Here is a 72089-nt window from a genome sequence, read left to right as displayed (position 1 = left end):
GGAGAAGTCAATGTGACACCACTACAAGTCCATGTGACACCACTACAGGTCCATTTAACATCACCACAAGTCTATGTAACATCATTAGAAGTCCATGTGACACCATACAAGTCCATGTGACATCAGTACAAGTCCAGGTGACACCAGTACAAGTCAGCTGTGTCCAGGCCACGCCCATGTGACACCACTTACAAGTCCATGTGACACCACCACAAGTCTATGTGACATCACCACAAGTCTATGTGACATCACTAGAAGCCCATGTGACAACACTACAAGTCCATGTTACACCACCACAAGTCTATGTGACATCATCACAAGCTAATGTGAAAACCCTACAAGCCAATGTGAAACCACTACAACTCCATGCGACACCACTACAAGTCTATGTGACACAACTACAGGTCCATTTCACACCACTACAAGTCCATGTGACAACACTACAGGTCCATTTCACACCACTGAGTCCATGTGACAACACTAGAAGTCCATGGGACACCAACAGAAACTCATGTGACAACACTAGAAGTCCATGGGACACCAACAGAAACTCATGTGACACCACTAGAAGTCCATGTGACACCACTACAAGTCCATGTGACACCAGTACATGACATGGGACATCACTAGAAACTCATGTGACATCACTACAAGCCCATGTGACACAACTAAAAGTCCATGTGACACCAATACAGGTCCATGTGACATCACAAGCCCATGTGACACAACTACATGCCCATGTGACACCACTACAGGTCCATGTGACATCACAAGTCCATGTGACACCACTACAAATCAATGTGACTCCACTACAAGTCCATGTGACACCATTGGAAGCCCATGTGACACAACTAAAAGTCCATGTGACACCAATACAAGCCCATGTGGCATCACAAGCTCATGTGACACCACTACAGGTCCATGTGACATCACAAGTCCATGTGACACCACTACAAATCAATGTGACACCACTACAAGCCCACGTGACACCACTGCAAACCCATGTGACACCATCAGAAGTCCATGTAACTCCACTACAAGTCTATGTGACAAAACTAGAAGTCTATGTGACACCACTAGAAGCCCATGTGACACCACAAGTCCATGTAAAATGAGTGCAAGTCCATGTGAAACCACTACAGGTCCATTTGGCATAACCACAAGTCTATGTGACAGTAAAAGAAGCCCATGTGACACCACTACAAGTCCATGGGACACCACCACAAGTCCATGTGACACCACTACAAGTCATCTGTGTCCATGCCACGCCCATGTGACACCAACAGAAGCTCATGGGACACCACCACAAGTCAATGTGACATCACTACAAGTCCATGTGACACCAGTACATGCGCATGTGACACCACTACAAATCCATGTGACACCACTACAAGCCAACGTGACACCACTACAAATCCATGTGACACCACTACAAGTCCATGTGACACCCCTACAAGTCCATGGGACTCCTCGGCTAAAGGAGGTTGTAAAGGAAGTATCAGTGGTTCATAGGCTAAAGGAGGTTGTGAAGGAAGCATCAGTGGTTCCTTGGCTAAAGGAGGTTGTAAAGGAAGCATCAGTGGTTCATAGGCTAAAGGAGGTTGTGAAGGAAGCATCAGTGGTTCCTTGGCTAAAGAAGATTCTAAAGGAAGCATCAGTGTTTCCTAGGCTAAAGGAGGTTCTAAAGGAAGCATCAGTGGTTCCTAGGCTAAAGGAGGTTCTAAAGGAAGCATCAGTGGTTCATAGGCTAAAGGAGGTTGTGATGGAAGCATCAGTGTTTCCTAGGCTAAAGGAGGTTCTAAAGGAAGCGTCAGTGGTTCCTAGGCTAAAGAAGGTTCTAAAGGAAGCCTCAGTGTTCCCTAGGCTAAAGGGGGTTCTAAAGGAAGCCTCAGTGTTCCCTAGGCTAAAGGAGGTTCTAAAGCAACTATCAGTGTTCATTCATTCATTCATTTTCTTCCGCTTATCCGTTTCCGGGTCGCGGGGGTGACAGTCTGAGCACTGTCACCCAGATCACAATGCACCATTTAAGAACCTTCCTGCAGGTGGTGAGCCCACGGGAAGGTGGCGCCCGGCGTGGGACACGAACCCACTACCCTGAGATTGTGAGTCTCATGCTCTACCAACTGAGCTAGCCGGGGGACAATCAGTGTTTCCTCTGCTAAAGGAGGTTCTAAAGGAAGCATCAGTGGTTCCTAGGCTAAAGGAGGTTGTGAAGGAAGCATCAGTGTTTCCTACGCTAAAGGAGGTTCTAAAGGAAGCATCAGTGTTTCCTAGGCTAAAGGAGGTTCTAAAGGAAGCCTCAGTGTTCCCTAGGCTAAAGGAGGTTCTAAAGGAAGCATCAGTGTTTCCTCTGCTAAAAGAGGTTCTAAAGGAAGCATCAGTGGTTCCTAGGCTAAAGGAGATTGTGAAGGAAGCATCAGTGTTTCCTATGCTAAAGGAGGTTCTGAAGGAAGCATCAGTGTTTCCTCTGCTAAAGGAGGTTCTGAAGGAAGCATCAGTGGTTCCTAGGCTAAAGGAGGTTGTGAAGGAAGCATCAGTGGTTCCTAGGCTAAAGGAGGTTCTGAAGGAAGCATCAGTGTTTCCTAGGCTAAAAGAGGTTCTAAAGGAAGCAACAAGCCTCCTTTCCTTTGCTTATTGAGAATTCAGACAGTCCTTATCATGGCCGCCACACTAAACACTTCCAGGGTGAAGGAGGAGTGATAGTGAAGGAGACAGGAGGGACAATTTGGACGTACTTTTTGATTTCTCAGCAGCCAGAGAGCAGCAACAAGCTTCTCGATACGACATAAACAGGACGTTAAAGGAGAAAGCTGCCAATGCAAACAAAGCATTTGATTGGAGGTTGTGTCGGATCAATGATTTGATTGGAAGTTGGATTGGCTTGCTGCACCTCTGAGGTCCAGTAGGACCGGTTCCACAGGCTGTTCCAGTGGCTGTTCCAACTGAACACTCCCAGTTACTGGAAGTATTTCAGAAATGTTTCTGACGGTTGATTGAAGGAGAAACGACTCCAGATTGAGTATGAATGAAAACTTGTTCTTCAGTACGAGCAGCTCCACATCCACAGAACTTCATTGTGAACTTCACAGCAGACAAGAAGTCTATCCTTTACCTACCACTGGATTTGATTAATCAGTTTTAACACCAAGCGTATGAAGATTAACTAGTACCAGAAGAGTTCTTCTTAACAGCCATTACCTAGTACAGACAGAAGTATAAGAAGCTGAGCAGAAGTACAAACAGCTGAGTAGAAGTACATGCAGCTGAGCAACAGCAGAAGTACAAGCAGCTGAGTAGAAGTACACGCAGCTGAGCAACAGTAGAAGTACAAGCAGCTGAGCAGTAGTAGAAGTACAAGCAGGTGAGCAGAAGTAATAGTACAAGCAGGTGAGCAGAAGCAGAAGTACAAGAAGCTGAGCAGATGTACAAGCAGCTGAGCAGAAGTAGAAGCAGGTGAGCAGAAGTAGAAGTACAAGTAGCCAAGCAGAAGTTGAAGTACAAGCAGCTGAGCAGAAGTACAAGAAGCTGAGTAGAAGTACAACAAGCTGAGTAGAAGTACAAGCAGCTGAGCAGAGGTACAAGCAGCTGAGCAGAAGTAGAAGCAGGTGAGCAGACGTACATGCAGCTGATCAGAAGTAGAAGTACAAGCAGTTGAGCAGATGTACAAGTATTTGAGCTAAAGTACAAGTAGTTGAGCAGAAGTACAAGCAGGTGAGCAGAAGTAAAAGCAGCTGAATAGAGGTACAAGCAGCTGAGCAGAAGAAGAAGTACAAGCAGCTGAGCAGAAGTAAAAGTACAAGCAGCTGAGCACCGGTACAAGCAGCTGAGCAGAGGTACAAGCAGCTGTGCAGCAGTACAAGCAGCTGAGCAGAAGTACAAGCAGCTGAGCAGAGGTACAAGCAGCTGTGCAGGAGTACAAGCAGCTGAGCAGAAGTACAAGCAGCTGAGCAGAGGTACAAGCAGCTGTGCAGGAGTACAAGCAGCTGAGCAGAGGTACAAGCAGCTGAGTAGAAGTACAACAAGCTGAGTAGAAGTACAAGCAGCTGAGCAGAGGTACAAGTAGTTGAGCAGAGGTACAAGCAGGTGAGCAGAAGTACAAGCAGCTGAGGAGAAGTACAACAAGCTGAGTAGAAGTACACACAGCTGAGTAGAAGTACAAGAAGCTGAGAAGATGTACAAGCAGCTGAGCAGAAGTACGACAAGCTGAGTAGAAGTACAAGCAGTTGAGCAGATGTACAAGTAGTTGAGCAGAAGTACAAGCAGTTGAGCAGAAGTACAAGCAGGTGAGCAGAAGTACAAGCAGCTGAGCAGAAGTAAAAGTACAAGTAACTGAGCAGAAGTAAAAGTACAAGCAGCTGAGCACCGGTACAAGCAGCTGAGCAGAAGTAAAAGTAAAAGCAGCTGAGCAGAGGTACAAGCAGCTGTGCAGTAGTACAAGCAGCTGAGCAGAAGTACAAGCAGCTGAGCAGAGGTACAAGCAGCTGTGCAGCAGTACAAGCAGCTGTGCAGGAGTACAAGCAGCTGAGCAGAGGTATAAGCAGCTGAGTAGAAGTACAACAAGCTGAGTAGAAGTACAAGCAGCTGAGCAGAGGTACAAGTAGTTGAGCAGAAGTACAAGCAGGTGAGCAGAAGTACAAGCAGCTGAGCAGAAGTACAACAAGCTGAGTAGAAGTACACACAGCTGAGTAGAAGTACAAGCAGCTGAGAAGAAGTAGAAGTACAAGTATCTTAGCAGAAGTACAAGCAGCTGAGAAGAAGTAGAAGCAGCTGAGCAGAAGTACGACAAGCTGAGTAGAAGTACCAGCAGGTGAGCAGAAGTACAAACATCTGAGTAGAGGTACAAGCAGCTGAGCAGAAGTACACAGAGCTGAGTAGAAGTACAAGCAGCAGAGAAGAAGTACACACAGCTGAGCAGAAGTAGAAATAAAAGCAGCTGAGCAGAGGTACAAGCAGCTGAGCAGAGGTACACGCAGCTGAACAGATGTAGAAGTACAAGCAGTTCAGCAGAGGTACAAGTAGTTGAGCAGACGTACAAGCAGTTGAGCAGAAGTACAACAAGCTGAGTAGAAGTACAAGCAGCTGAGTAGAAGTACAATCAGCTGAGCAGAAGTACAAGCAGCTGAGCAGAGGTACAAGCAGCTGAGCAGAGGTACAAGCAGCCAAGCAGAAGTACAAGCAGCTGAGCAGAGGTACAAGCAGCTGAGTAGAAGTACAACAAGCTGAGTAGAAGTACAAGCAGCTGAGCAGAGGTACAAGCAGGTGAGCAGAACTAGAAGTACAGAAGAAGTAGAAGTACAAGTAGCTTAGCAGAAGTACAACAAGCTGAGTAGAAGTACAATCAGCTGAGCAGAAGTACAAGCAGCTGAGAAGAAGTACAAGCAGCTGAGCAGAAGTACGACAAGCTGAGTTGAAGTACCAGCAGGTGAGCAGAAGTACAACACGCTGAGTAGAGGTACAAGCAGCTGAGCAGAAGTACAAACAGCTAAGTAGAAGTACAACAAGCTGGGTAGAAGTACAAGCAGCTGAGCAGAAGTACACAGAGCTGAGTAGAAGTACAAGCAGCTGAGAAGAAGTACAAGTAGATGAGTAGAAGTACAACAAGCTGAGTAGAAGTACAATCAGCTGAGAAGAAGTATAAGCAGTTGCGCAGAAGTACAAGCAGCTGAGCAGAAGTACGACAAGCTGAGTAGATGTACAAGCAGCTGAGCAGAGGTACAACAAGCTGAGTAGAGGTACAAGCAACTGAGCAGAAGTAGAAGTACAAACAGCTGAGTAGAGGTACAAGCAGCTGAGCAGAAGTAAACGTACGAGCAGCTGAGCAGAGGTACAAGCAGCTGTAAAGAAGTACAAGCAGCTGAGCAGAAGTACAAGCCGCTGAGCAGACGTACAAGCAGCTGAGTACAAATAGACGTAGGTGAGCAGAAGTACAAGCAGCTGAGAAGAAGTACAAGTAGATGAGTAGAAGTAAAAGTACAAGCAGCTGAGCACCGGTACAAGCAGCTGAGCAGAAGTAAAAGTACAAGCAGCTGAGCAGAGGTACAAGCAGCTGAGTAGAAGTACAACAAGCTGAGTAGAAGTACAAGCAGCTGAGCAGAGGTACAAGTAGTTGAGCAGAAGTACAAGCAGGTGAGCAGAAGTACAAGCAGCTGAGCAGAAGTACAACAAGCTGAGTAGAAGTACACACAGCTGAGTAGAAGTACAAGCAGCTGAGAAGAAGTAGAAGTACAAGTATCTTAGCAGAAGTACAAGCAGCTGAGAAGAAGTAGAAGCAGCTGAGCAGAAGTACGACAAGCTGAGTAGAAGTACCAGCAGGTGAGCAGAAGTACAAACATCTGAGTAGAGGTACAAGCAGCTGAGCAGAAGTACACAGAGCTGAGTAGAAGTACAAGCAGCTGAGAAGAAGTACACACAGCTGAGCAGAAGTAGAAATAAAAGCAGCTGAGCAGAGGTACAAGCAGCTGAGCAGAGGTACACGCAGCTGAACAGATGTAGAAGTACAAGCAGTTCAGCAGAGGTACAAGTAGTTGAGCAGACGTACAAGCAGTTGAGCAGAAGTACAACAAGCTGAGTAGAAGTACAAGCAGCTGAGTAGAAGTACAATCAGCTGAGCAGAAGTACAAGCAGCTGAGCAGAAGTACAAGCAGCTGAGCAGAGGTACAAGCAGCTGAGTAGAAGTACAACAAGCTGAGTAGAAGTACAAGCAGCTGAGCAGAGGTACAAGCAGGTGAGCAGAACTAGAAGTACAGAAGAAGTAGAAGTACAAGTAGCTTAGCAGAAGTACAACAAGCTGAGTAGAAGTACAATCAGCTGAGCAGAAGTACAAGCAGCTGAGAAGAAGTACAAGCAGCTGAGCAGAAGTACGACAAGCTGAGTTGAAGTACCAGCAGGTGAGCAGAAGTACAACACGCTGAGTAGAGGTACAAGCAGCTGAGCAGAAGTACAAACAGCTAAGTAGAAGTACAACAAGCTGGGTAGAAGTACAAGCAGCTGAGCAGAAGTACACAGAGCTGAGTAGAAGTACAAGCAGCTGAGAAGAAGTACAAGTAGATGAGTAGAAGTACAACAAGCTGAGTAGAAGTACAATCAGCTGAGAAGAAGTATAAGCAGTTGCGCAGAAGTACAAGCAGCTGAGCAGAAGTACGACAAGCTGAGTAGAAGTACAAGCAGCTGAGCAGAGGTACAACAAGCTGAGTAGAAGTACAACACGCTGAGTAGAGGTACAAGCAACTGAGCAGAAGTAGAAGTACAAACAGCTGAGTAGAGGTACAAGCAGCTGAGCAGAAGTAAACGTACGAGCAGCTGAGCAGAGGTACAAGCAGCTGTAAAGAAGTACAAGCCGCTGAGCAGACGTACAAGCAGCTGAGTACAAATAGAAGTAGGTGAGCAGAAGTACAAGCAGCTGAGAAGAAGTACAAGTAGATGAGTAGAAGTACAACAAGTTGAGTAGAAGTACAATCAGCTGAGAAGAAGTATAAGCAGTTGAGCAGACGTACAAGCAGCTGAGCAGAAGTACGACAAGCTGAGTAGAAGTACAAGCAGGTGAGCAGAAGTACAACAAGCTGAGTAGAAGTACAATCAGCTGAGCAGAAGTACGCGCAGCTGAGCAGAAGTACAACAAGCTGAGTAGAGGTACAAGCAGCTGAGCAGAAGTACAAGCAGCTGAGTAGAAGTACAACAAGCTGAACAGAAGTACAAGCAGCTGAGCAGAGGTACAAGCAGCTGAGTAGAAGTACAACAAGCTGAGTAGAAGTACAAGCAGCTGAGCAGAAGTACAAGTAGTTGAGTAGAAGTACAAGCAGGTGAGCAGAAGTACAACAAGCTGAGTAGAAGTACACACAGCTGAGTAGAAGTACAAGCAGCTGAGAAGAAGTAGAAGTACAAGTAGCTGAGATGAAGTACAAGCAGCTGAGCAGAAGTACGACAAGCTGAGTAGAAGTACAATCAGCTGAGCAGAAGTAAGACAAGCTGAGTAGAAGTACAAGCAGGTGAGCAGAAGTACAACAAGCTGAGTAGAAGTACAAGCAGCTGAGCATAAGTACAAGCAGCCGAGTAGAAGTACACACAGCTGAGTAGAAGTTCAAGCCGCTGAGCAGAAGTACAAGCAGCTGAGTAGAAGTACAAGCAGCTGAGAAGAAGTACAAGCAGCTGAGTAGAAGTACACACAGCTGAGCAGAAGTAGAAGTACAAGCAGCTGAGCAGAAGTAAAAGTACAAGCAGCTTAGCAGAGGTACAAGCAGCTGTGCAAAAGTACAAGCAGCTGAGCAGAAGTACAAGCAGCTGAGTAGAAGTACAAGCAGCTGAGCAGAGGTACAAGCAGGTGAGCAGAACTAGAAGTACACACAGCTGAGTAGAAGTAAAAGCAGCTGAGAAGAAGTAGAAGTACAAGTAGCTTAGCAGAAGTACAACAAGCTGAGTAGAAGTACAAGCAGCTGAGTAGAAGTACACACAGCTGAGTAGAAGTTCAAGCCGCTGAGCAGACGTACAAGCAGCTGAGTAGAAATAGAAGCAGGTGAGCAGAAGTACACTCAGGTGAGCAGAAGTACAAGCAGCTGAGCAGAAGTACAACAAGCTGAGTAGAAGTAGAAGCAGGTGAGCAGCAATACAAGCAGCTGAGCAGAAGTACAACAAGCTGAGTAGAGGTACAAGCAGCTGAGTAGAAGTACAACAAGCTGAGTAGAAGTACAAGCAGGTGAGCAGAAGTAGAAGCAGGTGAGCAGAAGTAGAAGCAGATGAGTAGAAGTAAAAGCACCTGAGTAGAAGTACACACAGCTGAGAAGAAGTAGAAGTACAAGCACCTGAGTAGAAGTACACACAGCTGAGTAGAAGTACAAGCAGCTGAGCAGAAGTACAAGCAGCTGAGAAGAAGTAGAAGTACAAGTAGCTGAGCAGAGGTACAAGCAGGTGAGCAGAAGTACAAGCAGGTGAGCAGAAGTACAACAAGCTGAGCAGAAGCGCAAGCAGCTGAGCAGAAGTACAACAAGCTGAGTAGAAGTAGAAGCAGGTGAGCAGCAGTACAAGCAGCTGAGCAGAAGTAGAAGTACAAGTAGCTGAGCAGAGGTACAAGCAGGTGAGCAGAAGTACAAGCAGCTGAGCAAAGGTAAATACAGGTGAGCAGAAGTAGAAGTAGAAGCAGGTGAGCAGAGGAGTGTGGGGGTCCTCCCATGGACTGAACGTCCACACCAGGACTGTTTGGAGATTTAAAACATCAGAACATGTTTCATCTCCTTTCATGTTTCAGAGGAACATCAGAACCTTCAGGTGGCAAATGAACAAGAAATCAAGCAGACGACATCAATACAAACTTAATAACTCATATGTTCATGTTTGGAGACACTTCAAAATCTATTGAGTGAATCACACTCTGACATAATACCCGAGTTCGTCCGGGGCTCGGCTCTCTGCTGCCCCGGCTGACTGCTTTCATACACCGGGCTGCTCCGGAGATCACTGCCAGGGCTGACTGCTCTCTGCCCGGGCTGACTGCTAACTGCCCGGGCTGACTGCTCTCTGCCCGGGCTGACTGCTAACTGCCAGGGCTGACTGCTCTCTGCCCGGGCTGACTGCTTTCACACACTGGGCTGCTCCGGAGCTCACTGCCCGGGCTGACTGCTCTCTGCCCGGGCTGACTGCTTTCACACACCGGGCTGCTCCGGAGCTCACTGCCCGGGCTGACTGCTCTCTGCCCGGGCTGACTGCTTTCACACACCGGGCTGCTCCGGAGCTCACTGCCCGGGCTGACTGCTCTCACACACCGGGCTGCTCTCACTACAAGCCGCGCCTCTTAGCAGGAAGTCGAGACTAAAACTCACCCATAATGAGGTCGGAGCTGCTCTCGGTGACCGGAGATCCTCGGCTGGACATCCCGCTCTGTTCAACACACGCACACGCACACGCACGCGCACGCACACGCACACACACACACACACGTAACACTCTGAACTGGTTTCATTAACAAGAGTGAGAAGGAACTTCATGAAAAATGTCATTCTGGATTACAACACTGATGTGTCTGCTCTATGGAGGACTGATTGTGCCCAAATTAAATGAATACACCTTGAAATAAATAATGAAATGTGTCATTCATTTATTAAAATTGGAATTAAATATATAAATGTGTCATTAATTAAAATACCAATTCATTTTATGTAAAAGACATATTGTGGTGCACATTGAGGGAGGGTCTCTCATTCAGAGTGAAGGGGTGTGTTGGTGACGTGGGGGGGTGTTGGTGATGTGTGGGGGGGGTTGTTGGTGATGTGTGTGTGTGTGGGTGGGGGGTGTTGGTGACGTGTGGGGCAGTGTTGGTGATGTGTGAGGGTGTGTGGTGATGTGTGGAGGGTGTCGGTGATGTGTGGGGGGGTGTCGGTGATGTGTGGGGGGGGTGTCAGTGATGTGTGGGGGGGTGTTGGTGATGTGTGGTGATGTGTTGGTGATGCGGGGTGTGTGTTGGTGATGTGTGGTGATGTGTGGTGATGCGGAGTGATGTATGGTTAATGTATTGGTGATGTGTGGTGATGTATTGGTGATGTGTGGTGATGTGTTGGTGATGCGGGGTGTGTGTTGGTGATGTGTGGTGATGTATGGTGATGTATTGGTGATGTGTGGTGATGTGTTGGTGATGCGGGGTGTGTGTTGGTGATGTGTGGTGATGTATGGTGATGTATTGGTGATGTGTGGTGATGTGTGGTGATGTGTTGGTGATGCGGGGTGTGTGTTGGTGATGCGGGGTGTGTGTTGGTGATGTATTGGTGATGTATTGGTGATGTGTGGTGATGTATTGGTGATGTATTGGTGATGTGTGGTGATGTGTGTTGGTGATGCGGTAGGGTTAAAGGAGGAAGTGCGGTGATGTCACAAGGGAAATGTTTGACAGGTCTACTGTCCTGCTGTGTGATGCAAGAAAGAAAACCGACTGGACACCTCTGTCCGTCTCCCCTTTCACGGCGTCCACATTGGTGACCCTGACATTTGGACATGTCCATCGAGGACACACAAGCCAGCGGGGCCGCGATGTTTGCTGCTACCATCAAATGACATGAGTTTTGGCAACATGACCCGGAGCCGTGGTTCCAGCATGTGGAAGCCCAGTTCCAGCTCCGGCATCACGGCGGACGACACAAAATACTACCATGTCCTCACGGCGTTAGATTCATCCACCACCGCCCAAGTGATGGGGCTGCTGAGAGCCCCCGGCGCAAAGGAGATTCACCGCTCTCAAGAATCAGCTCCTCCGTCTGCAGCTGTCCGAGGTGGAGCGAGGTGGAGCGCCTGCTGTCACTCACATTTTTGTTTCTCCTTCTGTCGCACATTAATAAGTTATTGATGGAACTGCCTTTTTTTTCTTTTTCTCTCACATTTATATCTGTCAGTATTTCTGTCTGTATGTTTGCATCTTGCTCCACCTCCTCCACCTCCTCCACCCCTCTCATTGCCCATACAACTTGATAAAAGTAAAGATAGAATCAGTTAAAGGTTTAAGCTTTAATGAGTCTGGCTCCTGAAGTCGACCTTCTGAGAGTTTGGGTCACATTACATCATCCTGATATTATTACAGTTTCTGAAACATGCTGTAAAGCAGAATATCTGACGATGAGATGAATATAGAGGACTATAGAGGACTATAGTGGACTATGTCCTACATAGACCAGATGGAGGTTCTAACCGAGGGGGGGTGGAAACATATGTCTCCAAGAATCTGCCTGCTGAAGGTGTCTATCAAACAGTGGAGCCAGTTGACTTTGAATCCCTGTCTGTTAAAATAATATTTCAAAATATCAAGAATATAATAATCACTACCATCTCCAGACCTCCGTCTGAGCCTGCAGACTCCCTGGAAAATATTATGGCTACAATTACTTCTGTTAAAATTAAAAGTGAAATGGTCATTCTAGGAGATTTCACTAGTAACTGGCTCCACCGCTCCTCCTCCAGAGATAAAAGCCTGGTTGCCATGCCAACCTCACTCCATTATTAACCCAACCCACCAGGGTTAACCAAAGTTCCTCTACCCTGATAGATGGGATACTAGTAACACACCCAGACAGAATACTCTCATCTGGTGTACTATCTGACAGCTTTAGTGAGCACTCTGTAGTGTACTGTGTATGGAAGATCAAAGTACCTAAACTACCACCCAAATACATTAATGTAAGACAAACCAAAAATATTCATCCTGATCTGTTTTTAAATGACCTTGCTAATATTACCTGGACTGGATTCCAGCTGATCCCTGATGTTACTGACGTTTGGGATTATCAGAACTGCTTGAAGTTCCTCCGGACTCAGAGTACACTACTCTCTAACTGACTTATTTACTTTGTCTCTTAACACATGCTCCATCCCAAGCATCTGGAAAACTGCAAGAGTAACTCCAATTTTCAAAGGAGGTGATCAAACAGATGGTCCAACTACCGCCATAGCTCTATTTTATGTCCTATAACCAAAATGTTTGAGAAAATACCTCTTTGGTACATGCCATTGCTTTCGCCCGGCCAATTTAAACATTACTTTTGATAATGACTACTTAATGATAAGAGAAAATACTATCAAGTACTTAGTGTCTGGCTTGATCTAGAACTGAAGTTTAAACCACATATTGATTATGTAATTAAACACACATACTGTGTCTGATGCCTCTTTATCGATCATCTATCTGCTTTACTCAACAAATAAGAAAGAAAATCATGACACAATTAATCTTACCTGTTATCGACTATGCTGACATAGTCTACCAAAATACATACGATAAATATCTTAAACCATTTAAAGTTCTCTTTAATACTCTGTAGATTAATATTAAAGTGCCTCTATAGAACGCACCACCGTATATTATACGATCAACTGAACTGGTTACGGCCCGATGAAAGACCACAGTGTCACTGGCTGCAATTCATTTTCAAATGTGTATACTTTAATATACCCCAGTACTTAAAATGTTTACTAGTTCCATCCACATCAACTTATTCTCTCAGAACTTCTCAATATTTATCCTTCAATGATCCTTTGAAAAGGAGGCCGGTCGGAGGTCTTTTCTCTTTTCAAGGCCCCAGATGACTGGAATCACTGACGTGTTCCCTGAAGTCTTTTAGGAGCTATTTACTATATACTATATACTACATACTGTCCTCAGGACTGATTGTTTATGTTTGTGACAAATTGTTTTGTTTTGCTTTTTTTTATTGATTCCATGTGATATGCAGTTTGCGGTATTTTTATCCTTACTGACTGTATATAAAGATTCTCTGATATGAGGGAGGGAGGGGGTTGTCTGGTACTTCATGTCTGTCTCATTGTTGTCCAGAGTTACACTATTATGTATTGTGCTGGCTAGTGAAACTGCATGTTTATGTTCTGTGTCTTTAGGTTCTGCGTCTTTAGGTTCTGTGTCTTTATGTTCTGTGTCTTTATGTTCTGTGTCTTTAGGTTCTGTGTCTTTATGTTCTGTGTCTTTATGTTCTGGTTCCTTCGGTCCCCTGGTAAACGAGATGATGCATCTCAAGGAGCTTTCCTCTCAATAAATTCAATAAATTCAAACTCAGCGGTTGGGGGGACAGTAAACCCATGGAGCTGATGGACAATATGCTGGCTCTGCTGGGATCAGGTGACTCCTCGTTCCTCTCCACCCAGCTGTTTCTACGTCAGCTCCAGGTGCGCACGGCTCTGGCCACTTGGCCTCTGGTGCAGGCTCAGGACTATCGGGGGTTGGCGGAGGAAGCTGATGGGATTCTGCTCGCAGCACGCCGTACGGTGTACACGCCGTGTGGCCAGCGGAGCCTCAAAGCGGAAAGGCCAAGCAGGACATGGACTGGTCCCCAGAGAGACTCCTGGCATTCCAGAAGGCCAAGGTTGCACTCTCTAACACCGCCATGCTGGCGCACCCATCTCCAACGGCTTCGGTGGCACTCATCACCGATGTCTCGGGACTACGCAGTGGGGGCGGTATGTGAACAGTGGGTGGAGCCTGGCAGCCTCTGGCGTTCTTCAGCAGGCAGCTGCGTGACAATGAGAGGAAGTACAGCACATTTCACAGAGAACTCTTGGCTCTTTTCCTCGCCACATGCCACTTTAGGTTTTTGCTGGAGGGCCGGGAGTTCACCGTTTTGGTGGACCACAAACCCCTCACCTTCGCTATGGCCAAGACCTCAGAGCTGTGGTCTGCATGGCAGCAGCGCCACCTCTCTGCCATTTCAGAGTTTACCACTGACATTCAGCATGTGGCTCGGAAAAACAACGCAGTGGCTGACTGCCTCTCCCGGGCAGGAGTAAACTCTGTGCAGCTGGGTGTGGACTCCCCTGCTATGGCCACTGACCAGTCCAGTCATTCAGGACAGCCGCGACAGGGTTACGGCTAGAGGATGTGGTCTTCCATGACAGCGGGACCATGCTCCTCTGTGACGTCTCTACTGGACAGCCCCACCCCATGGTACCTGCCAGCTGGCGACGCCAGGTTTTTGAGGCAATACACACTCTTTACTCACCTCCACACCATGGTGGACAGGACAACTAGGTGGCCAGAGGTCATCCCTCTCTCATCAACCACGTCAGCTGAGGAGGCATGCGCCTTTATTTCCACATGGGTGGCCCGGTTTGGCACGCCATTGGATGTCACATCGGACAGAGGCTCCCAGTTCACCTCGGAGCTGTGGACAGAGGTGGTGCAGCTACACCGGACGACGGATTTCAACCCTCAAGCCAATGGACTGTGCGAGCGTTTTCCTCGCACAATGAAGGCCGCTTTACGTGCCACTCTCATGGACAGCAACTGGATCGATCGGCTGCCGTGGGTCATGTTGGGCTGCGTTCGGCCCCGAATGAAGACCTGCAGGCGTTGTGGGCCGAACTGGTGTTTGGTCACCCTCTGAGGGTGACATGTTTGGGTTTGGTCACCCTCTGAGGGTGACATGTTTGGCAGGTCTACTGTCCGGCTGTGTGAAGCAATAAAGAAAAAATGACTTGACACCTCGGTCCTCCTCTTTCACGGCTTCCACAATATAGAATTATTTCACTATTTAATTATTTCATTGCCTAAATATGCCAAAATTAAATTACATAAATACAACATTAAATAATTAATTAAATGTGTAACTAATTAATAAAAATTGGAATTAACTATATAAATGTGTCATTAATTGATCAAAATATGAATTAATTTGATGCAAATACATATTTAATTATCTCACTATTTAATTCATTATTTCATGGTCTGGTGATTTACTGCTTCATGAATTTATTTTATCTGTCAAACTCACCTGTCACAGTCAGTGGGCGGAGCCTCACACCTGATTGGTTCCCTGCACATCAAGTCAGAAGAGATTATCCCAGATAGAGGATTGAGGCAGAGCGAGTGAACATATTCAGATACACTGGGTGGCGCTATACACCACTACGTTGGTTGTGAAAGTTTAACTTTATTGGCAACCAGTAAAGTCCGAGGGGAGGACTGGGCCCTGCTGAATGCCTCATACATCAGGAAGTTGCTCAGAGCTGCCCAGAGCTGCCCAGAGCTGCCCAGAGCGGCAGCAGATTTGACTGAGGACGCTCTGAGCAGAACTCTTCCACCTGTCCAAGGTCCTACTACTACTAACCCATGACACAGAACACACGTGTGCATAAAAGATCATTTGGTGTGGAATTGAAAATGCTTGTAAGAGGCAGGCTCATCGTGTTTAGTGATTCATGTGTTTAGTGATTAATGGTGGAGGAATGCAGCTCCTTCCTCACTGGACCAGATAATTTGAGCAGGACGTTGAGGCTGTTGTAGCTGCTGGTGACCATTGGGCTGGGACATTTGACCCACCGTATAGCGGTGGGGCCACAAGAAATATGAGACGATCAGCACAAGTGCAAGTTACTGGAAGAAGCATTCTGTTTGGCTGAGTGGCAGGCGGATGAAGCTCCAGGAGTACTGCTGGAAGACAACCTTCTGACTGGACCTGGAGAGCAACAATCACCTTCCCAGGTCCGTGTGAAACCAGGAATTTAACCCCCAAACGGTTTGTACTGGTGCTCATCACACTTCTCTGCAGTTGTACTTGGCCTTTCTTTTTATCATCACAAGTACTTCCATATATTCATATTGACCTCAAACCTAAGGAATACTCAGAGTGTGACTACTGGATATCTCAGGCTGAACTTGCTCAGCTGTGGTTTGTTTTCGGTGTGTCCAGAGGAGTCCTGTCTCTGTTCAGTTTGTAAGACAGGGAGGGACAGTGATCCATGGTTATGTCAGATAAACTGATGGAGATGTTTCCAAAGCTCCAAGGAGGGAGAGGCTTTGGATTTCTAAAGATTGAAGGATCTACTTCCAGTGGAAATCTTGCATTGCTCCAGTGTCCCAGCACTGGATACCCCCTTGCCTGTCTGAAGGATCCATCGACAATGGTTGAGTTAGGGAACATTTTCAATGTATTTAAGAGGTTAATAGTTGTGACTCAGATCCTCTGCTCTCTTGGTACTTTACAGGAGGAATGGGCCGAACGCTGCTGTTTGAGGGAGAACCAGACCATCAGAGGCTCCTCCCCCTTCCGGGACGGCTCCCAGGTCACTGGACAAAGTCCTGCTGTGATTCATGGGCTGTTCTACGGGGACCCTGAAATAGCAACGGTTGCTGCAGAAGATCTGCATCTCAGCAATATCATAAACCTGGAATGGAACATAAAAAACTCTGCTTGTTTTTGGGCAAATGGAAAAACCTGTTTGGTCTTGAGTTCAGCTTGACCATGAAGAACTCATACCGGGACAGAAGGAGAGAGTTTCACATGGTTCCATGTCTTGGGATCAGAACAAATGGGAGATGGCTCCATAACAAACGTCTCCTCCAGGCAGTGAGTTCTGTTGGTTAAGTGACAGAATGGTGTAAAGTGTGGGAACCCTGGATTACTACGCCGACATTGGCAGAGATGGAAATGGTCAAATTTAGTGCTGAAATTCACTCATTGTAGAAGAATATAAACATATTTAATCTTTGCCATTGGTCATTTTAAAGTTCTTCAAAACCATATAATATATATGTAGTTGAACTTCTACAGTACTTCTCACCCCCGCAAGTGTTGATAGAACATTTGCATTTATAACAAAACCCCAGATCATGATGGTATAATGAGAGCACGTCAATAACAGACAGATGCTTTGGTCAGTTTTCATTGTGAAAATGTGTTTTCTAAAATAGTGATAGTGAAGTGTTCACTGCTACCTTTTCTTTCATTTATGGTTTTTAGGCATTGCAGCATTAAAGCGGTACAAAGTGGATTTTCCTCATTTATCGAACATGTTTGAAGCAGAACACTAATGTAAGTTTGCTTGAAGAACCACATGGTCTCAATCACAGGCGAACTGGGACAAAAGGCAGGACATGTTGTAAAATGGTGGGATGTCCTGGAAGAGACATCTGAATAGCAGCATACATGATTCTAAAACGGGTAAATGTCTTATAAAGGCTTGAAGAAGCACTTAATTGTGCTTTTGTTAATATTGTCCCTAATATGACAACTTCCTCAATTTTGGGTTGAGGATTTGGTCAAATTCTGAGTCAGGAGGAACATCACATCCTGAGGAACGTCACATCCTGAGGAACGTCACATCCTGAGTCAGGAGGAACGTCACATCCTGAATGAGGAGGAACGTCACATCCTGAGGAATGTCACATCCTGAGTCAGGAGGAACGTCACATCCTGAGGAACATCACATCCTGAGGAACATCACATCCTGAGTCAGGAGGAACGTCACATCCTGAGGAACATCACATCCTGAGGAACGTCACATCCTGAGGAACGTCACATCCTGAGTCAGGAGGAACGTCACATCCTGAATGAGGAGGAACGTCACATCCTGAGGAACGTCACATCCTGAGTCAGGAGGAACGTCACATCCTGAGGAACATCACATCCTGAGGAACGTCACATCCTGAGTCAGGAGGAACGTCACATCCTGAATGAGGAGGAACGTCACATCCTGAGTCAAATGCAACGTCACATCCTGAGTCAAGTGGAACGTCACATCCTGAGTCCGGAGGAACGTCACATCCTGAGGAACGTCACATCCTGAGTCAGGAGGAACGTCACATCCTGAATGAGGAGGAACGTCACATCCTGAGTCAAGTGGAACGTCACATCCTGAGTCCGGAGGAACGTCACATCCTGAGGAACGTCACATCCTGAGTCAGGAGGAACGTCACATCCTGAGGAACATCACATCCTGAGGAACATCACATCCTGAGGAACGTCACATCCTGAGAAACGTCACATCCTGAGTCAGGAGGAACGTCACATCCTGAGGAACATCACATCCTGAGGAACGTCACATCCTGAGTCAGGAGGAACGTCACATCCTGAGTCCGGAGGAACGTCACATCCTGAGGAACGCCACATCCTGAGTCCGGAGGAACGTCACATCCTGAGGAACGCCACATCCTGAGTCCGGAGGAACATCACATCCTGAGGAATGTCCCAGCACTTCCAGCTAGCAAGACATGTTGTCAGCAGTGGTCTGGGCGAGCTGGAAAACAAAGGAAGGACTTGCTCGTACTGACTGGAGTGAACTCGTGTTGTTAGCTTGAAGAACAAGCGCAGCCGAGCTCGCGGGAGCTAACACGCTAGTAGCGGCAGTTAGCATTAGCCCCAGCGGTCTCTCAGATCTCAGCGCCACCAGAGGTTGAGTTCAAAAAGCCAGAAGAGTGAGATGGATGAAAAGGATGAAAGGATTCAGGACAGCTCCTGGCCTCACACGTTGGTTGACACTATGGACAAGAAGCAGAGGACATGTTACTTCACTGAAGCTGACGCACGAGGAGGCGCGTGATCACAGCACCATGGCTAGAGGCACATTTTGTTGTGAGAAGAAATGAAAGTTTTGAAGGTGCAAAGTTTAACCAAAGACAAGAAGCAACAAGAGAGTGTGCCGTGTTATCACATCATGGTGCGCTCTGGTGGGGCACCGTGGAGCACCGTGGAGCACCGTGGAGCACCGTGGAGCACCGTGGAGCACCGTGGAGCACCGTGGCTATGGTGCCCTGCACAGCCACATGGTCACAGACAGACTGGTGGTCGGGACAAGTGACCAGCGGCTCTCGGAGTCACTACAGATGGACGGTTATGAAGGATCTTCTGAAAAATAACCCCAGCAAGGTGGACAGTGTCAAACTAAAACCTTCAACAACCCAGTGAAGACAATGAAACAAGCCCAAGACAGAAAGTCAAATCGTGAAACTCACCAGACGTGGTCAAGCACCGTATCACAGCAAACACCTGTGCCCAGCCAGAAGGACACTATGCACGAGTGTGTAGGTCAGGAACAAGGGGGGGCACGTTTCTTTGAGAACGAAGAGACCATGTGCTCAACCCTGGAAAAATCCGCCACTGGTCACGTGACCCCCACCAGGGGGCCCCTGACCCCCCTCTCTGCTAGCTGCAGCACTGCAGTCCAACGGCAGGGGGATCCACAGACCCTGTCATTATCCGGGTCACCAGCCCCGGAAACACGTAAGCCAACCCCTTACGGGTTGGCCAAGCCACGGCCAACTCAGTGGGAATCCAGGAAGACGACGCAAAGGTATAAATTCTGGCCCGGGAAGAAGCACCGCCATTCCAAGACGAAACTGCGTTGACCCAGACGCACATCTTCGTAAGGAGACAAAGAGCCAGGTGTTAACTCACGCGGACCGGACCTGGATTTCCTTCATCTCGCTGGACGAGCTCAGGAAAAGCTGGAATTACCTTTGTTTTTCTTTTTTCTTCTTCACATGGATCCTGAACGTGCGCCGCAACCGCACGCTCCCCTGCATGCTAAACCACCTGAACCTCGCTTCTTCTCCCCCCCTTCGCAAGAAGCGCCTGATCACTACCCAGATCACACTATGGATTTCTCCTCCGTAGTTTAACTCAGGTTTTCTCCTCTCTGGGATGCCAGAGAAACGCCCGCGGCCACAAATCGAGGGATTTCACCCGCCACGGAAGCACGTTTCCCCCTCGTCCAACCAAGTAAGGCTTAGAGTCTGGGCAGGAATTAGAATATGTGATTTTATTATTGCTGTGTGTATATTGTTTGTGCTTGAACCTCTGGGACGCCGATCACTCATTCCTAATTACCTTTGTGTCTGCGCGTGGACGGCCATCCACGCAAATCACCACACGCGCACACGAGATTCCCCCTCCTCGGCTCCCCCCTCTGCTCCAAGAGTCCACATCTGCCTGAACAGCTGATCTGGCCTCTCTGTGTGTAAGCTGAGGCGGTCGTGCCTGTGCACCCAGTCAGACCCCCCCTCCTCTCTTCTCTCTCTTCTCTTCTCTCTCCTCTTCTCACTAACCAGCGCACGGTGCAGCCACAGCTGTTCCCCAGCGCCTCCTTTCACTGCGTCCCTGGGAACGTGTGAAGGTCACCGCCGCTCGGATTTCTTCTGCCACGAGAGATCCAGCGCGCTCCCGACGGCCGAACGAGCCGTGGACGGAGCCCAGTGACGTCACGCTATCCCAGGCAGAGCACGCCGAGCGCCTATAGTGACCGTGTGGGGAATTACACCCATTGCCCACTCTGAGGTCACTGTGCTGTCTGGCGCCCTCTGGTCGTCGCGTGGGTCATTGCAATCTCTCATGTCGCCATACAGTGGACGCTACTAGCCGTTGCACTCTCTGCGCGCCGTCGCGCGCCCTCTGGTGGCCACCTGAGTGATTGCAATCTCTCGTTGTGCCGCCATCTGGTGGCTGCTTCAAGTCATTGCACTCTCTCTGCGCTCCGTCGCACGCCCAGTGGCCACATTGGGTAACTGCACAGGACCGCTGATGTGGACGTTCATGGTGATTACACTCATTCACCACTCAGTCGCACACCTTCGCTCCGCAAACACGCACACACCGCCGCTCCCTTCACACACACACACACACACACACACACACACACACACACACACACACACACACACACACACACACACACACACACACACACACACACACACACACACACACACACACACACTTTTGTTTTGTATTGTGTTGTTTCATGAGTTCTCCTTGATGTTTATTGATCAGATGTGATTGGTAGATTGATGATTTAGGAATAGACGTGAGTTAATAAAGACTTAATAGTTGAATTGAAGGATTCTTGGTGTTTTTCGGTGACGATTGCTGGTTGGAACCGTCGGTGCTCGGATTCCCAGCCTTCCTTCCCTGGTCAAGTTAAAGTCTGGTTATCGTTTCAACCAGGAAGAAGAACTTAACTCATTTAATAAGACTGATGTTTAGTTTAAGATCCTAACTTCACCTCGTGCCCGACTCTGGTTAAGTAACGGTAATATTAGTTGGTTAATAGTCTGAACACTTCAGGATTGTTGGCTAATGAATGTTGGTTTATTGTTGGGATAACCAGGATTTCTTTTAAATCATTTTTGGTGGTTAATTACTCAGTTAATTTAATCACAACTTGAATTGCCTCTAAAGCTATTGGTCAGTGACTTCATTGCAGATAGATAATTCGTATTCTTTATCAATTAATTAATTCATCAATTTATTTAATTAATAATCAAGATTATTTTAATCATTTTCCAGTGGTTTTCTTTCATCTCAGCATCTAATTATCCAGAATTATTAATTAATAAATCACAAGTTAAACCTAACTGCGTTTAATTCATTTTCAATGGTTTAGCGCATTCAAGTAACTCATTGTATTAATTAGTAAACCACGACCGTACTTAATTAATTCCAACTCCTACTTGATTACTTCTGATTGTTACTAAACAAATAACCAAGTTTGTTTACTTAATAATCTATTGTGAATGACTTGTAGATCACCCTCGGTGATTCACTCTACTGAAGTAGTTTAAGCTCCCTTCAGTTATTCATTTATTAATCCCAGGTTTGTTTCATTGATACTGTCCGTAATTTAGCATCACTGGTAATCAAGTACTGTTGATGGTTGATTGGTCAATAACCAGTTGTGACTCCGAGCAGTTTGAGTTCTTCTCTGGTTGCTTCAGCGAGTCGCCTCCTGTGGTCCACAGACGCTTCGGTAGTTCACACCACTGACCTGTGGTTCTTAACCAAGAGTGACCAGTCACTCCTACTGACCAGTCACTCCTGTTGACCAGTCACTCCTGTTGACCAGTCACTCCTATTGACCAGTTACTCCTGTTGACCAGTGGTATCACTGGTGGACCGCCATAGTGATCTGACCTGTGGAGGTTCCCCCGGTCAGGTGACCCTTTATATCTCACTGCTGTTGGTCGACTACTCACTATTTACTTTAATCAACCCTTGTAGCCCCGCATAACTTACACTTGGTACGTTGCCTTAGTAATCTATTACTCCAGGAATCCATTACTTTGGTGGTCTACAGCTAGTGATCAGTAATTGTCAATGAGTAAATAACAATTTACCTGTTTGATGATTTGTTTATATGTAAATGACCTCTAGTGGTTCAGAACCTTCCGGTAGCCGATCAATAAGCTCATTTGCATATTGTGATCCACCGCTGACCGCCACAGTGTCTGAGGCAAAATGGAGGAGGAGTTTAGAATCCAGCTCAAAGAAGATGCACAGTCATTTGCTCTGACAACTGCCCCACGCGTCCCACTACCCCTACCCCTACCCCCACACGTGCCACTGCCCCTACCCCTACCCCCACACGTTCCACTACCCCTACCTGTACTCCCACGCTTCCCACTACCCCTACCCCCACGCATCCCACTACCCCTACGCGTCCCACTACCACTATCCGGTACCCCCACGAGCCCCACTACCCCTACCCCTACCCCTACACCCACGTGTCCCACTACCACTACCCCCTACCCCCACGCGTCCCACTACCCCTTCCCCCTACCCCCACGCGTCCCACTACCACTACCCCCACCCCCACGCCCCACTACCCCTACCCCCACGCGTCCCACTACCCCTCTGACCTGCAGTCGAACAGGAATGAGCTCACATGGAGGACCAACGGGTCTTTTCTAGAGTGGAGCGGCCCGGGACGGTGCCGGGACGGTCCCGATTCCAAAGCAATCAGAAGACGAGGTACATGTCTGTGTGGACATAACAAAACTGAAGACAGTCAAATGAGAAGGACACATGCCACCATCAGTCCAGCACACTCTGGGACAGCTTCAAGATGCCAAGATCCTCCCAAAACTCCACACAAACTCCTGGTGAATCCCTCAGTCCAGAGCCTCGGCACTCTGGACCACCTTCATCACACCACTAGGGAGACCAATGCCGTGGCGTCCTATGGACGGAGGTACACAGCCTCATCTAATCTCATTCCTGAACCTCGTGGGCAGGACTTCAGTAGGGCTCAGGACCAGAGGTCACAAGGTCCTCCCCCCACGCTTCTAGAGCCGGACGGGCGAACCAACACCCCCCCCCAGGCTCCCCAGAGCCCAGAGAGCATCCAGAACAGACCTGTGGGCCGGCGGTCGCATTTATTTACCCTGAGTCAGCCTCAGACTCTGGGCTGTCCCTGGTTTAAACACCACTTCCCTGGTTTAAACTCCAGTTCCCAGGTTTAAACTCCAGTTCCCTGGTTTAAACTCCACTTCTCTGGTTTAAACTCCACTTCCCTGGTTTAAACTCCAGTTCCCTGGTTTAAACGCCACTTCCCTGGTTTAAACTCCACTTCCCTGGTTTAAACTCCACTTCCCTGGTTTAAACTCCAGTTCCCAGGTTTAAACTCCAGTTCCCTGGTTTAAACTCCACTTCTCTGGTTTAAACTCCAGTTCCCTGGTTTAAACTCCATTTCTCTGGTTTAAACTCTACTTCCCTGGTTTAAACTCCAGGGCCCTGGTTTAAACTCCACTTCTCTGGTTTAAACTCCACTTCCCTGGTTTAAACTCCAGTTCCCTGGTTTAAACACCACTTCCCGAGTTTAAACACCACTTCCACACATTGCCAGAAAAGTCCGTTTTTGGAAAAAACAATAAAAAGTTGACAACGTGGACTAACATGGACTAACATGGACTAACATAGACTCGGAACTGCAAAGTCTTCATTAAACTGAACGGAACACCGGAACAAGCCAAGGTTGAGATAATGAGGAGCATCGAGGAACTGGACAAATGTCAGTAATGATCTCCTACTGGACATACTGGACTCTAAAGGACAACACTCACACACTCAGGACTCAGGATCAAGGAGACGTCTCATCTGACAATCTTAAGGACGCTCAGATCATCATGAGATAATCTCATCAGATAATACTGCAGTGTGTAATAATAATAATAATAATAATGATAACTTTAGTTATATAGCACTTTTCAGAACACAACAAAGTGATTTACAGTAAAAACCACAAAAAGTCAGGCGAGACAGAGGAAACAAGCTATCAGAGACAGAGGAGACAAGCTATCAGAGTCAGAGAAGACAAGCTATCAGAGACAGAGAAGATAAGCTATCAGATACAGAGAAGACAAGCTATCAGATACAGAGGAGACAAGCTATCAGAGACGGAGTAGACAAGCTATCAGAGACGGAGAAGGGGACATCAAAACAGATGGAAAATGATAGACAAACATTATTATTATAGCCGACAGAACCCCCCTGGTGTAGGAGGTCCGGAGAGAGAGAGCATGGAAAAGATCAAAGGGCAACATTTTATCTTTTCACTTTAAAAGCGAGTCTATGAAAGTGGGTTTTTAAAAGCGATTTAAAAGAAGTCACTGATTCTGCATTATCAAAGGCTGCGAGCAGCTTGTACTGGGTCAGCAGGTCAATAAGATCACTGGGCGCCAGACCATGAAGAGCTTTAAAAGTAATCAGCAAAATCATAAAATGACTTGTAAAGCAGACAAGGAGGGTGGAGGGAATCCTGGCTGCTGCAGTCTGAATAAGGTGGAGGTGATGGAGCAGCTTTGAAGGGAGACCAGATAGGAGGGCGCTGCAGTGGTCGAGGGTGAAGATGAGAGAATGAATGAGTTTTTCTAAATCTGGGCCAGAGAGCTTTGGCTTCAGTTTGGAGATCAAAGGATCTGGAGGAAACAGGACGAGGCAACCCTTTGATGTTGGGGGCCAAACTGAGGTCAGGATGGAAAAACACCCCAAGATTTCTGGCAACTGGCTTCATATTGGAGGACAATGGACCAAGGTTGTTGGCAAACAGACTATTGTGCGGGTTTGGGGGTCTGAAAAGAATAATCTCAGATTAGGACTGAGTGAGTTGGAGAAGATTTGGAGCCCTCCAGCAGTTAACGTCATTAAGACGTTAAAAACAGCAGCGAGGCCTGCCGAGTCAGCAGATCCCAGAGGAGGTAGATCTGTGTGTCCTCTGCAGAAAAATCATAAGACACTTTATGTTGAATTAAAGGACTGAGTGGGAGGAAATAAATGGAAAATAAAATTGGACCTAAAATGGAGCCTTGCGATACACCACAGGTAACGGGGGCTGAAGAAGAAGAATGGTTACCGATGGAGACAGAGAAAGTTCCATCTGAAAGACTGTCATGGTTCTGGGGGTGCGGACCCAAGATGCAGAACACACGAGACAACGTTGGACAGATTTGATGGTAAAAATCTAAGGTTTATTGAAAAGGGGCATTCAGCCACCGCTGGGAAGCTTCTCCACCGCGCAGGATGGGGGAGAATGGCGAGGACTGGGAGTCCGCAGGGGGACAGGAAACGCTGCAAAACCAGGGGGGGGGGGACCCTTCTCCACTTCGGCCTTCAAAGTTCTCGTTTGAATATTTGCTACTACTGATGCTTCCTTTAGAACCAGCCCAAGATTAACGAAAATTCAAAGATACAAAACCCAGTATTGATTAGTCTTGGCTCAATGCTACGACTCGCGAGCTCCGGGATCACCACTAGAAAAGAATTCTGAAGAGAGCTGGACCAAACCATTCCCATCGCAGGAGGACGGACTGGCGACGGACCAAACCATTCCCATCGCAGGAAGACGGACTGGCGACGACCATCTGGCAGCTCCAGGCTGTTCAGGGTGGAGCCACTGATGAACCACAGGTGAGACGAGTTGTCCTCTCGCACGGCTGCTTTGCTTTGCTGTCCAAACACAAGAGGGAGGAGGGAACACTACACACAGAACAGAAAGACCACGCCCACCAAAACAAACAGAGGGAGGAGGGAATACTACACTCAGAATGGAAAGACCACGCCCACCAAAACAAACAGAACACAAAACATAAAACTGCCAGAACCGGACCCACCGGATCCTGACAGAGACAAGAGGAGAACCGATCAAGTGCAGAGACCCTGATACCGACCATGTCTGGAGGGGTTCCGTTCAAACTGTGTGTTCTACGGGGTCCAAGGCTGCACACAAATCTAGAATTCAAATAGCACCGTCACCTCTGCCGGCGGCCAGAGCTCTACATGTAGAGCCAAACCCAGTTAAAAACATTGAGAAATCTGGTGGGAATCGTATCCAGACTGCACCTGGTTGATTTCCTTTTCACTATCAGCTCACAGAGACCAGAGAGTGAAACCAGAGAGTGAAACCAGGTTAAAATGATTGAAATGGTTCAGAAGAGTCCGGGTGGAGTAAAAACAAGGTCGGGGGGGACACCAGCACCAGCCTGTTGACTGTGACACGGAGCCAATCAGAAGAGGCGACGTAGTGAGGAAACGCCTCTTCTTTTTAAAACCTGTTTTATCTAATAAAAACACCACAAAAGATCGTCGAGACATCCTCTTCGTCCTCTTCATCCTCTTCGTCCTCTTCGTCCTCTTTGTCCTCTTTGTCCTCTTTGTCCTCTTTGTCCTCTTCGTCCTCTTCGTCCTCTTTGTCCTCTTTGTCCTCTTCGTCCTCTTCATCCTCTTTGTCCTCTTCGTCCTCTTCGTCCTCCTCATCCGCCATGTTTGTTGACGTCTGGAATCACGTTTGATCTCGAGAGGTTTCGCCAGATTTCCTGTCTGATGTGAGGACGTTCACCAGTGAAGTGGGTTCATGTGTGGTGTGGTGGTGCTGCGTGTGGCTGCACCACCACACACTGCACCACCGCACACTGCACCACCACACACTGCACCACCGCACACTGCACCACCACAACTGTTCAAAGTGGGGTTATTTATCACTGTGCGTGTGTGTGTGTGTGTGTGTGTGTGTGTGTGTGTGTGTGTGTGTTGGTCTCTTAGGCAGACCATTTTAAAATCCTGCCCTGTGAGCAAGGCATCAGAAACACACATATTTGCTTCACTGCTTCCCTACCGTCTTCAGAAGGGCTGGCATGAAGGACCTCACCATTTTCCCTGATGTGATGTGTTCTCAGACCTGCCTAACTGGAGGAACCCCAGGGTTCCACAGAAAGACCTCCAACACGTCCTCTGAGCACCTCTTGTAGTTGTCCTGGTCTTCGCCCTACAGACTTTTCCTGAACAGGACGTCTGCATTAAACCTGAAAAGCTTCTTTTCTTTCTTTCCCTGCCTTGTCACAGTCTGTGTTCCACCACGGAACCATCACTCCATCCTTTGGGGCTCCTTTACATGGGATTGTCCTTAAAGACACATCAGGAATGACTTTAGTCCAGGAACCATTAAAGTCCCCCTGAAGCACTACCAAGGATCTTCTAACTGGCTTGAATCAGGACAGTGGTCCCTTCCCACTGAATGTTCCCCAGGACGTCCCGTCCCCCACTCTGGCCGGGTCTGGAGAGGCAAGGGTTAACTCAGGACAGGACCTTTTAATTGCAGTAATGTCTGCAATCATTCCTTACTATTAGTCCACAATGATCTAACATGTCCTCAATCACAGCACCACTCCCGTCCCTTGACTGATGTCCCCACAGGGGACTGGGAGCGTTAAAGTTTCCCCCCCACATCACAGGGGAAGACGTCTCCTTCAGTCGCTCTTCAAGTTCAAACGATAATGCAGGGGTTGTAAAAGTTCCTTGCTGAGTCCATACATCAACAACGAGACACTCAGAGGTCAATTCATACTCACAGAGGAGGCCTGTCTTAACAAAAGTGCCCCCCCCCCGTCCTGAATGGTCAGCCCTGTCTCTCTGCAGCCACATGTTCCCTGCAATTACAAACTCCAGGCGCAGCTCTGACCGAGCCTCCTGTCCTCCTACATGTGGAGTGCCTCAAGGCTCTATACTTGTCCCTCTTCTATTGTCCCTCTACCTCCTTCCTCTTGGGTCGATTCTCCAGAAACATGGCCTCACTTTTCATTCTTATGCTGACGACAGACACATTTATTTTGCTCTGAATCAAGGAAATTGTCATGTGAGGTGTGTGGAGGATTCAGGCGCCAACAGGACCAGGAAGTTAAGTTAGAAAAAATAATTTATTCAGGTGATCTCTCCAGCGGACGAGCAATCCTCGGAGAGTGGCGTGGAGGCGGAGGTCGACGTCACCGAGACGCCGTCTCCCGAGCAGGACAGAGCGGAGCACACCGGGACGGCGTCTCCGAGCAGGAGAGAGCGGAGCACACCGAGACACCGTCTCCCGAGCAGGACAGAGCGGAGCACACCGGGACGCCACAGGAGAGTAGAACAGCAGATTACTCCAAGTATCTTAGAATACAAAAAAACAAACGGTCATACAAAAAAACTTGAAGGGGCCGAGTCAAAGTACCGCGGGGTAAACATCACGATCTGGCGATGAGAGACTGGAAACCCGGTTCCTAAATAGTGGCCTCACTCATCGGTTTCAGGTGAGCATCCTCCTCCGTCAGCTCCACCTATGCACACACGCCCCACACACACACACACAAAAAACAAACCCAGCAGTATACACCGGCCAAACGTGATAGAAAGGCTTTTCCCATGAATCCCCTCCTTGACTGTCAGGTCCTGGTCGTCCCTGGACTTTTTACATTTAAACAATAGAAGACGGAGGTCATGTTGTTTGGGCCCAGTGGTTCCACCAAGGTTCTTGTTGATCTGGGTCCTCTGAGGCAGACTGGACTCTCATCTTAAATTCCTTCTACAAATGAAATCAGTGGTCAGTTGAGACAAGGAGCCAAAGTGAAACCTTTCCTGTCCCTGGATCACGTTGAGACTTTAGTCCCTGCTTCTATCACCACTCAATGTACTTTAGGTTGGATTCAGCCAGTCCTCCGTCTCACGGCTTCAGCTGGTCCAGGATCCAGAACACACCAGCACATCACACCGGTTTAGTATCGGTTCACTGCTTCCTGCTCCTTTTGGGATTGATTTTAAAATTCTGTCTTGGTTTTTAAATGTCTCCATGGCCTCGCCCCACAGTGTCTGTCCCACCTGCTCCGGCCGTCCCCTCCCTCGCTGTCTCAGGTGGACAGGTCAGTCCTTGTTGTTTGTCCCTCAGACCAAGAGGAAGCAGAGAGGTCATCACACCTTTTCACTATGACTTTCCTCTGCACATCAAACAGGCCGACTCACTTCCTGTTTTTAAAAGTTCTGAAAACTCTTCTTCTCTTTGGCTTTTAACTCAGGCTGACGCTTTTATTGTTTTAATGTTTTTACTTATTTTGATTGCTTGATTTTGTTTTTATTGTTCTGCATTGCTTTTATTCTGTGTTGTTATTTAATCTTATATATATATAAATATATATTTATCAGCTCCTGTGCGTTCAGCACTACGCTGTTGTTAAAGTTCTCTATAAATAAAGTTGAGTTGAATTGGCTATGAGACTTCCTGTGTTCTACTAGAGGATGCAGACTATTATGAAAAATTGAAATGTCCTCGATATTATCAATGAAGTCACCATTATCCATGTCTTCACCGTCCTCGTCCTCTGTCAGACCGGCTACTGGACTTGTGCACTGACACCTACTGACTCACCCTCATATCACTCTTTACTCCCAGAACTCTTCCTGCTGCTTCAGCCACAAACTGACCTGGATTTCTCCCCTGAGCACCATAGATAACATCAACCATGAAAACAAGGAGGAACCCAAGAGAGAACATGAGGATGTTGCTGCCCCGGCACCACCGACGTTCTCCCAGCAGAACCTGAGGCTCCAGGCCGTTCCACTCTGCAGAAGATAGTCTCTGCTGGTCTCTCCCCTCCTGAACCCGTTTGCTTTCTGTGAATGTCCACACTCTTTAAATTAAGCCATGTGTCTCCCTCCACAGTTACATCACTCAGAGGACACTTCTTCTCATTTCACCACGTCATCATCTCCTCCACACTTTGCACACCACCTGTTCCCCCTGTGGCAGAGAGGTGGTACAGCTCCTGACAGGAACCAGGTGTGCTGCCTCACCTCTCCACCCATAAAGGAGGAGCTGCCAGATACACAGGCGGGAGACAGGCGGGAGACCCTGTGTGCAGATGTGTGGTGGGAGATTGGTGCAACTTTAATAAATCAATGGTTGGAGAAACATCTGACTCTTCGGGTCCGTCCAAATTGTCCCTCCTGTCTCCTTCACTATCACTCCTCCTTCACCCTGGAACTTTTCTGTGTGGCGGCCATAATAAGGACTGTCTGAATTCTCAATGAGCAAAGGAAAGGAGGCTCGTTGCTTCCTTTAGAACCTCCTTTAGCCTAGGAACCACTGATGTTTCCTTTAGAACCTCCTTTAGCCTAGGAACCACTGATGCTTCCTTTAGAACCTCCTTTAGCCTAGGAACCACTTGATGTTTCCTTTAGAACCTCCTTTAGCCTAGGAACCACTTGATGTTTCCTTTAGAACCTCCTTTAGCCTAGGAACCACTGATGCTTCCTTTAGAACCTCCTTTAGCCTAGGAACCACTGATGCTTCCTTTAGAACCTCCTTTAGCCTAGGAACCACTGATGGTTCCTTTAGAACCTCCTTTAGCCTAGGAACCACTGATGCTTCCTTTAGAACTTCCTTTAGCCTAGGAACCACTGATGCTTCCTTTAGAACCTCCCCACCATGGCAGACACTAACTAGAGCCGCCGTCGCAGTATTGTGACGTCACTAAGTGAAAGTCTGACTGCCTCACCACCGTGATCACCTTTACTAACTCCTTTAGGAAGCCTCCTAACACCTTTCACTAACTCCTTTAGGAAGCCTCCTAACACCTTTCACTAACTTCTTTAGGAAGTCTCCTAACACCTTTCACTAACTCCTTTAGGAAGCCTCCTAACACCTTTCACTAACTCCTTTAGGAAGTCTCCTAACACCTTTCACTAACTTCTTTAGGAAGCCTCCTAACTCCTTTAGGAAGCCTCCTAACTCCTTTCACTAACTCCTTTGGGAAGCCTCCTAACACCTTTACTAACTTCTTTAGGAAGCCTCCTAACACCTTTCAATAACTTCTTTAGGAAGCCTCCTAACTCCTTTAGGAAGCCTCCTAACACCTTTACTAACTCCTTTAGGAAGCCTCCTAACACCTTTCACTAACTTCTTTTGGAAGCCTCCTAACTCCTTTAGGAAGCCTCCTAACACCTTTCCTTAACCCTGTGATGTCATCCAGGGGTTAAGGTAAAGTCTATCAATTAGGGGACTATTTGGACGTCCCCTGTGTCTCTGGGGGGACCCCGGGGGTGGCCCTTGGTCATATGACCAAATCTCTGGCAGGAAGAGGACTTCCTTCAAAAGTAATCCAAAGGTATTTCTGTTTGCCTCCTGTGACGTAGCAGCTCAGCCTGCATAGAGCTTTGACGTGGTTTTTCTTAGGAGGAACGGTCACCTCCACCTTCTGCCCAATGTTCTACGCTCTTTGTTCTCCCTTCTTGGTCCATATTCCTGCAGAAGCAAAGCTCCACTGGATCCCAGCCTCCAACTGTTCCCCAACTGCCCTTAGACCCATGGTTCTAAACCCTTGTCCCCTCGGGTCCTTCACCCTGAAGAGGACCCAGAATTTCTCTTTAGCCCTCACCTTTGCCACCACCCCTTCTCCCACCATCTCCTTAGATCCTCCAAGTTTCCCTCTTTCCACTGTTTTTCTTCCCCCGCTCTCCTCCGTATCATCAGCCACGCCCCAAACAACCACTCAGCACCACAATACTACCCAAAACTAATCCCAGGTACTCCGTCCAGGAAGAAGCACAGTAAAGTACCATATACCGGACCTGTACAGGTGTTGGGCCGGCCACCCACTACCTCCGTCACAAACCCAGAGCCTAGGAGCCTCATGTCTAAAAGCTGCTGAAGCACGAAAGGTCCTGGAAGATGCATACGTCACTTCCCACGCAAAGTTTGTGATGTAAAGAAATAAATTAGGTGGAGAATGTTGGTACCGGTCCGACAACTTAGAACCTTGAGCAGCACATTCTGGAGAAGAGGAACCTGGTGGTGCTGTTGGTGAAATGGTGAATTGAACCAGATGGTGAAGTGGTGAATTGAACCAGATGAATTGAGCCAGATGAATTGAACCAGATGATGAAGTGGTGAATTGAACCAGATGATGAAGTGGTGAATTGAACCAGATAGTGAAGTGGTGAATTGAACCAGATGATGAAGTGGGGAATTGAACCAGATGATGAAGTGGTGAATTGAACCAGATTCACCTCATACATTTAACATCTTTAAATATCAGACTTATTGATCCACATGATCAATGGTTCTTTAGTGGAACGTTCCTGCTGAATCAGCAGCTTGATGATCATCGGGGATACTTTCATCTTTAAATGATTCACAACTGATTGATTATCAATGATCCAGAGGCTAGAACTGATTGATTATCAATGATCCAGAGGATAGAACTGATTGATTATCAATGATCCAGAGGATAGAACTGATTGATTATGGGACCCAGCAACCCCCTCTGCCCCAGTCCAGGACCCAGCTCCTCCACCCTTCAGTTTTCTCAGTGAGGTCAGAGTGTTGGAGAAAGGAGGTGGAGGAGCTCCTCCACCTTTCAGGATTCTCAGTGAGGTCAGAGTGATGGAGAAAGGAGGTGGAGGAGCTCCTCCACCCTTCAGTTTTCTCAGCGAGGTCAGAGTGATGGAGAAAGGAGGTGGAGGAGCTTCTTTGTATAACGACACGTATCAATGCAAACAGCTGTGGTATGGAAAGTTTGACTCTTTTCAACATGTTGCTCTTCAGGTCAACTCTTCCTGTTGGGCAACATGAGCAACCATCTCCACACCACCCAAATATACACCACCACCACTACCCAAATACAATGCAAACTTCTTCCATGACTTGAGCAACCTGCTGTCTGCTGGATGTATTGATGAAGACTCTGGTCATGGTGATTTGAATCTTCACTGTGAGAATCCACAAGATAACAGTGCTGAGGAACTCCTGAACATCTAGAACGTGTTGGACTTTCCAGCATGAGACAAAGTCCACACACAACCAGGGACACATCTTAGACTTTCCATTTGTGAGGTTGTGGTGAAAGATGTGTGTGTCTCTGACCAGGACCTTGTCTCATTTAAAGTCTCCATCTCAGCTGACAGCAGGACAAGGACAACAGAGCTGATCAGAAAAGGTCCCACTGATGAAAAGACACGGCGTGTCTTCAGCCAGACGTTCTCTAGCATGCAGCTCTGCTGCAGCTTCTATCAAGGGAGCTCATTACACCACCACACTGAGGGTGGAGCACATTACACCACCACACTGGGGGGGAGAACATTACACCATCGCACTAGGGGTGGAACACATTACACCACCACACTGAGGGTGGAGCACATTCCCTTCACCACACTGAGGGGGAGAGCATTCCCCCCCACACTGATGGTGGAGCCCCCCCCACACACACACTGAGGGTGGAGCACATCCCCCCCACACTGAGGGTGGAGCACATTACACCACCACACTGAGGGTTGAGCTCAGTACACCACCACACTGAGGGTGGAGCACATTACACCACCACACAGAGTGGAGCTCATTACACCACCACACTGAGGGTTGAGCACATTCCTTCCCACACTGAGGGGGGAGCTCATCCCCCCACCACACTGAGGGTGGAGCACATTCCTTCCCACACTGAGGGGGGAGCTCATCCCCCCACCACACTGAGGGTGGAGCACATTCCCCCACCACACTGAGGGTGGAGCTCATTACACCATCACACTGAGGGTGAAGCTTATCCCCCCTGCTCCACCCTCTCCACTGGCTGCCTGTGTACCAAAGGACTTCAGAATGGTCCTTCTGCTCTAGAAAGCTTTGAAGGGTCTCGGCCTAAATCATCTCAGATTGACTTGTAGAAGATCAAAGCTCCAGACCTCTGAGGTCATCAGGAAGAGGTTGACTCACTGTCCCTACAGTCAGAAGAAACAAGGTGAAGCAGCTTTTAGTTCCTACCTCCTCACCTGTGGAACAAACTTCCTGAACACCTGAAGACTGCTGACACACTCACTTCTTTTAAATTAGGACTTAAAACATTCCTAGATACACAGGATGTAGAATAAACAATAGATTTTACTTAGTAAACTAGTCTTAATAATCTCTTAATAATAAAAAGTTTTAATGTATTTCTTATTTTATTTCTTTGTAAAACTCTGTGAGTTTCTTTTTGTTTGAATTGTGCTCTATTAATACATTTGCCTGGTTCTTGACTCTCCCGTTCTCAACTCTCTGGCTCTCTACTTTTTTGGTTCTCTCTCACGACATGAACCTCGATTATGTATCAGCCCGCCCATTTCAACATTCGACTCCGCCCACATTGAGCCCCGCCCTCTGATGCACAATGCAGTGGAGGGCAGCTTCAAGTTGCATCAGTCAACGTGCAGGACCGGAGCCGGTTGCATCAGTCGCATCACCTAACGTGTTTAACGGAGCCGGTTCCTCCTCCTCCTCTTCCTCACTTGTTCATCTGGACTCTTTCAACCCGGTGAGTTCTTCACTTCATCTTCTCACGTGTTTCTCCTGCAGCTCGAGACTTCCTCCTCAACCGTCCGGGAACTTTTCATCGGTACCGGAGGTTCTGCTCAGTGGTTGCCTCCTTGAGAGGTTCCGCTCACAGACCCGGTTTCCTGTGATTCACTCCCTGGAAGCAGAGAGCGGCTGCAGTTCGAGCTGTAAGCCGATCCGGACGCTCGCTGCTGCCGCTGCCGCTGCTCCGCCGCTCGATGTGCCTTGGATGAAGGTGGAGGAACGTCTACTTCCGGTTCTTTAATCTGTTTAAAGTGTTCAAATAAACAAACAAACAAACACACACCGGAAGTTTTCTAATGTATTTCAACTTTTTAAGTCTTAATCACTCATGTGTTCACCATCTGGCTTCACTCTCCATTCATGTGTTCACCATCTGGCTTCATTAATGTGTTCACCATCTGGCTTCACTCTCCATTCATGTGTTCACCATCTGGCTTCATTAATGTGTTCACCACCTGGCTTCACTCTCCATTCATGTGTTCACCATCTGGCTTCACTCTCCATTCATGTGTTCACCATCTGGCTTCACTCTCCATTCATGTGTTCACCCCCTGGCTTCATTCATGTGTTCACCATTTGGCTTCACTCTCCATTCATGTGTTCACCCCCTGGCTTCACTCGTGTTCACCACCTGGCTTCACTCTCCATTCATGTGTTCACCATCTGGCTTCATTCATGTGTTCACTCCCTGGCTTCACTCGTGTTCACCACCTGGCTTCACTCTCCATTCATGTGTTCACCATCTGGCTTCATTCATGTGTTCACCATCTGGCTTCACTCATGTGTTCACCACCTGGCTCCACTCATGTGTTCACCATCTGGCTTCATTCATGTGTTCACCATCTGGCTTCACTCATGTGTTCACCACCTCGCTCCACTCATGTGTTCACCATCTGGCTTCATTCATGTGTTCACCATCTGGCTTCACTCTCCATTCATGTATTCACCATCTGGTTTCATTCATGTGTTCACCATCTGGCTTCACTCTCCATTCATGTGTTCACCCCCTGGCTCCACTCATGTGTTCACCATCTGGCTTCATTCATGTGTTCACCATCTGGCTTCATTCCATGTGTTCACCCCCTGGCTTCACTCTCAATTCATGTGTTCACCATCTGGCTTCATTCCATGTGTTCACCATCTGGCTTCATTCCATGTGTTCACCCCCTGGCTTCACTCTCCATTCATGTGTTCACCACCTGGCATCACTCATGTGTTCACCATGATAATGTATTAATAATTAGATCAATGTGTGGTTAGGTAATGTATTTGTTATTACCTTGTTGATATGATCGTGTATTCATGTTATTAACGTGTTAACATAATGTATCAATAATGAGGTTAATGTGTGGTAATGTATTAATGTGTTGATAACATGATAATGTATCAATGAGGTTTATGTGTGGTGAGGTAATGATAAAGAGGTCATATGTGATTGGGTAATGTATTAATAATGTGTCATTAATGTGTAGATGACATGATAATGTATTAACAAAGAGGTTAATTTGTGGTGAGGTAATGTAAAGAGGTTAATATGTGGTTGGTTAATGTATTAATGTGTTATTAACGTGTTTTTAACATGATATTGTATTAATTAAGAGATTAATATGTGGTTGAGTAATGTATTAATAATATGTTATGAATGTGTTAACAAAATAATGTGTAAATAATGAGGTTAATGTGTGGTGAGGTAATGTATTAATAATATGTTATTAACGTGTTGATAACATGATAAGGTATTAATAATGAGGTTAATGTGTGGTGAGGTAATGTATTAATAAAGAGGTTAATATGTGGTTGGGTAATGTTTTAATAGTACGTTATTAACGAAACAAAATAATGAGGTTAATGTGTGGTGAGGTAATAATGTATTGTGTTATTAAGGAGTTATTAACTCGCTCAGTTGCAGGTTTGAGGTTTAAATCGACTCTAAAGTTTAGAAAAATGTAGATTTTTCTCAGAAGATCCAGACTTTTATTATTCAGTTCTCAGTCTGACTGTTTCTGTTTGTCTCCATCCTGGTCCCCCCTGGGCCTGGTCCCTCCTGGTCCTGGTCCCTGTGGCTCCTGGTCCCGCCAGCCGCAGCATGTGTGGGATCTGGGCCCTGTTTGGCAGTGAGGGGTGCCTGTCCCTGCAGGTGTCCAGCGCCATGAGGGTCTGTCACCGCGGTCCGGACGCTTTTCGCTTCGAGAACATCGACGGTTTCACCAACTGCTGCTTCGGCTTCCACCGGCTGGCGGTGGTGGACCAGCTGACGGGCATGCAGCCACTGAGGCTGAGCCGCTTCCCCTTCCTGTGGCTGTGCTACAACGGGGAAGTGTACAACCACCGCACGGTAAGGAGCTGCTCCTCCTGCTGTACCTCCTCCTGTACCTCTACCTCCACCGCTTCAACTTCCTGTGGCTGTGCTACAATGGGGAGGTGTACAACCACCGCACGGTAAGGAGCTGCTCCTCCTCCTCTACCTCCTGTATCTCCTCCTGTACCTCTACCTCCACCTGTACCTCCTCCGCCGCTTCAACTTCCTGTGGCTGTGCTACAATGGGGAGGTGTACAACCACCGCACGGTAAGGAGCTGCTCCTCCTGCTATAGCTCCTCTACCTCCACCTGTACCTCCTCCACCGCTTCAACTTCCTGTGGCTGTGCTACAATGAGATGTACAACCACCGCACGGTAAGGAGCTGTTCTCCTGCTGTACCTCCTGTACCTCTACCTCTACCTGTACCTCCTCCACCGCTTCAACTTCATGTGGCTGTGCTACAATGGGGAGGTGTACAACCTCCGCACGGTAAGGAGTTGCTCCTCCTGTTGTACCTCCTCTACCTCCTGTACCTCCTCCTGCCATCTCCTCCGCACCCTCCACACCCTCCACTGCACGGTAAGAGGCCTCCACCTCCTCCATCCACCACTGATTGGTAAAACACACCTCCACCCACTGGATCAGGGGCCAGAGGTTGGGTTCAAGATTGGGTTTGGGGTCAGGGTTAGGTTTGAGGTCAGGGTTAAAGTTGGGGTCAGGGTTAGGTTTGGGGTCAGGGTCAAAGTTGGGGTCAGGGTTAAATTTGGGGTCAGGGTTAAAGTTCGGGTCAGGGTTAAGGTTTGGGGCCAGGGTCAAAGTTGGAGTCGGGGTTAGAGTTGGGATCAGGGTTAGGTTTGGGATCAGGGTTAAAGTTGGGGTCAGGGTTAAAGTTGGGGTCAGGGTTAAAGTTGGGGTCAGGGTCAAAGTTGGGGTCAGGGTCAAAGTTGGGGTCAGGGTTAAAGTTAGGGTCAGGGTTAAAGTTAGGGTCAGGGTTAAGGTTTGGGGTCAGGGTTAGGTTTGGGGTCAGGGTTAAAGTTGGGGTGAGGGTTAAAGTTGGGGTCAGGGTTAGGTTTGGGGTCAGGGTTAAAGTTGGGGTCAGGGTTAGGTTTGGGGTCAGGGTTAAAGTTGGGGTCAGGGTTCACTCACTGACCTAGTTTCCTTCCTCCAGCTGGGGAAACAGTTTGACTTCGACTTCCAGACCAAGATGGACGGGGAAGTGTTGCTCCACCTGTACGACCGCTTTGGCGTGAGGAAGATGGCGGCGCTGCTGGACGGCGTCTTCGCCTTCGTCCTGCTGGACACGGCCAAAAGGAAGCTTTTCCTGGGCAGAGACACGTATGGCGTGCGGCCGCTCTTCAAGCTCCTGACAGACGATGGCTTACTGGCCGTCTGCTCCGAGGCCAAAGGTACTGAGCCTGAACGCTTCCCCAGGGTTCTCCAGCGTTCTCTACGTGTCTGTTCTCACTGCAGGTCTGGTGGACGTCACTCACAGAAACGACGGTCCGGCCGACATCGTGGCGTTCCCGCCGGGATACGTAGAGACTTTGGATCTGAAACCCAGTGGGAAGGTCGAGAGCATCCTGATGGAGCAGTTCCACTGCTGCACCGCCGAGCCGGCTCACGCCGTCTATGACATCGTGGAGGGCGTGTCCGCTGGTAAGACGCCGCCGTGCACCGCTTAGACCCCGCCATCCATCGGTTAGACCCCGCCGTCCGCAGCTTAGACCCCGCCATCCACCGGTTAGACCCCGCCATCCACCGGTAAGACCCCACCGTCCACCCGTAAGACCCCGTCGTCCGCCGGTAAGACTCTGCCGTCCATCGGTTAGACCCCGCCGTCCGCCGGTAAGACTCTGCTGTCCATCGGTGAGACTCTACCGTCCATCGGTTAGACCCTGCCGTCCGCCGGTAAGACTCTGCTGTCCATCGGTAAGACTCTGCCGTCCATCGGTTAGACCCCGCCGTCCGCCGGTAAGACTCTGCTGTCCATCGGTAAGACTCTGCCGTCCATCGGTTAGACCCCGCCGTCCGCCGGTAAGACTCTGCTGTCCATCGGTAAGACTCTGCTGTCCATCGGTTAGACCCTGCCGTCCGCCGGTAAGACTCTGCCGTCCATCGGTTAGACCCCGCCGTCCGCCGGTAAGACTCTGCTGTCCATCGGTAAGACTCTACCGTCCATCGGTTAGACCCTGCCGTCCACCGGTTAGACCCCGCCGTCCGCCGGTAAGACCCCGCTGCTCGCCATGAAACTGACTGAAGTAACGCTGCGCTCCAGCAGGACTGGACGAGGAGACGGTGAAGCGGAACATCAGAGTCCTGCTGGAGAACGCCGTCAGGAAGCGACTAATGGCCCACCGCCGCATTGGCTGTCTTCTCTCAGGTGACCTTTGACCTCCGTCACCCAACATCACCTCCGTTACCCAACATCTCCATGGTACTTGATGTGTACTTCATACTACTTCATGGTACTTGATCTGTGTGTGCATGATGTGCGTTCAGGCGGCCTGGACTCCAGCCTGGTTGCTGCTCTATTGGTCAAACTGGCGAAGGAGGCGGAGCTTCAGTATCCGATTCAAACTTTCTCTATCGGAGCCGCCGACAGTCCAGACGTCCTGGCTGCTCGCAAGGTTGGTGTTTCACTCATTCATCTGACTGCTTCACTGCTTCAAATGAGTGTGTCATTCATTCATCTTATATCATGTCAAAATTTGCTCACTCACTCACCCACTAACCCGCTCACCCACCCACCCACCCACCCACCCACTCACTCACTCACCCACCCGCTCACTCACCCGCCCATACCCACTCACCCACCCACCCACTCACTCACTCACTCACTCACTCACTCACCCTGTCACCAGGTAGCTGCTCACATTAACAGTGAACACCATGAGGTGAACTTCTGTGTGGACGAAGGTCTTCAGGCCGTCGATGATGTCATCTTCCACCTGGAGAGCTATGACATCACTACCGTCAGAGCCTCTGTGGGTGAGTGTATCACCACCCTAACACCACCCATACTACACCTTAACACCACCCAGTCTACAACCTAACACCACCCAGAATACACCATCACCACCACTCCAACACCACCCAGACTACAACCTAACATCACCACCACCATCTAAGCTTCTTGACGTGTGTGTGTGTGTGTGTGTGTGTGTGTGTGTGTGTGTTCCAGGAATGTACCTGGTATCGAAGTACATCCGTGAGAAAACAGACAGTGTGGTGATTTTCTCTGGAGAAGGTTCAGACGAGCTGACGCAGGGTTACCTGTACTTCCACCAGGTGACACACACACACACACACACACACACACACACACACACACACACACACACACACACACACACACACACACACACACACACACTCCAGGGGAAGCAAGAGGGGCCCACAATAGACCCCAGTGGGTGTGGGGCCAGCTGGCTGGTTTGGGTGCTGGTTGACTGGAAGGGGGGACCACCCGGCTGCGGGCAGGGTGGGTGGGGGGGGGGGGGGGGGTCATAGCAGCAGCTTAAACAAACTAAAAGAAAAGCAAGATGACATGATGTAGTTCTCCGCACAACACCGGAATGCTAACAACACCGAGCTAACAAGCTTCCAAGTACTTAGCTCAAGCTCTTTTTGCTATCTGGCCTCCCCAGTTCACCAGTTGTTGGTTCTACCATAGAGCTAACCTTTGAGTTGTTGGTTCTACCATAGAGCTAACCTTTGAGTTGTTGGTTCTACCATAGAGCTAACCTTTGAGTTGTTGGTTCTACCTGCAGGCTCCAAGTCCTAAAGCAGCAGCAGAAGACACCATTCGTCTGCTGAAGGAACTTTACATGTTTGATGTTCTCCGTGCTGATCGAACCACTGCTGCACATGGGTAACACACACACACACACACACACACACACTGGTTTTGTGTTATCTAGGAAACTTCAGGATTAACTCTGGTTTCCTCTTATCTAGTTAACGTCATGATTAACTCTAGTTTTATCTTATCTAGGTAACTTCAGGATTAACTCTGGTTTTCTCTTATCCAGGTAACTTCAGGATTAACTCTGGTTTTATCTTGTCCAGGTAACTTCAGGACTAACTCTGGATTTCTCTTATCTTGGTAACTTCAGGATTAACTTTGGTTTTCCGTATTATGACGCTGGTTCACTTCTTCCCAGGATATATCACCATGGTAACTGACTCTGAATGTCTAACCTGCTCTGGAGCAGGATATGTTCTGGATAAGATCACAGTGAGTGTAAAGCTCCGCCTCCTGACCAATCAGATCTCCTGGAAACTGCCCCGCCCATTCTTAATTGATGGTGATTGGTGGGCAGGTTCAGCTCTGAGCTGCAGTGGAGAGGAGAAGAGAAAGTATCTAGAACAATCTTTTTGACAGAACCCAATAAATCCTGGTCTCTGAGCTTTGAAGGAGGTTCTTCTTCTGGTTCTGGTTCTTGTTCTTGTTCTACTCCTGTCGTCACGGTGATGAATTAATATTCCAACAGGAAACACACTCACACGGAGGAACCTCCGCCTCAGAACCAGTGGAGGTAAAATGTAAAGTAAAAGAAGAGCAGTGAGGAAGCTCTGCCTGGAACCGTTCTGCTGGAATAAAGTGAAAGTGACTCTGGTTCTATTGTCCCATGAATTAATCTGCTCTAATCTCACCAAGTCAGCAAGGTTCTGGCTTTGGCTGCAGCAGCAGTGTTGCTTTGAGCTGCTGGATGGGTTGGAATTCTTCATAATCTCAGAGATTAACTGCTCCTCTATGGTAAAGTCAGCTGCTCTGCAGGGTTTCTCCCTCTGTGATTGGTCACATGCTGCAAGCTCCGCCCCTTTCAGGTGAACGCTCTGATCCTGGAGGGAAACTCTGGTTGAACTAGTGAGTTGATAACCTGCTTCCTGTTGATGCTGATCAGGATCCAGAATGTCTGGGTTAGTTAATCCAGGTAAAATATATCCTGGTATGTTAATCCAGGTAACAGATATCCTGGTAAATTAATCTAGGTAACAGATATCCTGGTATGTTAATCCAAGTAGCAGAGATCTAGGTAGGTTAATCATGGTAACACAGATATCTTGGTATTTTAATCCAGGTAACACAGATATCTTGGTATTTTGATCCAAGTACCAGAGATATCTCGGTATGTTAATCCGGGTAACAGATATCCTGGTATGTTAATCTAGGTAACAGAGGCATCCTGGTATGTTAACTGAGATAACAGAGATATCCTGGTATGTTAATCCAGGTAACACAGACATCCTAGTATTTTAATCTAGGTAACAGAGATATCTAAGTATGTTAATCCAGATAACCCAGATATCCTGGTATTTTAAACCAGGTAACAGAGATATCCTGGTATGTTAATCCAGGTGACAGATATCCTTTTAGGTTAATCTAGGTAACAGAGATATCCTGGTATGTTAACCCAGGTAACAGAGATATCCTGGTATATTAATCTAGGTAACAGAGATATCCTGGTCGGTTAATCACTGGTCGTACTCCAGGATTCAGGTGTTGTTCTGTGTTTCTTTCAGACTGGAGTTGCGGGTTCCATTCCTGGACCACCAGTTCACGTCATACTTCCTGTCACTGCCTGAGGGCATGAGGACCCCACAGGTTAGAGAGCTTGTGTGTGTGTGTGTGTGTGTGTGTGTGTGTGTGTGTGTGTGTGTGTGTGTGTGTGTGTGTGTGTGTGTGTGTGTGTGTGTGTGTGTGTGTGTGTGTGTGTGTGTGTGTGTGTGTGTGTGTGTGTGTGTGTGTGTGTGTGTGTGTGTGTGTGTGTGTGTGTGTGTGTGTGGAGAAGCACCTCCTCAGAGACTCCTTGGTGTGTGTGTGCAGCATGGCGTGGAGAAGCACCTCCTCAGAGACTCCTTCAGAGGACTGGACTTGATCCCAGACGAGGTTCTGTGGAGACGGAAGGAGGCTTTTAGTGACGGGATGACATCAGTCAAGAAATCCTGGTTCTGCAGCCTGCAGGAGCACATGGAAACTCTGGTTAGTATGTAGCCTCGCTACTGTGGGGGCTTTTCCACTGGAAAGAACCAGGTTCTAGTTCTGGTCCAGGGCCAGCCTTAGCACCAGTCCTTTGTCTTTCCCCGGTCAAACAGGGGCTAAACTGGTGCTACGCTGGTCCCACTTCGCTGCTGGACCAGAGAGGAGCCAGACTGGGACCCGACGCGTCATCAGCTGGGGGCGGAGTTATCTCTGGAGTTATCTCTGGAGTTATCTCTGGAGGTAGCTCTGGAGGTATCTCTGGAGGTATCTCTGGAGGTATCTCTACCTACTTGGAGGAAGTGGGGTTGAACCGTCTTTCTGAAAACTCCAGCGAACACGGAGCCCCAGAGTGGTTATAGAGAAAAAATTTAAATAACGTGTGGGAACGCTATAATAAGTTAATAATACGAGGGAACGGGATTATTTCATTCGCGTTCGGGGAGCCGCGGCTCTCGAGATGCTGCAGAGCTCCACCTGTCAGTCAGCTACGTCAGATAGAATTTAGAAGCAGTTTTCCTTTGTGCTTTATTTTCCAAACTTTTCATGGTGACATGATTATAACTAACGTCACGTCCAGGTCTTGTTTTACGTTCTGACCGCCGGCTGAGGAGCTGCAGCCGCTGAGCAAGGCAGTGTGAGGCACCAGGGGGCGCGCCGCTATGAGACGCTCCACAGAACTTCTTTCAAATGAAGCCAGACTTCTGGTTCCTCAGGAACTACTAAACAAACTACAAACTACTGTAAATGAAATCTTGGAGTTTTTAGAGCTAAAATGAGCCTTTTAATGGCTTCATGTGAAAGAGAACTTTAATCAGAGTGTTTACCTAGGTTACCATGGAAACGGCTGTAGAGCAGCATTCTACACCTCCATTCCTCCATGTTGAAGCTTTTGATTCAGACACGTCCAGAAATAAAGTGAAAGGAGCAGAAAGTCACTATGGAATGTTGGAATGGTGGAAAATAAGAGCCAGGCTCATTCACACCTTATTATTCCCCTCTATGTCCACTCTGGAGCTCTGGACTAAAGCAAGACGGACATGAAAAAACCCCAATAGAGAGACGAAGAGACATAATGTCTTCTGGCTCTTTGGTGCTTCAGAGGTTCAGGTCAGACTAGATGGAGCGACCCGGACTAAACCACTGGTCCAGTCCGTCTCCTGGTTCCTGGATGAGCCTTCAGTGCTACATTGGTGAAATCAGTGATGTTTCACGTTTTGGAGTGACGCAGTGACGTAGCTCTACTGGCTCCGCTAACGGTGGAAAAAGAACCGGTTCTTTGGTGGTGCTCATTTAAGAACTGATCTAGAACCTGAACTAGAACCTGGTTCTTTTTGGTTGAAAAACCATCTGGAGTGAGCCTTGAAGCTCTTTAGCATGTAGCATGTAGCCTCATGTGTGTGTGTGTGTGTCTCCAGGTGTCTGAGGACCAGCTGGTCCAGGCCCCCCAGCTGTTACCTCACAACCCCCCCCAGTCCAGAGAGTCTTTCTACTACCGGCAGGTGTTTGAGAGGATGTACCCCAACCGGTCCAGCTGGATCCCCCGGTACTGGATGCCCCGTTGGACCCAGGCCACCGACCCTTCAGCCCGGACCCTGTCTCTGTATAGACCAGACCCAGACCAGGAACCTGTCACCCTATAGACCAGACCCCGACCAGGACCCATGAAATGAATAAATTTGATTGAATCTGACTGACTGCTGTATTTTTGTGTGTGTGTGTGTGTGTGTGTGTGTGTGTGTGTGTGTGTGTGTGTGTGTGTGTGTGTGTGTGTGTGTGTGTGTGTGTGTGTATACTCAGCTGTTATATAATGAATACCTGTAATAACACATCAGTTACTATGACGACTAATGGTGAGGTCATCAATAATCATGCTGGCTGATGCTGGTGTTCAATAACCATCTAATTACCTGGGAAGGTAATCCAACCCTGACTCCAGTCCAGGTCAGGGCCTATCTATCTATCTGGCTGTGGAGTTTCTATTCAGTGCAGTACTTGACTTCACCACCAGAGGTCCTCCCTCCTCCAGAGTCACCAGACGACAAGTTGCATGTTGAACAAACAAAATGCTTTTAATATCAAACCACCAACACAGTGAGGAAACACTGGGACCCCCCCCCCCCCCCCCCCCCCAGACCCTGAATAACTCCCCTGAACTGCACCCCCCACGAGACCTTGAAGAACCCCCTTGAACCCCCCAGACCCTGAAGAAACCCCACCTCCAAAACCATGAAGAACACCCTTGAACCCCCCCAGACCCTGAAGAACCATCTCCCCGAGACCATGAAGAACCCCCTCAACACCACAAATACCCCCCCCCCCCCGGGACCTTGAAGAATCCACCCCTGAGACCCCTAAGAAGCCATGAAACCAAGAACAAAGAACCCCCCCCAAGTCCCAGAGCCCCCCCCACAGTACAACACTGCTGCATGACTGCAACATGAAAACAAAGTTTTTATTGGGCTAACAGCTACACACAGGAAACCACACAATACCAAGTAAATCAACATCAGGCTCTGCCTCCCCGGTGGTGGTGGTGGTGGTGGTGGGGTGGGGGGGTTAGCGGCGCCGGTCATACGTCTGTATTGTGCTCCACTCATAGGAATCTGCTGGAAGGAAACACATCGTCACTTCACACACAGTGATGGTTCTGTGTGTGTGTGTGTGTGTGTGTGTGTGTGTGTGTGTGTGTCTCACCAGGCTCCTCTTCACTCCGTTTTCCCATCAGACCCACAAACGAGTTGATTTTATGTCCTTCAGAGGAAAAACACAATAATTAATTCAGTTTGAGTGCCCCCCCATCCCTCCCCATATCCCCCATCCCCCCATCCCCCCTGATCAATTCAGCAATGCCCCACCTGAACCCCCCCCCTGAATAATTAAGTTAGTGTCCATTCCCCCAACCCCGCCATGAGGAGTGACTTGGCTTGCATCCAAGGTATAAATCACACACACACACACACACACACACACACACACACACACACACACACACACACACACACACACACACACACACACACACACACACACACACACACACACACACACACACACACACACGAGCCTGTGAGGACATTTCATTACTCGAAACCACCACATCACTCTCTTGTGTAATCAGGTAGAGTGCTGGACTTAACCCCCACCCGCCCCCCGAGAGCCCCCACCCCCACCCACCCACCCCCAGAGCAGCAGCTTCATTCCACTTCCACCACCATCGTCCTATTACACTTCGACAACTTCTGCTCTGTTTCACTTTGCATTCAGTCGCAATTGATCGCACGTTCTCATATATCCTACCAGGTTCTAATATCATACCACGTTCTCTGATATATCCTACCATGTTCTAATATCATACCACGTTCTCTGATATCCTACCAGGTTCGAATATCATACCACGTTCTCTGATATCCTACCACGTTCTAATATCATACCACGTTCTCTGATATCCTGCCAGGTTCGAATATCATCCCACGTTCTCTGATATCCTACCACGTTCCAATATCATCCAACGTTCTCTGATATCCTACCACGTTCTAATATCATGCCATGTTCTCTGATATCCTACCACGTTCTAATATCCTACCACGTTCTAATATCATACCACGTTCTCTGATATCCTACCACGTTCTATCTTACCACGTTCTAATATCATCCCACATTCTCTGATATATCCTACCACGTTCCAATATCATCCCACGTTCTAATATTATCCCACGTTCTCTGATATCCTACCATGTTCTAATATCATACCACGTTCTCTGATATCCTACCAGGTTCGAATATCATACCACGTTCTCTGATATCCTACCACGTTCCAATATCATCCCACGTTCTAATATCATACCACGTTCTCTGATATCCTACCACGTTCCAATATCATCCAACGTTCTCTGATATCCTACCACGTTCTAATATCATGCCATGTTCTCTGATATCCTACCACGTTCTAATATCCTATCATACCAAGTTCTCTGATATCCTACCACGTTCTATCCTACCACGTTCCAATATCATCCCACGTTCTAATATTATCCCACGCTCTCTGATATCCTACCACGTTTTAATATCATACCACGTTCTCTGATATCCTACCACGTTCTAATATCTTACCACGTTCTAATATTATCCCACGTTTTAATATCATACCACGTTCTCTGATATCCTACCACGTTCTAATATCATCCCACGTTCTCTGATATCCTGCCACGTTCTAATATCATACCACGTTCTCTAACACTCACCCTGGGGTGGGATGATTTTAGAGAACATGGTGGGCCATGTTCTCTAAAATCATCCCACCCCAGGGTGAGTGCGGCTGGAATGCGGGGGGGTGAGGGTGAGGTTCTCCCTTCCCATTCGCGGTTGGATTAGGGGAGGATGGAATCTCGCGGTGGCCTTGTGGGGGCCTGACGGGCAGCCTGGGGGGTGGGATGCATCAGCCTTCCCCCAAGTGTGGGTGTGTATATCAAGATCGGGGGGGAGATCACGGGGCGGGAACGTGGGTGGTGGAATACGAGGCTCCTGGGGTTGGTAGGTTGGCTGTCCTCCAGCCAGGCCCGGCCGAGCCTTCGCTCTCCCTGGTTGGGGGGGGGGGGGCTGATCCGGGGCGCGGGGGCTGGTGCCGTCTCTGCCCTGCCAGGTTGGGGGGGAATGGTCGGGGGGGCAGCTCCCGGGATTGGGGGGGCTTCCGGCCCACTTGGCAGCTTGCTCCGGCCGTGCTCCGGCCGGTCTCAGCTTGGCAGCTTGGGCAGGGGCCTGGGGCCCTTTATCCTTCTCTTGTGGGCTCCTCTTGCCTGGGGGGGGGGGGGGGGGGGTACTCTCTGCATTCTCCATCTGGTGCTTTCTGGGCGGGGGCGTGGCTCTCTGGGGTCGTTCCCCGGGTCTGTGGGGCTGCCGGCCACCGAGGTGACGGTGTCCGGGCTCCGGGGTGTCGCTACGGGCCCCCCCACAACAGTTCTGACCACACTTTCTTTTGTTGTTGCCTCTTTGTTAATTCATGTTCCTGCTTCATGTTCCTGTCTAGATAGAACTGCTCAGGCTGGTTTAGTCTAATAACAGTTGTAAAGTATTTGGATCAGTTTGATAACTGCAAATAATATATGTAGCACTAACAGGTACGTATGCTGTATGTTGTCAGGGTCAGAATAATAATAATAAATATAGCGCTGGCTTTGGTCCAGAGTCCCTCCAGTGATGCTAAGCTATGTTGTAGCTACAGCTGTCCTGGGCTGCTGCCAGAGCCCTGGCTGACATTTTGCGCCAACATTCATACCCATTCATACGGGGCAATGTGGGTAAAGTGCCTTGCCCAAGGACACAACTACAATGACTTTTTGATAAAGTGGGATTCAAACCGCCAACCCTCCGGTCATTGGACGACCGACTCTACCACTGAGCCACGATTGCCCTTAGGACTTACGCTTGCGAGTGATCTGTGTGTTGGCTGAGGGACGAGCAGAGAGACATGTTGGTTAGAAGATCCAGAGAATTAATGGACAAATTGATGAATGAATGATGAAGGGATGGATGGATGGATGGATGGATGTTGGATGATGAAGGGATGGATGGATGGATGTTGGATGATGAAGGGATGGATGGATGTTGGATGATGAATGAATGATGAAGGGATGGATGGATGGATGGATGATGAATGATGAAGGGATGGATGGATGGATGATGAAGGGATGGATGGATGAATGAATGATGAAGGGATGGATGGATGAATGATGAAGGGATGGATGGATGGATGTTGGATGATGAATGATGAAGGGATGGATGGATGGATGAATGAATGATGAAGGGATGGATGGATGGATGTTGGATGATGAATGATGAATGAATGATGAAGGGATGGATGGATGTTGGATGATGAATGAATGATGAAAGGATGGATGTTGGATGATGAATGAATGATGAAGGGATGGATGGATGTTGGATGATGAATGAATGATGAAGGGATGGATGGATGGATGTTGGATGATGAAGGGATGGATGGATGTTGGATGATGAATGAATGATGAAGGGATGGATGGATGGATGGATGATGAATGATGAAGGGATGGATGGATGGATGATGAAGGGATGGATGGATGAATGAATGATGAAGGGATGGATGGATGGATGTTGGATGATGAATGATGAAGGGATGGATGGATGGATGAATGAATGATGAAGGGATGGATGGATGTTGGATGATGAATGAATGATGAAGGGATGGGATGGATGGATGAATGAATGATGAAGGGGTGGATGGATGGATGGATGTTGGATGATGAATGATGAAGGGATGGACGGATGGATGAATGAATGATGAAGGGATGGATGGATGGATGTTGGATGATGAATGATGAAGGGATGGATGGATGGATGAATGAATGATGAAAGGATGGATGTTGGATGATGAAGGGATGGATGGATGTTGGATGATGAATGAATGATGAAGGGATGAATGGATGGATGGATGAATGATGAATGGATGGATGGATGGATGTTGGATGATGAAAGGATGGATGAATGAATGATGAAGGGATGGATGTTGGATGATGAATGATGAATGAATGATGAAGTGATGGATGGATGTTAGATGATGAATGATGAAGGGATGGATGGATGGATGAATGAATGATGAAGGGATGGATGGATGGATGGATGTTGGATGATGAAGGGATGGATGATGGATGAATGAATGATGAAGGGATGGATGGATGTTGGATGATGAAGGGATGGATGGATGAATGAATGATGAAGGGATGGATGTTGGATGATGAAGGGATGGATGGATGAATGAATGATGAAGGGATGCATGGATGGAGGAATGACTCTTCACCCATGGAGCGCTTCCTGCCCATCAGACCAATGAACTGATGAGGCCGCGGCTTCCTTGTCATCCTCAGCAGCATCTGGTTCAGCAGGTTGTTGGACAGCAGCCCGTCCTGCAGAGACAGAGACCAGGTCACTCTGTGGGGGAGCACTGGGAGAGGGGGGGGGGGGGGTGGGGGTTACACTGACTGGGGGGCCTGGCCGGGGGGACTACACTGAGTGGGGGGGGGTTGGTTTACACTGACTGGGGGGGTAATAATGCCTCTGATTCATGCGCTCATCCATGGACGGCTCCAGACTTCAGCTGCTGGACGACACGAAGGAACGACTGACAAAGTCACACTGAACGTGATCTTCATCACAATGAAACATGAACCACAGGAGGAGGAGGAGGAGGAGGAGGAGGAAGACAAGGAGCTGGAGGAGGAGGAGGAAGAGGAAGACAAGGAGCTGGAGGAGGAGGAGGAAGACAAGGAGCTGGAGGAGGAGGAGCTGGAGGAAGACAAGGAGCTGGAGGAGGAGGAGGAGCTGGAGGAAGACAAGGAGCTGGAGGAGGAGGAGGAGGAAGACAAGGAGCTGGAGGAGGAGGAGGAAGACAAGGAGCTGGAGGAGGAGGAGGAGGAGGAAGAGGAAGACAAGGAGCTGGAGGAGGAGGAAGAAGAGGAAGACAAGGAGCTGGAGGAGGAGGAGGAGGAGGAGGAAGACAAGGAGCTGGAGGAGGAGGAGGAGCAGCGGGAGGAGGAGGAAAAGGAAAGCGAGGAGGCAGAGGAAGACAAGGAGCAGGAGGAGAAGCGGGAGGAGAAGGAAAACGAGGAGGAGGAAGAGGAAAGCGAGGAGCAGGAGGACGACGAGGAGTGGGAGGAAGAGGAAAAGGAAAAGGAGAAGCAGGAGGAGGAGCAGGAGGACGAGGAGGAAGAAAACGAGGAGGAGGAGGACGACGAGGTCAACAGAGAGGGGGAGGAGGAGCAGGAGGAGATGGAGAAGGAGGACGAGGAGCAAGAGGAGGAGGAGGAAGAAAACGAGGAGGAGGAGGAGAAGGAGGAGGAGGAGGAAGACAAGGAGCTGGAGGAGGAGGAAGAAGAGGAAGACAAGGAGCTGGAGGAGGAGGAGGAGGAGCGAGAGGAGGAGGAGGAAGAAAACGAGGAGGAGCAGGAGGAGAAGGAGGACGAGGAGCGAGAGGAGGAGGAGGAAGAAAACGAGGAGGAGGAGGAAAACGAGGAGGAGGAGGAGGAGGACAACAGAGAGGGGGGGAGGAGCAGGAGGAGAAAGAGGAAAAGGAGGAGCAGGAGGACAACAGAGAGGGGGAGGAGCAGGAGGAGCAGGAGGAAAAGGAGGAGCAGGAGGACAACAGAGAGCGGGAGGAGCAGGAGGAGCAGGAGGAAAAGGGAAAAGGAGGAGGAAAAAAGGAGGATCAATAAGAGCAGGAGGAGGAGGAAGATTTCGAGGAGGATTTTTAGTCAATGAGCCGCCACACACTCACACACACAGGTTTGTTTGTTTGTAAATAAAGTTGTTTGATCTCCTTTACTGGAGCGGCTCCTGTTACTGTTATCACTGACATGCTGACAGTAACAGGCCCACCTGGTTCTGTTACTGATGACGTGCTGACAGTAACAGGCCCACCTGGTTCTGCAGGCTCCATCCTCCTGCTGGTTCCGTCCAAACTTCTGCTGCTGCCAAGAAAACCACGAAAAGCTGCAAAATCACGAGCTTCATGGTGACGCCGGGACACCGGGACACCGATCGGGAAGCCGGGACACCGGGACACCGGGAGACCGGCACACCGACCGGGAAAGCAGGAGACCGGGACACCGGCCGGGAGACCGGGACACCGACCAGGACACCGGGAGACCGGGAAACCGAGCGGGACACCGACCGGGACGCCTGGACACCGGGAGACCGACCGGGAACGTGTGCGTGTGTCCACGAGCCGTGCGCACGCTGCTCCTTCACCTCCGCCGTGTGTCCCAGAGCCCCGCACGCGCTCCTATATAGCTGCGGGCGACGTTGCCTAGTAACGCCGTTACAGTACTCTGATTACTCAGCCCAGTCACGAGGAAGTTTCACGCCACGCAACTTCTGTCAGGAGGAGGAGGGGGCGTGGTTAATAAGTCTGACTCCACCCCCAACCCAACTCCACTATCAGCAGGAGGAGGAGCAGTGGCGGCTGGTGGGGTCTCCTCCAGGGGGCGCCATGACACATATCTACCAAGCAGCAAGCAAACAGTACTCAGTACTCACCAGAGTATTTACATTAAACAACAAAGCAACATTTTAATGCAAAGTATAGGAGTACATGTACTCCTATACTTTGCATTAAAATGTTGGAGTACATGTACTCCTATACTTTTGGTACATACATTTTATATAACAATAATAATAACAATAACAACAACAATAATAATAACAACAACAACAACAACAACAACAACAACAACAACAACAACAACAACAATAATAATAATAATAATAATAATAATAATAATAATAATAATAATAATAATAACAATAATAATAGTAGTAATAGTATTAATAATAATAATGCTTCCATGCTGGCTCAGATTATAATCTAGCTCTATGGTTAAAGTCAGGTATGGTTCTAACAAGGTTCAGTGCGTTGAGTCTCTTACTTTAGAGAGGATGTGTCTGTTGTTATCACCCTTCTCATTGTGCTTCCCTTTTCTAGTCTGTAGTCTGTAGTCTGTAGTCTGTAGTCTCTAGTCAGTAGTCAGTAGTCAGTAGTCAGTAGTCTGTAGTCTGTAGTCTGTAGTCTGTAGTCTGTAGTCTGTAGTTTGTAGTCTGTAGTCAGTAGTCAGTAGTCAGTAATCTGTAGTCTTCATCAAACTGACATGGAATGTTCATTTTTCCAAACATATCAGCTGGACTGCAGTTTGTTCATGTTTCAATCACTGCTTCCTGTGTTAGTTCGATCAGTACGCCACTGTGAATGCCACCCTGAATGCCACTGTGAACGCCACTATTACCGTCACTGTGAACGCCACTATGAACGCCACTATGAACGCCTCTGTGAACGTCACTCTGAACGACTCTGTGAACACCACTGTGAAAGTCACTCCGAACGCCACTGTGAACGCCACTCTAAACGCCACTCTGAACGTCACTCCGAACGCCACTCCGAACGCCACTCCGAACGCCACTCCGAACGCCACTGTGATTTCACCTCTGAAAACCACTGAGAAGGCCACTGTGAATGCCACTCCGAACGCCACTCCGAACGCCACTGTGATTTCACCTCTGAAAACCACTGAGAAGGCCACTGTGAATGCCACCCTGAATGCCACTTTGAACGCCACTCTGAACACCACTGTGAACGACACTCAGAACGCCACTCTGTACGCCACTCTGTACGCCACTCTGAATTCCACTGTGAACGCCACTGTGAACGTCACTCTGAACGCCACTGTGAACCGCACTGTGAACGCCACTATGAACGTCACTGTGAACGCTACTGTGAACGCTACTGTGAACGCCACTGTGAATGCCACTCTGAACGCCACTCTGAATTCCACTGTGAACGCCACTGTGAACGTCATTCTGAATGCCACTGTGAACCGCACTCTGAACGCCATTATGAACGTCAATGTGAACGCCACTGTGAACGCCACTGTGAACGCCACTCTGAACGTCACTCTGAACGCCACTCTGAACGCCACTGTGAACACCACTGTGAACGCTACTCTGAACTTCACTCTGAACGCCACTCTGAATGCAGATTCGAACGCCACTGTGAATGCTACTGTGAACGCCACTGTGAACGCCACTATGAACGTCACTCTGAACGACTCTGTGAACACCACTGTGAAGGTCACAGTGAACGCCACTCAGAACGCCACTGTGATTGCACCTCTGAAAACCACTGAGAACGCCACTGTGAATGCCACCCTGAACGCCACTTTGAACGCCACTCTGAACACCACTGTGAACGACACTCTGAACGCAAATTGTGAACGCCAATTGTGAACGCCACTCTGTACACCATTCTGTACGCCACCCTGTACGCCACCCTGTACGCCACTCTGAATTCCACTGTGAACGCCAATGTGAACGTCATTCTGAACGCCACTGTGAACCGCACTGTGAACGCCACTTTGAACGTCACTGTGAACGCCACTATTAACGCTACTGTGAACGCCACTGTGAACGCCACTGTGAACGCCACTGTGAACACCACTCTGAACGCCATTGTGAACGCCACTCCTACCGCCACTGTTAACGCCAATTTGACCGTCACTCTGAACACCGCTCTTAACGCCACTGTGAACGCCACTCTGAACGCCACTCTGAATGCCGATGTGAACGCCACTGTGAACGCCACTGTGAACACCACTGTGAACGCCACTGTGAACGCCACTCTGAACACCACTGTGAAAGCCACTGTGAACGCCACTGTGAATGTCACTCTGAACGCCACTGTGAACAGCACTGTGAACGCCACTCTGAAAACCACTGTGAACGCCACTGTGAATGCCACTCTGAATGCCACTTTAAATGCCACTCTGAACTCCACTGTAAACGCCACTGTGAATGCCACTCTGAACGCCATTGTGAACGCCACTCTGACCGCCACTTTGACCGTCACTCTGAAAGTCACTCTGAACATCAGTCTTAACGACTCTGTGAATGCCACTGTGTACGTTACTCTGAATTCCACTGTAAAAGCCACTCTGATTTCAACTGTGAACTCCATTGTGAACGTCACTCTGAACGTCACTCTGAACGCCACAGTGAACGCCACTCTGAAAACCACTGTGAACGCCACTGTGAATGCAGCCCTGAATGCCACTCTGAATGCCACTTTGAACATCAGTCTTAACGACTCTGTGAACGCCTCTGTGAACGCCACTGTGAACGCCACTGTGAAGGCCACTGTGAAAGCCACTGTGAACGCCACTGTGAATGCCACTCTGAACGCTACTCTGAATTCCACTGTGAACGCCACTGTGAACGTCATTCTGAATGCCACTGTGAACCGCACTCTGAACGCCATTATGAACGTCACTGTGAACGCCACTGTGAACGCCACTGTGAACGCCACTCTGAACGTCACTCTGAACGCCACTCTGAACGCCACTGTGAACACCACTGTGAACGCTACTCTGAACTTCACTCTGAACGCCACTCTGAATGCAGATTCGAACGCCACTGTGAACGCTACTGTGAACGCCACTGTGAACGCCACTATTACTGTCACTATAAACGCCACTGTGAACGCCACTATGAACGCCACTATGAACGTCACTCTGAACGACTCTGTGAACACCACTGTGAAGGTCACAGTGAACGCCACACAGAACGCCACTGTGATTGCACCTCTGAAAACCACTGAGAACGCCACTGTGAATGCCACCCTGAACGCCACTTTGAACGCCACTCTGAACACCACTGTGAACGACACTCTGAACGCAAATTGTGAACGCCAATTGTGAACGCCACTCTGTACACCATTCTGTACGCCACCCTGTACGCCACCCTGTACGCCACTCTGAATTCCACTGTGAACGCCAATGTGAACGTCATTCTGAACGCCACTGTGAACCGCACTGTGAACGCCACTTTGAACGTCACTGTGAACGCCACTATTAACGCTACTGTGAACGCCACTGTGAACGCCACTGTGAACACCACTCTGAACGCCATTGTGAACGCCACTCCTACCGCCACTGTTAACGCCAATTTGACCGTCACTCTGAACACCGCTCTTAACGCCACTGTGAACGCCACTCTGAACTTCACTCTGAACGCCACTCTGAATGCCGATGTGAACGCCACTGTGAACGCCACTGTGAACACCACTGTGAACGCCACTGTGAACGCCACTCTGAACACCACTGTGAAAGCCACTGTGAACGCCACTGTGAATGTCACTCTGAACGCCACTGTGAACAGCACTGTGAACGCCACTCTGAAAACCACTGTGAACGCCACTGTGAATGCCACTCTGAATGCCACTTTAAATGCCACTCTGAACTCCACTGTGAACGCCACTGTAAACGCCACTGTGAATGCAACTCTGAACGCCACTCTGAACGCCACTCTGAACGCCTTTGTGAACGCCACTCTGACCGCCACTTTGACCCCCACTTTGACCGTCACTCTGAAAGTCACTCTGAACATCAGTCTTAACGACTCTGTGAACGCCACTGTGTACGTTACTCTGAATTCCACTGTAAAAGCCACTCTGATTTCAACTGTGAACTCCATTGTGAACGTCACTCTGAACGACACTGTGAACCGCACTGTGAACGCCACTATGAACGTCACTCTGAACGCCACTGTGAACGCCACTCTGAAAACCACTGTGAACGCCACTGTGAATGCAGCCCTGAATGCCACTCTGAATGCCACTTTGAACATCAGTCTTAACGACTCTGTGAACGACTCTGTGAACGCCACTGTGAACGCCACTGTGAAGGCCACTGTGAAAGCCACTGTGAACGTCACTCTGAACGCCACTCTGAACGCCACTGTGAACGCCACTGTGAATGGCACTCTGAACTTCACTCTGAACGCCACTCTGAATGCCGATGTGAACGCCACTGTGAACGCCACTGTGAACGCCACTGTGAACGCCACTCTGAACACCTCTGTGAACGCCACTGTGAACACCACTGTGAACGTCACTCTGAACGCCACTGTGAACGTCACTGTGAATTCCACTGTGAACGCCACTCTGAATTCCACTGTGAACGCCACTGTGAACGCCACTGTGAATGCCACTGTGAATGCCACTCTGAACGTCACTCTGAATGCCACTGTGAACGCCACTCTGAAAACCACTGTGAACGCCACTATGAATGCCACTCTGAATGCCACTGTGAACGCCACTGTGAACGCCACTCTGAATGCCACTCTGAATGCCACTCTGAACGCCACTGTGAATGCCACTCTGAATGCCACTGTGAACGCCACTCTGAACGCCACTCTGAACGCCACTGTGAATGCCTTTCTGAACGTCACTCTGAACGCCTCTCTGAATGCCACTGTGAACACCACTTTTAACGCCACTGTGAATGTCAATGTGAACGCCACTGTGAACGCCACTCTGAACACCACTGTCAACGCTACTCTGAACTTCATTCTGAACGCCACTCTGAATGCCGATTCGAACGCCACTGTGAAGGCTACTCTGTGAACGCCACTCTGAACACCACTGTGAACGCCACTCTGAACTCCACTGTGAACAACACTGTGAACCGAACTGTGAATGCCACTATGAACGTCACTCTGAACGACTCTGTGAACACCACTGTGAAGGTCACAGTGAACGCCACTCTGAACGTCACTCCGAACGCCACTCCGAACGCCACTGTGATTGCACCTCTGAAAAACACTGAGAACGCCACTGTGAATGCCACCCTGAACGCCACTTTGAACGCCACTCTGAACGCCAATTGTGAACGCCAATCTGTACGCCACTCTGTACGCCACTCTGAATTCCACTGTGAACGCCAATGTGAACGTCATTCTGAACGCCACTGTGAACCGCACTGTGAACGCCACTATGAACGTCACTGTGAACGCCACTATGAACGCTACTGTGAACGCCACTGTGAACGCCACTGTGAACGCCACTGTGAACACCACTCTGAACGCCATTGTGAACGCCACTCTGACCGCTACTGTTAACGCCAATTTGACCGTCACTCTGAACGCCGCTCTTAACGCCACTGTGAACGCCACTCTGAACTTCACTCTGAACGCCACTCTGAATGCCGATGTGAACGCCACTGTGAACGCCACTGTGAACACCACTGTGAACGTCACTCTGAACGCCACTGTGAACGCCACTGTGAACTTCACTCAGAAAGATACTGTGAACGCCACTGTGAACGCCACTGTGAACACCACTGTGAAAACAACTGTGAACGCCACTCTGAACACCACTGTGAACGCCACTGTGAACGCCACTGTGAACGTCACTCTGAACGACACTGTGAACCGCACTGTGAACGCCACTCTGAAAACCACTGTGAACGCCACTGTGAACGCCACTCTGAATGCCACTTTAAACGCCACTCTGAACTCCACTGTGAACGCCACTGTGAACGCCACTGTCAACGCCACTTTAAATGCCACTCTGAACGCCACTGTGAACGCCACTGTAAACGCCACTGTGAACGCCACTGTGAACGCCACTCTGAACAACACTGTGAACGCCACTCTGAACGACTGTGAACGTCACTCTGAACGCCACTCTGAACACCACTCTGAACGCCATTGTGAACGCCACTCTGACCGCCACTTTGACCGTCACTCTGAAAGTCACTCTGAACATCAGTCTTAACGACTCTGTGAACGCCACTGTGTACGTTACTCTGAATTCCACTGTAAAAGCCACTCTGATTTCAACTGTGAACTCCATTGTGAACGTCACTCTGAACGACACTGTGAACCGCACTCTGAACGCCACTATGAACGTCACTCTGAACGCCACTGTGAACGCCACTCTGAAAACCACTGTGAACGCCACTGTGAATGCAGCTCTGAATGCCACTCTGAATGCCACTTTGAACATCAGTCTTAACGACTCTGTGAATGCCACTGTGAACGCCTCTGTGAAGGCCACTTTGAACGTCACTCTGAACGCAACTCTGAACGCCACTGTGAACGCCACTGTGAACGGCACTCTGAACTTCATTCTGAACGCCACTGTGAACGTCACTGTGAATTCCACTGTGAACGCCACTGTGAACGCCACTGTGAATGCCACTGTGAATGCCACTCTGAAAACCACTGTGAACGCCACTGTGAATGCCACTCTGAATGCCACTGTGAACGCCACTGTGAACGCCACTGTGAACGCCACTGTGAATGCCTTTCTGAACGTCACTCTGAACGCCTCTCTGAATGCCTCTCTGAATGCCACTGTGAATGCCACTTTAAACGCCACTGTGAACGCCAAGGTGAACGCCACTGTGAACGGCACTCTGAACACCACTGTGAATGCTACTCTGAACTTCACTCTGAACGCCACTCTAAATGACGAATCGAACACCACTGTGAACGCCACTCTGAACGCCACTGTGAACAACACTGTGAACCGAACTGTGAACGCCACTATGAACGTCATTCTGAACGCCACTGTGAACGCCACTGTGAACGTCACTCTGAATTCCACTGTGAACGCCACTTAGAAGGTCACTGTGAACTTCACTCTGAACAATACTGTGAATGCCACTGTGAACTCCACTCGGAAGGCCAATCTGAACGTAACTCCGAACGCCACTGTGATTGCACCTCTGAAAACCACTGTGAACGCCACTGTGAATGCCACTGTGAACTCCACTGTGAACGCCACTGTCAACGCCACTTTGAAATGCCACTCTGAACACCACTGTGAACGCCACTGTAAACGCCACTGTGAACGCCACTGTGAACGCCACTCTGAACGACTGTGAACGTCACTCTGAACGCCACTCTGAACACCACTCTGAACGCCATTGTGAACGCCACTCTGACCGCCACTTTGACCGTCACTCTGAAAGTCACTCTGAACATCAGTCTTAATGACTCTGTGAACGCCACTGTGTACGTTACTCTGAATTCCACTGTAAAAGCAACTCTGATTTCAACTGTGAACTCCATTGTGAACGTCACTCTGAACGACACTGTGAACCGCACTCTGAACGCCACTATGAACGTCACTCTGAATGCCACTGTGAACGCCACTCTGAAAACCACTGTGAACGCCACTGTGAATGCAGCTCTGAATGCCACTCTGAATGCCACTTTGAACATCAGTCTTAACGACTCTGTGAACGCCACTGTGAACGCCTCTGTGAAGGCCACTTTGAACGTCACTCTGAACGCCACTCTGAACGCCACTGTGAACGCCACTGTGAACGCCACTGTGAACGTCACTGTGAATTCCACTGTGAACGCCACTGTGAACGCCACTGTGAATGCCACTGTGAATGCCACTCTTAAAACCACTGTGAATGCCACTCTGAACGTCACTCTGAACGCCACTGTGAACGCCACTCTGAAAACCACTGTGAATGCCACTCTGAACGCCACTGTGAACGCCACTCTGAATGCCACTCTGAATGCCACTCTGAACGCCACTGTGAATGCCACTCTGAATGCCACTGTGAACGCCACTCTGAACGCCACTCTGAACGCCACTGTGAATGCCTTTCTGAACGTCACTCTGAACGCCTCTCTGAATGCCACTGTGAACACCACTTTTAACGCCACTGTGAATGTCAATGTGAACGCCACTGTGAACGCCACTCTGAACACCACTGTCAACGCTACTCTGAACTTCATTCTGAACGCCACTCTGAATGCCGATTCGAACGCCACTGTGAAGGCTACTCTGTGAACGCCACTCTGAACACCACTGTGAACGCCACTCTGAACTCCACTGTGAACAACACTGTGAACCGAACTGTGAATGCCACTATGAACGTCACTCTGAACGACTCTGTGAACACCACTGTGAAGGTCACAGTGAACGCCACTCTGAACGTCACTCCGAACGCCACTCCGAACGCCACTGTGATTGCACCTCTGAAAAACACTGAGAACGCCACTGTGAATGCCACCCTGAACGCCACTTTGAACGCCACTCTGAACGCCAATTGTGAACGCCAATCTGTACGCCACTCTGTACGCCACTCTGAATTCCACTGTGAACGCCAATGTGAACGTCATTCTGAACGCCACTGTGAACCGCACTGTGAACGCCACTATGAACGTCACTGTGAACGCCACTATGAACGCTACTGTGAACGCCACTGTGAACGCCACTGTGAACGCCACTGTGAACACCACTCTGAACGCCATTGTGAACGCCACTCTGACCGCTACTGTTAACGCCAATTTGACCGTCACTCTGAACGCCGCTCTTAACGCCACTGTGAACGCCACTCTGAACTTCACTCTGAACGCCACTCTGAATGCCGATGTGAACGCCACTGTGAACGCCACTGTGAACACCACTGTGAACGTCACTCTGAACGCCACTGTGAACGCCACTGTGAACTTCACTCAGAAAGATACTGTGAACGCCACTGTGAACGCCACTGTGAACACCACTGTGAAAACAACTGTGAACGCCACTCTGAACACCACTGTGAACGCCACTGTGAACGCCACTGTGAACGTCACTCTGAACGACACTGTGAACCGCACTGTGAACGCCACTCTGAAAACCACTGTGAACGCCACTGTGAACGCCACTCTGAATGCCACTTTAAACGCCACTCTGAACTCCACTGTGAACGCCACTGTGAACGCCACTGTCAACGCCACTTTAAATGCCACTCTGAACGCCACTGTGAACGCCACTGTAAACGCCACTGTGAACGCCACTGTGAACGCCACTCTGAACAACACTGTGAACGCCACTCTGAACGACTGTGAACGTCACTCTGAACGCCACTCTGAACACCACTCTGAACGCCATTGTGAACGCCACTCTGACCGCCACTTTGACCGTCACTCTGAAAGTCACTCTGAACATCAGTCTTAACGACTCTGTGAACGCCACTGTGTACGTTACTCTGAATTCCACTGTAAAAGCCACTCTGATTTCAACTGTGAACTCCATTGTGAACGTCACTCTGAACGACACTGTGAACCGCACTCTGAACGCCACTATGAACGTCACTCTGAACGCCACTGTGAACGCCACTCTGAAAACCACTGTGAACGCCACTGTGAATGCAGCTCTGAATGCCACTCTGAATGCCACTTTGAACATCAGTCTTAACGACTCTGTGAATGCCACTGTGAACGCCTCTGTGAAGGCCACTTTGAACGTCACTCTGAACGCAACTCTGAACGCCACTGTGAACGCCACTGTGAACGGCACTCTGAACTTCATTCTGAACGCCACTGTGAACGTCACTGTGAATTCCACTGTGAACGCCACTGTGAACGCCACTGTGAATGCCACTGTGAATGCCACTCTGAAAACCACTGTGAACGCCACTGTGAATGCCACTCTGAATGCCACTGTGAACGCCACTGTGAACGCCACTGTGAACGCCACTGTGAATGCCTTTCTGAACGTCACTCTGAACGCCTCTCTGAATGCCTCTCTGAATGCCACTGTGAATGCCACTTTAAACGCCACTGTGAACGCCAAGGTGAACGCCACTGTGAACGGCACTCTGAACACCACTGTGAATGCTACTCTGAACTTCACTCTGAACGCCACTCTAAATGACGAATCGAACACCACTGTGAACGCCACTCTGAACGCCACTGTGAACAACACTGTGAACCGAACTGTGAACGCCACTATGAACGTCATTCTGAACGCCACTGTGAACGCCACTGTGAACGTCACTCTGAATTCCACTGTGAACGCCACTTAGAAGGTCACTGTGAACTTCACTCTGAACAATACTGTGAATGCCACTGTGAACTCCACTCGGAAGGCCAATCTGAACGTAACTCCGAACGCCACTGTGATTGCACCTCTGAAAACCACTGTGAACGCCACTGTGAATGCCACTGTGAACTCCACTGTGAACGCCACTGTCAACGCCACTTTGAAATGCCACTCTGAACACCACTGTGAACGCCACTGTAAACGCCACTGTGAACGCCACTGTGAACGCCACTCTGAACGACTGTGAACGTCACTCTGAACGCCACTCTGAACACCACTCTGAACGCCATTGTGAACGCCACTCTGACCGCCACTTTGACCGTCACTCTGAAAGTCACTCTGAACATCAGTCTTAATGACTCTGTGAACGCCACTGTGTACGTTACTCTGAATTCCACTGTAAAAGCAACTCTGATTTCAACTGTGAACTCCATTGTGAACGTCACTCTGAACGACACTGTGAACCGCACTCTGAACGCCACTATGAACGTCACTCTGAATGCCACTGTGAACGCCACTCTGAAAACCACTGTGAACGCCACTGTGAATGCAGCTCTGAATGCCACTCTGAATGCCACTTTGAACATCAGTCTTAACGACTCTGTGAACGCCACTGTGAACGCCTCTGTGAAGGCCACTTTGAACGTCACTCTGAACGCCACTCTGAACGCCACTGTGAACGCCACTGTGAACGCCACTGTGAACGTCACTGTGAATTCCACTGTGAACGCCACTGTGAACGCCACTGTGAATGCCACTGTGAATGCCACTCTTAAAACCACTGTGAATGCCACTCTGAACGTCACTCTGAACGCCACTGTGAACGCCACTCTGAAAACCACTGTGAATGCCACTCTGAATGCCACTGTGAACGCCACTGTGAACGCCACTGTGAACGCCACTGTGAATGCCTTTCTGAACGTCACTCTGAACGCCTCTCTGAATGCCACTGTGAACGCCACTTTAAACGCCACTGTGAACGCCAAGGTGAACGCCACTGTGAACGCCACTCTGAACACCACTGTGAACGCTACTCTGAACTTCGCTCTGAACGCCACTCTGAATGCCGAATCGAACACCACTGTGAACGCCACTCTGAACAACACAGTGAACCGAACTGTGAACGCCACTATGAACGTCATTCTGAACGCCACTGTGAACGCCACTGTGAACGCCACTGTGAACGTCACTCTGAATTCCACTGTGAACGCCACTTAGAAGGTCACTGTGAACTTCACTCTGAACAATACTGTGAATGCCACTGTGAACTCCACTCGGAAGGCCAATCTGAATGTAACTCCGAACGCCACTGTGATTGCACCTCTGAAAACCACTGTGAACGCCACTGTGAATGCCACTGTGAACTTCACTCTGAACGATACTGTGAACGCCACTCTGAACGCCACTCTGAATTCCACTCTGAATGCCACTGTGAACGCCACTGTGTACGTTACTCTGAATTCCACTGTGAACGCCACTCTGATTTCAACTGTGAACGCCACTGTGAACGCCACTGTGAACGGCACTCTGAACTTCATTCTGAACGCCACTGTGAACGTCACTGTGAATTCCACTGTGAACGCCACTGTGAACGCCACTGTGAATGCCACTGTGAATGCCACTGTGAATGCCACTCTTAAAACCACTGTGAATGCCACTCTGAACGTCACTCTGAACGCCACTGTGAACGCCACTGTGAAAACCACTGTGAACTCCACTGTGAACGCCACTGTGAACGCCACTGTGAATGCCACTGTGAACTCCACTGTGAACGCCACTGTGAATGCCACTGTCAACGCCACTTTGAAATGCCACTCTGAACACCACTGTGAACGCCACTGTAAACGCCACTGTGAACGCCACTGTGAACGCCACTCTGAACAACACTGTGAACGCCACTCTGAACGACTGTGAACGTCACTCTGAACGCCACTCTGAACACCACTCTGAACGCCATTGTGAACGCCACTCTGACCGCCACTTTGACCGTCACTCTGAAAGTCACTCTGAACATCAGTCTTAACGACTCTGTGAACGCCACTGTGTACGTTACTCTGAATTCCACTGTAAAAGCCACTCTGATTTCAACTGTGAACTCCATTGTGAACGTCACTCTGAACGACACTGTGAACCGCACTCTGAACGCCACTATGAACGTCACTCTGAACGCCACTGTGAACGCCACTCTGAAAACCACTGTGAACGCCACTGTGAATGCAGCTCTGAATGCCACTCTGAATGCCACTTTGAACATCAGTCTTAACGACTCTGTGAACGCCACTGTGAACGCCTCTGTGAAGGCCACTTTGAACGTCACTCTGAACGCCACTCTGAACGCCACTGTGAACGCCACTGTGAACGGCACTCTGAACTTCATTCTGAACGCCACTGTGAACGTCACTGTGAATTCCACTGTGAACGCCACTGTGAATGCCACTGTGAATGCCACTGTGAATGCCACTCTTAAAACCACTGTGAATGCCACTCTGAACGTCACTCTGAACGCCACTGTGAACGCCACTCTGAAAACCACTGTGAACGCCACTGTGAACGCCACTGTGAATGCCACTCTGAATGCCACTGTGAACGCCACTGTGAACGCCACTGTGAACGCCACTGTGAATGCCTTTCTGAACGTCACTCTGAACGCCTCTCTGAATGCCACTGTGAACGCCACTTTAAACGCCACTGTGAACGCCAAGGTGAACGCCACTGTGAACGCCACTCTGAACTTCACTCTGAACGCCACTCTGAATGCCGAATCGAACACCACTGTGAACGCCACTCTGAACGCCACTGTGAACAACACTCTGAACCGAACTGTGAACGCCACTATGAACGTCACTCTGAACGCCACTGTGAACGCCACTGTGAACGCCACTGTGAAAACCACTGTGAACGCCACTGTGAACGCCACTGTGAATGCCACTGTGAACTCCACTGTGAACGCCACTGAGAACGCCACTGTCAACGCCACTTTGAAATGCCACTCTGAACACCACTTTGAACGCCACTGTAAACGCCACTGTGAACGCCACTGTGAACGCCACTGTGAACGCCACTCTGAACAACACTGTGAACGCCACTCTGAACGACTGTGAACGTCACTCTGAACGCCACTCTGAACACCACTCTGAACGCCATTGTGAACGCCACTTTGACCCCCACTTTGACCGTCACTCTGAAAGTCACTCTGAACATCAGTCTTAACGACTCTGTGAACGCCACTGTGTACGTTACTCTGAATTCCACTGTAAAAGCCACTCTGATTTCAACTGTGAACTCCATTGTGAACGTCACTCTGAACGACACTGTGAACCGCACTCTGAACGCCACTATGAACGTCACTCTGAACGCCACTGTGAACGCCACTCTGAAAACCACTGTGAACGCCACTGTGAATGCAGCTCTGAATGCCACTCTGAACATCAGTCTTAACGACTCTGTGAACGCCACTGTGAACGCCTCTGTGAAGGCCACTTTTAACGTCACTCTGAACGCCACTCTGAACGCCACTGTGAACGCCACTGTGAACGCCACTGTGAACGCCACTGTGAACGGCACTCTGAACTTCATTCTGAACGCCACTGTGAACGTCACTGTGAATTCCACTGTGAACGCCACTGTGAACGCCACTGTGAATGCCACTGTGAATGCCACTGTGAATGCCACTCTTAAAACCACTGTGAATGCCACTCTGAACGTCACTCTGAACGCCACTGTGAACGCCACTCTGAAAACCACTGTGAACGCCACTGTGAACGCCACTGTGAATGCCACTCTGAATGCCACTGTGAACGCCACTGTGAACGCCACTGTGAACGCCACTGTGAATGCCTTTCTGAACGTCACTCTGAACGCCTCTCTGAATGCCACTGTGAACGCCACTTTAAACGCCACTGTGAACGCCAAGGTGAACGCCACTGTGAACGCCACTCTGAACTTCACTCTGAACGCCACTCTGAATGCCGAATCGAACACCACTGTGAACGCCACTCTGAACGCCACTGTGAACAACACTCTGAACCGAACTGTGAACGCCACTATGAACGTCATTCTGAACGCCACTGTGAACGCCACTCTGAATTCCACTGTGAACGCCACTTAGAAGGTCACTGTGAACTTCACTCTGAACAATACTGTGAACGCCACTGTGAACTCCACTCGGAAGGCCAATCTGAACGTAACTCCGAACGCCACTGTGATTGAACCTCTGAAAACCACTGTGAACGCCACTGTGAATGCCACTGTGAACTTCACTCTGAACGATACTGTGAACGCAAATCTGAACGCCACTCTGAATTCCACTCTGAATGCCACTGTGAACGCCACTGTGTACGTTACTCTGAATTCCACTGTGAACGACACTCTGATTTCAACTGTGAACTACATTGTGAACGTCACTCAGAACGCCACTCTTAACGACTCTGTGAACGTCACTGTGAACGCCAGTCTGACCGCCACTTTAAACGCCACTGTGAAAGCCACTATGAAAGCCACTATGAAAGCCACTATGAACGCCAGTCTTAACGCCACTCTGAATGCCACTGTGAAAGCCACTGTGAACGTCACTCTGAATTCCACTGTGAACGCCATTGTGAATGCCACTGTGAACGTCACTCTGAACACCAATCTGAACGCCACTGTGAACGCCACTGTGAACGTCACTCTGAATTCCACTGTGAATGCCACTCTGAATTCCATTGTTAACGCCACTCTGAACTCCACTCTGAAAACAACTGTGAACGCCACTGTGAACGCCACTCTGAACGCCACTATGACCGCCACTCTGACCGCCACTCAGACCGCCACTCTGACCGCCACTCTGACCGCCACTCTGACCGCTACTTATAATGCCACTCTGAACGCAACTCTGAACGCCACTGTGAACGCCACTGTCAACGCCACTGTCAACGCCATTCTGAACGCCACAGTGAACGTCACTCTGAACCCCACTGTTAACGCCACTGTGTACGCCACTCTGAACGCCATTTTGAACGTCACTGCGAACACCACTGTGATTGCACCTCTGAAAACCACTGTGAACGCCACTGTGAATGCCACTCTGAACGCCACTCTGAACGCCACTGTAAACGCCACTGTGAACGTCACTCTGAACACCACTCTGAACCGTACTGTGAACGTCACTCTGAACGATACTGTGAACGCCACTGTGTACGCCACTGTGAACGCCACTCTGAACGCCACAGTGAACGCCACTGTGAACCGCACTGTGAACGCCACTATGAACGTCACTCTGAACGCCACTCTGAACGCCACAGTGAACGCCACTGTGAACCGCACTGTGAACGCCACTATGAACGTCACTCTGAACGCCACTGTGAACGCCACTGTGAACGCCACTGTGAACGCCACTATGAACGCCACTGTGAACGTCACTCTGAACCCCACTGTTAACGCCACTTAGAATATAACTGTGAAGTTCACTCTGAACGATACTGTGAACGCCACTCTGAACGTCATTCTGAACGCCACTGTGAACGCCACTGTGAACGCCATTGTGAACGTCACTCTGAATTCCACTGTGAACGTCACTTAGAAGGTCACTGTGAACTTCACTATGAACGTCACTCTGAACGCCACTCTGAACGCCACAGTGAACGCCACTGTGAACCGCACTGTGAACGCCACTATGAACGTCACTCTGAACGCCACTGTGAATGCCACTGTGAACGCCACTGTGAACGCCACTATGAACGCCACTGTGAACGTCACTCTGAACCCCACTGTTAACGCCACTTAGAATATAACTGTGAAGTTCACTCTGAACGATACTGTGAACGCCACTCTGAACGTCATTCTGAACGCCACTGTGAACGCCACTGTGAACGCCATTGTGAACGTCACTCTGAATTCCACTGTGAACGTCACTTAGAAGGTCACTGTGAACTCCACTCGGAAGGCCAATCTGAACGTAACTCCGAACGCCACTGTGATTGCACCTCTGAAAACCACTGTGAACGCCACTGTGAATGCCACTGTGAACTTCACTCTGAACGATACTGTGAACGCCACTCTGAACGCCACTCTGAATGCCACTCTGAATGCCACTGTGAACGCCACTGTGTACGTTACTCTGAATTCCACTGTGAACGCCACTCTGATTTCAACTGTGAACTCCATTGTGAACGTCACTCAGAATGCCACTCTTAACGACTCTGTGAACGTCACTGTGAACGCCAGTCTGACCGCCACTTTAAACGCCACTGTGAAAGCCACTCTGAACGCCAGTCTTAACGCCACTCTGAATGCCACTGTGAAAGCCACTGTGAACGTCTCTCTGAATTCCACTGTGAACGCCATTGTGAACGCCACTGTGAACGTCACTCTGAACACCAATCTGAACGCCACTGTCAACGCCACTGTGAACGTCACTCTGAATTCCACTGTGAATGCCACTCTGAATTCCACTGTTAACGCCACTGTGAACGCCACTGTGAACGCCACTGTGAACGCCACTGTGAATGTCACTGTGAACTTCACTCTGAACGATACTGTGAACGCCACTGTGAACGCCACTCTGAACGCCATTTTGAACGTCACTGCGAACACCACTGTGATTGCACCTCTGAAAACCACTGTGAACGCCACTGTGAATGCCACTCTGAACGCCACTCTGAACGCCACTGTAAACGCCACTGTGAACATCACTCTGAACACCACTCTGAACCGTACTGTGAACGTCACTCTGAACCCCACTGTTAACGCCACTGTGAATGTCACTGTAAACTTCACTCTGAACGATACTGTGAACGCCACTGTGTACGCCACTGTGAACGCCACTCTGAACGCCACAGTGAACGTCACTCTGAACCCCACTGTTAACGCCACTGTGAATGTCACTGTGAACTTCACTCTGAACGATACTGTGAACGCCACTGTGTACGCCACTGTGAACGTCACTCTGAACCCCACTGTGAACGCCACTGTGTACGCCACTCCGAACGCCATTTTGAACGTCACTGCGAACACCACTGTGATTGCACCTCTGAAAACCACTCTGGACGCCACTGTGAACGCCACTGTGAACGCCACTGTGAACGTCACTCTGAACCCCACTGATAACGCCACTTAGAATATAACTGTGAAGTTCACTCTGAACGATACTGTGAACGCCACTGTGTACGCCACTCCGAACGCCATTTTGAACGTCACTGCGAACACCACTGTGATTGCACTTCTGAAAACCACTCTGGACGCCACTGTGAACGCCACTGTGAATGCCACTGTGAACGTCACTCTGAACACCACTCTGAACCGCACTGTGAACGCCAATCTGAACTCCACTGTGAACGCCACTATGAACGTCACTCTGAACGCCACTGTGAACGCCACTGTGAACGCCACTATGAACGCCACTGTGAACGTCACTCTGAACCGCACTGTTAACGCCACTTAGAATATAACTGTGAAGTTCACTCTGAACGATACTGTGAACGCCACTGTGAACGCCACTCTGAAAGCCACTCTGAACGTAACTCCGAACGGCACTGTGATTCCACCTCTGAAAACCACTCTTAACTCCACTGTGAATGCCACTGTGAACGCCACTGTGAACGCCACTCTGAACGACTGTGAACGTCACTCCGAACGCCACTCTGAACGCCATTGTGAATGCCACTGTGAACGCCACTCTCAACGCCACAGTTAACGCCACTGTGAATGCCACTCTGAATGCCACTCTGAATGCCACTCTGAACACTACTTTGAATGCCACTCTGAACTCCACTGTGAACGCCACTGTGAACGCCACTGTGAACGCCAATCTGAACGACTGTGATCGTCACTCTGAACGCCACTCTGAACGCCATTGTGAACGCCAGTCTGACCGCTACTTTGAACACCACTGTGAAAGCCACTGTGAAAGCCACTCTGAACGCCAGTCTTAACGCCACTCTGAACGCCACTGTGAACGCCACTGTGAACGCCACTCTGAACGACTGTGATCGTCACTTTGAACACCACTCTGAACGCCAGTCTGACCGCCACTTTGAACGTCACTCCGAACACCACTCTGAACCGCACTGTGAACGCCACTGTGAACATCACTCTGAACCCCACTGTTAACGCCACATAGAATGTCACTGTGAATGCCACTGTGAATGCCACTCTGAAGGCCACTGTGAACACCACTCTGAACGCCACTCTGAACGTACCTCCGAACGTCACTGTGATTTCACTTCTGAAAACCACTGTGAACGCTACTGTGAATGCAACTGTGAACGCCACTATGAACGTCACTCTGAACGCCACTCTGAACGCCATTGTGAACGCCACTGTGTAAGTTACTCTGATTTCCATTGTGAACTCCATTGTGAATGTCAATCAGAACTTCACTCTGAACGTCACTCAGAACGTCACTCAGAACGCAACTCTGAACTTCATTTTGAACTCCACTCTGAATGCCGATGTGAACGCAACTGTGAACCGCACTGTGAACTTCACTCTAAACGATACTGTGAACGCCACTGTGTACATCACTGTGAACGTCACTCTAAACGATACTGTGAACGCCACTGTGTACGTCACTGTGAACGTCACTCTGAACCCCACTGTTAACACCACTCTGAATGTCACTGTGAATTTCACTCTGAACGATACTGTGAAGGCCAGTATGAACGCCACTGTGAACGCCACTGTGAACGCCACTGTGAACGCCGCTGTGAACGTCACTCTGAATTCCACTGTGATCTCCACTCTGAATTCCACTGTGAACGCCACTGTGAACACCACTCTGAAAGCCACTGTGAATGCCACTCTGAACGCCACGGTGAATGCCACTCTGAATGCCACTCTGAACGCCACTCTGAACGTCACTCCGAACGCCACTGTGATTGCACCTCTGAAAACCACTGTGAATGCCACTGTGAACGCCACTCTTAATTCCACTGTTAACGCAACTGTGAACGTCACTCTGAACGCCACAGTGAACGCCACAGTGAACGCCACAGTGAACCGCACTGTAAACGCCACTCTGAACTCCACTTTGAACGCCACTGTGAACGCCACTGTGAACGCCACTGTGAACGCCACTCTGAACGCCATTGTGAATGCCACTCTGACCGACACTTTGAAAGCCACTCTAAACGCCAGTCTTAACGCCACTCTGAACGCCACTCTGAACGCCACTGTTAACGCCATTGTGAATGCCACTCTGAACGCCACTTTGAACGCCACTCTGAAATCCACTGTGAACGCCACTGTGAACGCCAATGTGAACGCCACTGTGAACGCCACTCATAACGACTGTGATCGTCACTCTGAACGCCACTCTGAACGCCACTCTGAATGCCACTCTGAATGCCGATGTGAACGCAATTGTGAACGCCACTGTTAACGCCAATCTGAACACCACTGTGAACGCCACTCCGAACGCCACTGTGATTGCACCTCTGAAAACCACTGTGAATGCCACTGTGAACGCCACTCTTAATTCCACTGTTATTGCAACTGTGAACGTCACTCTGAACGCCACAGTGAACGCCACAGTGAACCGCACTGTAAACGCCACTCTGAACTCCACTTTGAACGCCACTGTGAACGCCACTGTGAACGCCACTCTGAACGCCATTGTGAATGCCACTCTGACCGACACTTTGAAAGCCACTCTAAACGCCAGTCTTAACGCCACTCTGAACGCCACTCTGAACGCCACTGTTAACGCCATTGTGAATGCCACTCTGAACGCCACTTTGAACGCCACTCTGAACGCCACTCTGAAATCCACTGTGAACGCCACAGTGAACGCCACTGTGAGCGCCACTGTGAACGCCACTCATAACGACTGTGATCGTCACTCTGAACGCCACTCTGAACGCCACTCTGAATGCCGATGTGAACGCAATTGTGAACGCCACTGTTAACGCCAATCTGAACACCACTGTGAACGCCACTCTGAACGTCACTCTGAACGCCACTCCGAACGCCACTCCGAACGCCACTCCGAACGCCA

At 49.1% G+C, this 72089-nt stretch overlaps 3 protein-coding genes across 14 annotated transcripts in view; 1 reads left to right on the top strand and 2 right to left on the bottom strand.

Moving 5' to 3' along the window:
* The window catches only part of LOC308122825 (septin-7-like), a 42611-nt gene extending 32585 nt beyond the window's left edge, over positions 1 to 10026 (bottom strand). For 2 of the 7 annotated variants that reach the window (XM_080484939.1, XM_080484942.1), the window contains exon 1: positions 9810 to 9886. Coding sequence is in view for 4 of the 7 variants with exons in the window: in XM_080484940.1 (XP_080341066.1) it covers positions 9810 to 9986 (177 nt within the window). In the remaining 3 variants the exon portion in view is untranslated. Of the gene's footprint in view, positions 1 to 9809 lie in introns of all 7 variants that reach the window. The other 5 variants (XM_080484936.1, XM_080484938.1, XM_080484940.1 and 2 more) reach the window with 4 other exon arrangements.
* A 24450-nt stretch (positions 10027 to 34476) lies between these two features.
* On the top strand, positions 34477 to 44622 carry asns (asparagine synthetase). Of its 3 annotated transcripts, none has more exons than XM_080485648.1 (12): positions 34477 to 34603; positions 36727 to 36982; positions 38116 to 38353; positions 38418 to 38603; positions 39226 to 39327; positions 39447 to 39578; positions 39813 to 39935; positions 40129 to 40235; positions 40718 to 40818; positions 42474 to 42555; positions 42778 to 42933; positions 44349 to 44622. In XM_080485648.1, exons 2-12 carry the CDS (start codon positions 36734 to 36736, stop codon positions 44571 to 44573), a joined length of 1701 nt encoding a protein of 566 aa, XP_080341774.1. In that variant the 5' UTR covers positions 34477 to 34603; positions 36727 to 36733; the 3' UTR covers positions 44574 to 44622. The 3 variants fall into 3 exon arrangements, with proteins under 3 accessions (XP_080341774.1, XP_080341773.1, XP_080341772.1); XM_080485647.1 differs by having other exon boundaries at positions 34491 to 34603; positions 39223 to 39327; positions 39447 to 39574; positions 39809 to 39935; XM_080485646.1 differs by having other exon boundaries at positions 34496 to 34603; positions 36733 to 36982; positions 39223 to 39327.
* A 356-nt stretch (positions 44623 to 44978) lies between these two features.
* tac1 (tachykinin precursor 1) lies at positions 44979 to 51847 on the bottom strand. Of its 4 annotated transcripts, none has more exons than XM_080485473.1 (5): positions 51376 to 51847; positions 49760 to 49865; positions 48353 to 48376; positions 45628 to 45684; positions 44979 to 45539 (listed from the first exon to the last, which is right to left on the bottom strand). In XM_080485473.1, exons 1-5 carry the CDS (start codon positions 51466 to 51468, stop codon positions 45490 to 45492), a joined length of 330 nt encoding a protein of 109 aa, XP_080341599.1. In that variant the 5' UTR covers positions 51469 to 51847; the 3' UTR covers positions 44979 to 45489. The 4 variants fall into 4 exon arrangements, with proteins under 4 accessions (XP_080341599.1, XP_080341600.1, XP_080341601.1 ...); XM_080485474.1 differs by having other exon boundaries at positions 44979 to 45536; positions 51376 to 51833; XM_080485475.1 differs by lacking the exon at positions 48353 to 48376 and having other exon boundaries at positions 44980 to 45539; positions 51376 to 51831.
* Between the last annotated feature and the right edge of the window lie 20242 nt (positions 51848 to 72089).

This window comes from Lipophrys pholis, assembly GCF_963383615.2.
Source record: "Lipophrys pholis genome assembly, chromosome: 17".
NCBI lineage: Eukaryota > Metazoa > Chordata > Actinopteri > Blenniiformes > Blenniidae > Lipophrys > Lipophrys pholis.
This window is presented reverse-complemented; position numbering and strand designations above follow the sequence as displayed.

Excerpts from the sequence above, each read along its gene's own strand:
- tac1 (XM_080485473.1), bottom strand. The coding sequence starts at position 51,468 with ATGAAGCTCGTGATTTTGCAGCTTTTCGTGGTTTTCTTGGCAGCAGCA. Across the intron at positions 49,866-51,375 it reads GATGGAGCCTGCAGAACCAG|GACGGGCTGCTGTCCAACAA; the intron begins GTGGGCCTGTTA and ends CTGTCTCTGCAG. Across the intron at positions 45,540-45,627 it reads ACGGAGTGAAGAGGAGCCTG|CAGATTCCTATGAGTGGAGC; the intron begins GTGAGACACACA and ends GTTTCCTTCCAG.
- asns (XM_080485647.1), top strand. The coding sequence starts at position 36,734 with ATGTGTGGGATCTGGGCCCTGTTTGGCAGTGAGGGGTGCCTGTCCCTG. Across the intron at positions 39,328-39,446 it reads CATTGGCTGTCTTCTCTCAG|GCGGCCTGGACTCCAGCCTG; the intron begins GTGACCTTTGAC and ends ATGTGCGTTCAG. Across the intron at positions 42,556-42,777 it reads AGGGCATGAGGACCCCACAG|CATGGCGTGGAGAAGCACCT; the intron begins GTTAGAGAGCTT and ends GTGTGTGTGCAG.